The sequence below is a fragment of the Pelophylax lessonae genome, assembly GCF_965119305.1.
Source record: "Pelophylax lessonae genome assembly, chromosome: 12".
Lineage (NCBI taxonomy): Eukaryota > Metazoa > Chordata > Amphibia > Anura > Ranidae > Pelophylax > Pelophylax lessonae.
The window spans coordinates 181,496,447-181,560,976 of record NC_138779.1 but is presented as its reverse complement, the minus strand read 5'-3'; the positions used below and the strand labels follow the sequence as shown (position 1 = coordinate 181,560,976).

General features: G+C 45.6%; 1 protein-coding gene across 2 annotated transcripts; it reads right to left on the bottom strand.

Annotated features, from left to right (window-relative positions):
* Positions 1–3,907: 3,907 nt before the first annotated feature.
* Positions 3,908–35,653, bottom strand: EMC10 (ER membrane protein complex subunit 10). Of its 2 annotated transcripts, XM_082274474.1 has the most exons (8): positions 35,468–35,653; positions 33,425–33,491; positions 31,297–31,409; positions 30,091–30,189; positions 28,023–28,204; positions 27,832–27,925; positions 25,280–25,370; positions 3,933–4,148 (listed from the first exon to the last, which is right to left on the bottom strand). In XM_082274474.1, exons 1-7 carry the CDS (start codon positions 35,627–35,629, stop codon positions 25,281–25,283), a joined length of 807 nt encoding a protein of 268 aa, XP_082130600.1. In that variant the 5' UTR covers positions 35,630–35,653; the 3' UTR covers positions 3,933–4,148; position 25,280. The 2 variants fall into 2 exon arrangements, with proteins under 2 accessions (XP_082130599.1, XP_082130600.1); XM_082274473.1 differs by lacking the exon at positions 25,280–25,370 and having other exon boundaries at positions 3,908–4,148.
* Between the last annotated feature and the right edge of the window lie 28,877 nt (positions 35,654–64,530).

Here is a 64,530-nt window from a genome sequence, read left to right as displayed (position 1 = left end):
GCGGGGAGAAACCCCCCGCGACTCCCACCAAGTAATGTACACCTTCCAAACTCGACGATAAACCATTCTGGAAGCAGATTTCCTAGCTTTCAACAGCGTAGGAATCACTGACTGACAGCCCTCTGTCCTTCAACACCTGGCTTTCAATAGCCAGCCCGTTAAAGCCAGCGACCGTAAAGCAGGATGAAAGATTGGTCCCCGAGACAGAAGATCTTCCTTGAGAGGAAGTTTCCAAGGGACATCTGCTACCAGCCTTACCAGGCCTCCGTACCAAGACTGGCAAAGCCTGTCTGGCGCCACCAGAATGCCTGGAATTCCTTTCTACCTCGATTCTGTGTAGCAGTCTTAACAGAAGTTGTATTGGAGGAAAGGCATAAATCAGATGATACTGACCCCAAAGGGGCCACAAGAGTGTCTGCGGCGTCGGCCAGAGGATCCTGAGACCTTGACACAAACCCCTCTGTACCTTCCTGTTGAGATGGGAAGCCAGCAGGTCCACATCGGGGGTCGCCCACTGAAGACACAGTTGATGAAAAACCTCCAGGTAAAGAGACTATTCTCCCAGAGAGGGGGTTATGTGCTCCAGGGACTCCATGGGTTAACTTGAAACCGCCAGCAAAATGTGTAAAATTGCCATGAAAAATATACTGCTGCACCAGCGGAACAAGTCCCAATGCACCAAAATCGCTATAGCAGCAAGAAAGAGCTAAATAACTCCCCCGGGGGTTCACAACCCTTACACAGATGTGGATGCAGAGTGTCAGGCTGCACACTGTGCGGGGATAAGAGAGGAAGAGTAAGTTCATAAAACTGCCACTAGAGGCCCACTGCCGAATCACCCCCCCTCATAGACTCCAAAAAACATGGCCGCCGAATGATAGTAATGGGAAACTACAAGAAAATGCCTGCCGGACTACACAAACATGGCCACCGATAGCGACAGCAGCCATCCTCAAAATGGTGGCTGCATGCGGCGCCCACGTGACTCCTGGGACCCTCCAAGGTCCATCAGGTACAGTGGGACAGCAAGGGGGGCCCCCCCACAAGGGGCCCCCCAAAAAAAACATGTCTGCATAGGGACCCCTGAATTGAGGGGGGAGCGCAAAGTGGGAAGGAAGGGCACTCGGGGGTCTGACCAACCCAGGGAGGGGCCCATGTTCACCTCAAGGTGCCACCAGAGGGCCAGGGGAACACTACTTACCGCACCATGGGACCAGGCGGGCACCACTCCAGACAGACCACCCACCACCTTGGCATGGGGGTGTTGCGGGCCAGAGGTTAAGCTGTGACTCGGGTCATGACCAAGGCTATGTGCGAGGCGTTTAACTCGCCAGCCAGCCTCTGTCCAGTGGGGCTATGTCAACCCAGCGTGGAGCCAAGGTTGGGTCACACTCGCCGGCCAGACTGGGAAGACTAAGTATCTAGGATATCCAGTCCAATGCCCAGTCCGGCAGTTGATTGTAGTTCTCACAGGAACAGAAAATAAAAGAAAAAAAAGTTTGCCTAAAAAGGAAAAAATGCTAGGACAAGAGAGCCCAGCAAGGAACTAGGTTCTTACTCCTGACTAAGCAGAAAAAAAACTGAAGTCCTTTAGCAGGAAGTGGGAGTATACCCCCCGGGATGGCCCTATAGGCGTGGTCAAAATTTTTTCCACCTAGTGTCCAACTCCTATGGAGAGCAGCATAAATCCATCGGTCAAGAAGATATAAAGCTGTGTCTGTCAATGAATGAAAGAGAAAAGTAATTTTTCTCCTTCAGTGATGTGTGCTTATGAGGCAACACTGACAGGCAATGATAGATGGCAGTGATTGGCATAACTGATGTCTCTGATGGGCACTTTTGGGGCTGCAAAAAAGCCTAAGAGAACAAAACTTATGCAGTCATCACATCTAATGATTGATAAGCTGCAATAGAATACATTTTTGGTTTCAGGTTTAGGCTCCATTCACACTTGTGCATGACAAGTAGCACTCAGTGTTTTCCAATAAGTACTGTTTATATCTATGTGAAAAGTCCCAGTGACTTTATATTTGTTCATGCGCTAGAAACATCCACGAATCCGGAATATTGCTGCACTCCTTGGCATCTTTATTGAAGCATTAAGATGACATCACAGGTAGGACAGGGAACATAAAAAAGTGAAGCGTTTCGCCTTTTTTACCACTTCAATACAGGGAACGTTAACCCCCTTCCTGCCCAGGCCAATTTTCAGCTTTCAGCACTGTCCAACTTTGAATGACAATTGCGTAGCCATGCAACACTGTACCCAAACAAAATTGTTGCCAATTTTTTTTTTTTGAGACAGGTTTTCTTTTGGTGTTAATTTATCACCACTGGGGTTTATATTTTTCGGCAAAAAAGACTGAATTTTGAAAAAAAGCTTTTCTTTGTTTCGGTTATAACATTTTGTAAATGCTGTGCACGAATATGCAGCACTGATGGACGTTGACAGACAGCACTGATGGGTATTGCTGGGCATCACTGGTGGGGCTGCACTGATAAGCACTGCACTATCAGTGCGGATCCCCCATCAGGAAAGCCGCTTATCGGCTCTCCTCTACTCATGCTCTGCCAGTGTGAATAGAGGAATGCCAATAACCATCACTTCTTAGTTAGGCTGTGATCAGCTGCGATTGGACACAGCTGATCACATGACAAAGAGCCTACATCATAGGTCCTTGTCCTTTACCATGAGCGGAGATGCGGTGTGTTGGAGTGATACACCACACTACTGATCGCCACTCTGTGCGCCCCTGGGGTATACACAAGCGGCTTGTTCTGAAGGACGTCATGACCTCCAGTCAGAACCGGAGAGCCACTGCCCAGCAATGATTCTGCCATAGGCCAGGCACGAAGCTGTTAATGTCCCCGTCATTACCTGTGATGTAATTTTAATACTTTAAGATACCAACGAGTGCAGCAATATTCCGGATTTGTGCACGTTACTGAATCTCCCAGACGAGCTGTGCAGCACCCTGGGTTCCAGTTCACAACATGAGTCAGTCACTGACCTAGAGCGTCATTAATTTGGCTACAGTGATCCTTCGTTCATGCGCTACGTTGGTTAAACTTTCATGTAACTTGAGGACCATAGACTTCAATGTTAACCCTTAACCCTTAAAAGGTGCATGAACGTTGTACCGGAATGTTTTACATGGGACAGTTGTGCAAAATTTGTCCATTATCATTGGTCAAAACCAAAGTCGCACCCATCCAAAATTGTGTCCAAGTCGCTCGACTTTGGATTCATACAAGTGTGAATGGAGCTGCTTTAACTTAATTAATAACCAAAAAAAAAAAAAAAAAAAAGTTACATCATTGCTATACAAAGACCTACTCGTTAAAGGATTGTGTTTATACTTCTCTTTCTTGCTGCTTGTAATACTGAACATTGCCCAGATCCTAAGAAACTGTTCCACAAAGTTTGCTGAGAAATCAACACTTCTGGGGAGGGCTGATGGTTCATGATTCCCTGCAGCTCTTTCTGGTTCCTCTGGCTCATCTCCATGTCAGTACAGGAGACAGTGCTGATGTGGAGGTCAGCAGAAGGAATCGGCTATAGCTGCACGGGACCAAAGAGATCAACACTGCTAAAATGTAAGTTGCCTAGTAGTCTTCCAGGGACAAGCTCTCATTATTCAGCAGTCAGGAGGAAAGAAAATGGGCACTGTTCTTTTACAGGTATGTCTACTTTTGAAAACTATATAATGACAGGGTTGCTTTAAATAAAATGGACACTTGTTTATCCAACAATCACAATCTTCATTTTTCAATGCTCTTACACCTTTACAAGATAATAAATTAAAATAAAATTGGTTCTATGGTACATTTGCATTTTGATCTAAGTTGTTCACAGGGGTGAAAAGAAAAAAAAAAAAAAAAAAGAAGAACCAAAATAGAAGGTTATCCTGAACTACAAGACAAGCATCATCATTCAGTCCACATGCATTTGCAGCATTGCAGGAAGTAACCAGTGCTGTGTGGCAGTTGTTATCGTCCTATGTTCAGTCTAAGAGGGAGGATTTGGATTCCGGTACAGCCAATCATCGTCCACCACCGTTGCCTCCTCCTCCGTTTCCTCCTTGGTTGCCAGCATCTGACGCTCCAGACATCATCAAAAATAGAACAACAGGGATTATGTACATCCACTGAAAATACAAAACCACAATAGGTTATTGCATACGACAGACTTCCAAAGGAAAAAGATACAGAGGTAATAAATTATTGTTAGGCAGAGGGCTACGTCTTTTAAAAGGTCTGTTCTTTGGAAGAGAACTGAACATGTTGCCTCTAGAAAAAAGGTCTCTTCCAGATGTCTGCAGGTTCTGGTTAAAACTGAAAGTAAGAATTTGATAGGTTGCTAGGGTGAACAAAGATTCATTGAATTAGGACATTTTTAAGCCAGGTCCTATATTTCAAGTAGGAAAAAAAAAAAAATTAAGCAGGAAGTAGATCAGTATTTCACCAGTTTTGAACTCAATGGGGAACATTTATGAAAACTTGTTATTTTTTTGTTTGTGGTTGTTAATTTGCAGCTTCTTTGAATTTAAAAACAAAGAAAAATGTAGGATAAAGGATTTATTTTAGGATAAAATAGACAGTCGTTATTTGGATGAAAAATCACGCAAAAACTACAACTGTCACTTTGGTCACAAAACAGAGGGAAAGATTAATTGCAACCAAATCTGCAGGCAAAATGCACACTGGAACTGCTGATTTGAGACACAATTTTATTAATAAATGTTCCCCAATGACGTGATTACCTTTTGCAATTTCAAAAGTCAAGGAAAATGCAGCATGCATCCTTCGTTCAATCTTTACTGGTATTATAAAAAAGAAAAAAACGCTCCAATAGGATTCACCTACCACCAGTGGCGTAGCGTGGGTTGTCAGCGCCCGGGGCAAGGTAAGTAATTTGCGCCCCCTACACAGACCTCTACACTGACACCTACACTGACCTCTACAGAGACCTACCTTATTCCTACACTGACACCTACCTGACCACTACAGAGACCTACCTTATTCCTGCACTAACCAACCTGATCACTACACTGACCTACCAAAATTCAATACTGACACCTACACTGACCTACCTGACCACTACACAGACCTACCTGACAATTACACTGACCACTACAGAGACCTACCTGATTCCTACACTAACCTACCTGATTACTATACTGACAATTACACAAAATGAAATGAATGGGCTGCCTACATGCAGCAGAACACAGGTAGCAATGTTATAAAGCTAGCCTCATATCCTTCACATCACAATCCTGTCATTACTTCAGTGTTCTCAGCCCCCTGCACATCACAACCCCCCCCTCACATCCTTGTCATCACCCCCCCACCTTTACATTCCTTTCCTTATGCTCCTTTATATCATGCCCTCCTCCTTCACATTTCTGTCCTCACCCCCCTCTGCATTCCCGTCCTTAGCCCCCTTTATATCACCTCCCTTCCGCCTTTACATTCCTGTCCTCACCTGCCCCACCCCACCCCTTTACATTCCTGTCCTCATCCCCAGTACCCCTTTACATTCCTGTCCCCCACTACGCCTTTACATTCCTGACCCCCCACTACCACTTTACATTCCTGTCCCCCACTACTCCTTTACATTCCTGTCCCTCACTACCCCTTTACATTCCTGTCCCCCACTACCTCTTTACATTCCTGACCCCCACTACCCCTTTACATTCCTGTTCCCCCACAACCCCTTTACATTCCTGACCCCCACTACCCCTTTACATTCCTGTTCCCCCACTACCCCTTTACATTCCTGTTCCCCCACAACCCCTTTACATTCCTGACCCCCACAACCCCTTTACATTCCTGACCCCCACAACCCCTTTACATTCCTGACCCCCACAACCCCTTTACATTCCTGACCCCCACAACCCCTCTACATTCCTGACCCCAACTACCCCTTTACATTCCTGACCCCCACAACCCCCTTACATTCCTGTCCTCAGCTTTACCTCATCTTCAGATTCCTGTCCTCAGGCCCCCCCATCCCCCATTTTCAGATTCCTGTCCTCAGGCCCCCCCCATCCCCCATTTTAAGATGCTTGTCCTCAGCCCTCCCCCCATCCCCATCTTAAGATTCCTGTCCTCAGTTCCACCTTCACAGCACCCGCAGCTTCCTCCACAATGCACATTACTCACAGAGGAGACAGCAGTGGAGTGGACAGCTCCGCATGGATGGCAGCAAGCATGAAGCTGACATCAGAAGCAGGACAGCTCTGGAAGGACGGGATCTGCAAAACTTTTCCAGGTAATCAGCTTGTGATTGGTTGCTAGCAACCAATCACCTGCGAGTTAACTTGAAGTCCCGCCCTCCATCCGGAGCTGTACTGGCTTCAATATCAGCCTCCTGCCTCCCGAGTCCTGCAGTCCATGCAGGGGCTTGTTCAGGATGGCTGAGCAGGCTCCTAAATGGTAGCATGACACTGCGCCCCCCCAGATTTTGCGCCCGGTGCGGTTGGCCCCCCCAGCACCCCCCACGCTACGCCACTGCCTACCACACTTTTCCATATCAAGGGACTAAAAAAAAAAAAAAAAAAAACCAAACAAAATCCCCTCCTATAATCCAAAATCAATCACTGCTGCATAGCAGGTGAGCCTGCCCTAAGCATTAGAGAAATGCTCTTTAAATTTTAAGCTTAAGTAAAAAACATAATTCAAAACTATATATTATATACACACACACACACACACACACATACACTAGATATATAAAGTCTACACACCCCTGAGGTGTTCTCACTTCTGTGGGATACTGTGCGTTTGTGTATGTCATTGCATACATGTGAGCTGGGACTAATACCAAGCACATTTGGAGTCACACATGTGAGGGGCATTGCTGTAAATTAGGGTACACTAGTGTTGCCCCCTAAAGAGAGAACCACGTTAGATCATTTTTCATAGGGTGTTTGCCAGATGGCAAGGAAGCATTATGATACCTCCTCACCTTCTAATTTAATCCTTTAAAAAACTGCACCACCTATAAAGGTTCCCCCTTATTTCAGGACCCCCCCCCCCTTCCTTAGTGCATTCATCTGCGGGAGGTGCTCTCTGATCACCAGAGTCCCCCCTACATCAGAGTTCCCAGCATTCCCCTTTACAACAGTCTGCAGGATTCCCCCCTTACAGTGCAAGGGGGAACTCCGCAGACCCTGAAGTGGGAACTCTGATACAAAAGTGAACGCAGTGGACTCTGATATAAGTCACCAGAACCCCCCCCCCCCCCATATCATTCCCCTTTAGAGCATTATCTGCAGAATTGCCCTTTAGGTTAGAGTTCCCTTGCACTGTAAGGGGGAATCCTGCAGACTTTGATGTAAGGAGGAACTCTTTGCTGGCTGGGTTATATTAACCTGACCTTTGTGTAAATGGAGAAAACGGAATTTTTGTAAAATCTTACCTGTAAAATTCCTTTCTCTGAGTCCTCCGACAGTCGCCGCCATCTTCATATTCGTCACAATGGGGTATTAGACTTTGCTCCGTAGGAGTAGCTAGCAAAGTCTAATACCCCATTGTGACGAATATGAAGATGGCGGCGACTGTCGGAGGACGTAAGAGAAATATGGCTTTTGCATTTTGTTTCAATTAAACACATTGCTAATAGCACTATCTACATGTTTATTGATATTGATTTTTGCACTGTATAGCACAGAATACAGGCATTTTAGGTACTTTTTTTGCCAGGGGGGGGATCTTTGGTGAGTTCCCACACTTTTTCCCAGGACTGGACCCCTGCAGTACCAGCATGACCAGCATTACCCGCCAGCATTACTAGCCAGCAGTAACCGCCATCAGTCTGCAAAATAAGTAGAAAAGGCATGTGCATTAGCGTGTGTAAATTGTTGCAATATGTTTTTTAATAACTAGTTGTGTTTTGTCATAATATGTCATGGCCTTATTCATACATGTATAAATAAGGACATTACATTTTCTGGCTGCCCAAGTCATATGTGCTAGGGGTGCAACTAGCCCCCAGCACATAACTGTAAATATCCCAGCACGTGCAGTGTTTCTGACTCCTACCACCATGACCACTTCAAATAAGATCGCATGGCGGTTCACACTTACGCGATCCGATTCATGTCCGAATGTCAGTTAGCACTGCAATATGTGAACTGATCTGGGGGTGTCGTTAACTTTGAATTGACACCCCCAGTGATTCGCATATGGCAATGTGAACTGCCTGCGCTGGGAATGCAATGCGGGAACCCGAAGTAGATTCGCAAGGTTCCCGCATCGCATAAGTGTGAACCGGGACTCAGAAGTAAACCTCTGTATACTGATTCCATTTCATCTGAAAATCCTCTAGTACTGTTAAATTAAAAAGATATATTTTATTATATCTTTTCATGGGACAACACTGAAGAAATGGCACTTTGGTAAAGTAGTGAGTGTACAGCTTGGATAAAAGTGTAAATTTGCTGTCCCCTCAAAATAATTCAACACACAGCCATTAATGTCTAAACCGCTGGCAACAAACGTGTGTACACCCCTAAGTGAAAATGTCCATATTGGGCCCAGTTAGCCATTTTTCCTCCCTGGTGTCATGTGACTCGTTAGTGTTCCAAGGTCTCCGGTGTGAATAGGAAGCAGGTGTGTTAAATTTGGTGTTATTGCTCTCACTCTTTCATACTGGTCACTGAAAGTTCAACATAACACCTCATGGCAAAGAACAGGCCTCACCATGGTCGACCAAGAAAGTGGAGTGCACATGCTCTGTGTTATATCCAGAGGTTGTCTTTGGGATATGGATGTATGAGTGCTGCCAGCATTGCTACAGAGGTTGAAAGGGTTGGGGGGGTCAGCCGCACACTGCATCAAATTGGTCTGCATAGCTGTCGTCCCAGAAGGAAACCTCTTCTAAAGATGATGCAGAAGAAAGCCTGCAAACAGTTTGCTGAAGACAAGCTGACTAAGGACATGGCTTACTGGAACCATGTCCTGTGGTCTGATGAGACCAAGATAAAATTATTTGGTTCAGACGGTGTCAAGCTTGTGTGGTGGCAAACAGGTGAGGAGTACAAAGACAAGTGTGTCTTGCCTACATTCATGCATGGTGGTGGGTGTGCCATGGTCTGGGGCTGCAAAAGTGCTGCCAGCACTGGGGAGCTACAGTTCATTGAGGGAACCATGAATGCCAACATGTACTGTGATATACTGAAGCAGAGCATGATCCCCTCCCTTTGGAGACTGGTCCACAGCATGATAACAACCCCAAACACACCTCCAATATGACCACTGCCTTCCTAAAGAAGCTGAGGGTAAAGGTGATGGACTGGCCAAGCATGTCTATAGACCCAAACCCTATGGAGCATCAGTGGGGCATCCTCAAACCGAAGGTGAACAGTAGCCAACCAGGCAACAAGTAGCTCAACCAAAACAACTGGAGGCCACCTGAAAAAAACAAACACACCCTCCAAAAGGATCAAGTCCTCTAAACAGCAGTCTGCACAACCTTACGTCCAAAAAAGGAAGCATCCGCAGAGGCCAACACATTCACTTTATAAAACTTTCTAAAAGTGCACCGACGACCGGCCGCTTTGCAAACCTGGGTCACTGATGGCTGATGACAGAAAGCCCAGGAGGCACCAAGCTCCCTAGCAGAGTGCGCCTTGACAGGGTAAAAGGAGGAGCCTGATCCCTGATGGAATAGGCCTGAACCACCGTCTGTCTGATCCATTTTGAAATGATTGCAGAGGAAGCGGACAACCCTTTGCGAGGTCCATCCGTAAGCACAAATAAAGAGTGACTTCCTGAAAGACTTAGTAGCTTGCCAGGTACACCCTAACAGCCCACACAACATCCAAGGCTTGCAAGGTAATTTCCTTTGGATGTTTAGGCTTGGAACACAGGGAAGGCAACACAAATGTCTTCTTTCAAATGAAAGTCAGAGACCACCTTAGGAAGGAATGACGGACAGGGGCGAAGCACCACCTTATCCTTGTGAATAACGAGATATGGTGGATGATAGAATAACACTGCTAGTTCCGACACCTGGCACGCAGAGGTGATGGCCATCAAAACGGCCACCTTCTGGGACAGCGTAAGCAGGTGAATCTCCCAAATATTTTCAAAGGAAGGCTTCTGTAGAGCTAAAAGCACCAAATTAAGATCCCAAGGCGGCAACTGAGCCCGCACTGGAAGAAGCAAAATGTCGGACACCCTGAAGAAAAGTAGGCACCAGGGAGTGTGTAGCCAAAGGTTGTTGGAAAAAGACCGCCAAGGTTGATACCACCGAGAAAGAGCAAGGATGAACCCCAAGAGACTCACACCACGCAATGTACGATGGTAGATCTTTCTAGAAGTAGATTTCTTAGCTTTTAACAATGTAGGAATCACCAACTCAAACAAACCTCTATCCTTTAACACCTGGTGTTCAACAGCCAAGTCGTCAAAGCCAGCAACTGTAAAGTAGGATGGAAGATCGGTCCTTGGGACAGCAGATCCTGAGAGGAAGCTTCCAAGTAACGTCACCGACCAGCTGCACTAGATCTGCATACCAAGCTTGGCGAGGCCAGTCTGGAGCCACTAAGATGACCGCTATCCCTTCTGTCTCGATCCTGCGTAGGAGTCTGGGTAGAAGCTTGCGAGGAGGGAAATCTTAGATCAGACGATACTTACCCCACAGGGCCACCAACGCGCCGGTGGCATTCGCCAATGGATCCCTTGACCGAGCCAAAAACCTTTGCAACTGTTGAGCCGAGATGCCAACAGATCCACCTCAGGGGTGCCCCACTGGAGACAACTGCTGAATAACCTCAGGGTGAAGGAACCAATCCCCTTGGTCCAAAACCTATCGACTGCGGTAATCCACCTGCCATTTCTCCACCCCGGGAATGTGTACGGCAGAGAGGGGTTCTACCCTCCATAGAATGCCGGCTACCTCCAGAGCAGCTAGGGCACTTCTTGTGCCCCCTTGGTGATTGCCATGGCATTGTCCGATTGAATGCGCACTGGGCATCCCTGAAGACAATACATAGAATGATCCAGACACAGTCGGATCACTCAGAGTTCCAAGACACTTATCAGTAGTCTGGACTCTTCCAGAGTCCAGTGCCCCTGTGCAGAATGCTTGCCAAGGACGCCTCCCCCGCCAGACAGGCTGGCATCTGTGGTGATCACTGTCCATTACAAGGGTAGGAAGGATTTTCCCAGCCGAAGCACCGGAGAGCGAAGCCACCATATCAGGGACTCCTTCGTTCCCCAACTCAGCCGGATCTGATTGTCCAGAGACTGCGGAGTCTTGTCCTGCTTGGTCAGGATCTCCCTTTGCAGGGACCTCATATGCAACTGTGCAAATGGAACCGCGAAGGTAGATATCATTGGGTCCAGCACCTGCATGCAAGTCCTGAGGGATGACTATTTGTTGGACAGCAGGAGGCGAATTGCAGTCTGCAATTTCTGGAGTTTGTCCAGAGGAAGGAGCACTCTGGCTACAGCTGAGTCTACAGTCAGGCCCAAATAGTCGACCTTTGTGGATGGAATCAGGGCAGACTTCTAAAAATTCAGAATACAGCCAAACTCTCACAGAGTTCGTATTGAGATCTCCAGGTTCTCCACCAGAGCAGGAGATTCCGCTCGCAGAAGATCGTCCAAGTAACCCAGTACCGCGATCCCCTGTTGGCTTAGCCAGGCTAGCACCGGAGCCAACATTTTTGTAAAGACCTGAGGAGCGAAGGAGAGACCAAAGGGTAACACCACAAGCTGATAATGCTCCTCTCCCACAGCAAAGTGAAGAAAAGGCTGGTGACTGGCACATATTGGAATGTGAAGATAGGCATCCTTGATATCTATAGTGGCAAGGAAATCCCCCTGATGCAGGGATGCCACCACCATTTGAATGGACTCCATTCTGAACTTCTGTAGCCGCAAAAAGCAGTTTAGCGCCTTGAGGTCCAGGATTGGATGTGCTTTGCCTTCCTTCCTGGGGACTGAACAGTTTTAAGTAAAAACCCTACAAACGTTCCGAAATCGGAACTGGGACAATCACCCCTTGAAGAAACAGATCTTGTACTGCCCCAAACAGACCCTGTAACCGGTCTGGGGACAGGCACAGGTTGGAAAAAAAAAAAAACCTTGCCGGGGGGGGGGGGGGGGGGAAAGAGCGAAACTCGATCTTGTAGCCGAACCAAATGACTTTGTGGACCCACTTATCTTATACCAGGGAAGTCCATGGGTCCGGAAACCAGTGTGGAGGGCGCACCTTCATGCAGAAGGAGCCTTGTCCCTGGGTTTGGAGAAGCCCGCTCTCAACTTGACAGACCAGGTTCGTTTCGATCTGCCAGAGGAAGCCCTGAAAGGCTTTGAGCCCTTGTCAGACGAAAAAAAAAAAAAAAAAAAACTTCTTATGAGCCAACAAGGAAGGTCCACGTCTACTACAAGGTTCCTTGCTTAGTAGCCTGCAGAAGTACTCTTCCCCCCCTGTGAGACTTTTAATGATGTCATTCAGGGAAGCTCCAAACAGGCGATCTCCTTCAAAAAGGAAAGATCAGTCAAGGCCTTTTTAGAAATCTGGTCCGTAGACCAGCATTTGAGCCAAAAGAAACCCTGAAGAACCACCGCCATAACAGAGAGGCGAGCAATCAGAGGAGCCGCATCCCAAAGAGGCATCAAAGAAACTGCAGCCCCTGGACTAGCTGATCCGCCAGCTCAGCAAAGGCAGGGGGGAGCGGTTCTGCCTCCAGGTCACAGTGGAAGAGCTTAGCCCACTCGTTTAGAGTTTGCAACACCAGGGTAATGGTAAATACCAGCCTTACTGCCGAACTAGCTAAGGTGTACATAGTGTGGGCCACAGCCTCCGCCTTCTGGTCAGCTGGGTCCTTAAAGGCCGGGGACTGTTCAACCAGAATTATGGTTGCCTTGTTTAACCTGGAAACAGGAGAGTCCACCATCAGTGGCACAGTCCACTTCTTAATAAAAAAGGACTTCTCATAGGGGTAATGCCTAGTAAAGCACTTCTGAACGCCATGGGGACGCTTTGGTCGTCCCTACTCTTCAGGATCAATTCAGTCAAACTAGGCAGGGAAAGGAAACACTTGGAGAATCTGCACTACACGTGCGGCGATCAGGAAGTTAAATGATCCAGGAGTCAGCATCAGGGGATAAGGAGGGGCTCCCACTGCCGAAATCATGGCCCTGCTATATGCAATGGCAAACCACAAGAAAATGGCCGCCAGACTACACAAAAATGGCCGCAGTGTACAGGAATACATAGGCTACAACAACATGGCGGCACTACGAGGCATACAGGGACCAGGCCTCAGGACAGATCCAGGCAGGGCAGGGGGGGCCCTGGTCGGAGCCCCCACCAGGTACACCCCCCCCGCACAATCAATCGTCCGGACGCCAGCGGCACACATAGCCAGCTAGCGTCCTGCCACCGCCCCAGGAAAGTGGCCAGACCACCCCAAAAAAATACATCTCCAGCGTATGTGGAGAGGGGGGGTGGTGGTACCATGCCCACCTGGTTTTGGGTACCGCTCCAGACAGATCCTCCTCTCCATCAAAATGGGGGGGGGGGGCTGTCGGCCAGGAGGGCCGCTGCAACTCAGGCCAAGGCCAGGTCGTATGCGACCTCGCGAGACGTTTAACTCACAGGGCCAGCCCCCGTCCAGTGCGGCTATATCACTGCCGACCTAGCGCAGAGCTGAGGCCTGCGCACGCTCGCTGGCCAGACTGGGGTGACCACTGGATCTAGATTATCCTGTGTCGCCCAGTCTGCCATTTTCTATCTAAAAAATTTTGCCAGGATCCAACATCACAGCAAAAAACTAGGCCCTACTCCTGATTAGGCAGAGAAAAAAAAAATTGAGTGACTATAGCAGGAAGAGGAAGTATACCCCCTGGGACTGCCCATGGGTGTAGCACGAAGTTTTTTCTGCCTAGTGTTCTACTCCTGTGGGGAGGGGGGCAGAATAACCGAATGGTCAAGAATGACAGGAGCCGTGTCCGTCAATGAACGAAAGAGAAACATTTTTAGTTTTAGATAATTTAAGGAAGGGTCAGATCCTTTGTCAAAGTTGTAAATGTGGCAAATGAAAGTCTCCTCAATGAATAAAAAGATTAATGAAACACACAAAAATAAAAAAAATTGTTAGGACATGGATTTTAAACTTTTGAACACTTAATGGTTTCCGCTTTAGCAATTTGTCCTACCATGTAACCTCTATTCTCAAAGCCTTCTTACTGGACTAAAACCGAGCTTCACCAGTAAGCCAAGAGCTGATGCAGAGAAGGAATGTATCCTAAGAATGGCTGCACAGACTTACAAATCTCTTTTCGGAGGAGAAACAATGAATATAGGTTTTTCACAATGTACTTAGCTACTTGCCTGAAATTCCACTTTTAAGTGGAAGAAAAGCGGACCATTTTTTTTTTTTTTTTTTTTATCTATTATTATTATTATTATTATTATTATTATTATTATTATTATTATTAATAATAATAATAATAATAATAATAATAATAATAATAATAATAAATATATTCCTATCATTATTAACCCCCCCCTTTTCTACCTATCCTGTATAAAAAGAAGATCTATATACTTAAATATTTTTTAAATTTACTCTGGTCTAGTCATGTGATCCTACAGCTCTCTGTAAGGGGGCATCCAAAGGCCCCCATAGCCCAGCTGTTGGCACTCCCTCCTCTCCCATGCAGCAGCCATTCGCTGACACAGCAGAGCTGAAGCTACAGGATCACGTGACCAAACTGAAGCAGATTAAAAATAGGTAGGTATGAAGACTTTATTTTTATACAGGATAGGTAGGAGGAAGGAGGAAGGGAGGGGAAGGGAACAATTTTATGAATAGCGTGGCTAAGTGGTTTGCACTTCTTCCTTGCAGCACTAGGACTGTTGGTTCGAATCCCAACCACAGCACTACCTGCTTGGATTATGCATGTTCTCCCTGTGCTTGCATGGTACTCTGGTTCCCTCCCACACTGCAAAGACACTCTGGTAGGTTAACTGGTTCCTCTCTAACATGGCCCTAGCATGCATGAATGCGAGTTCGGAATTTTAGATTGTAAGCTCCTTGAGGGCAGGGACTGATGTGAATGTACAATATAAATGTAAAGCACTGCATAAATTGTCAGCGTTATACAAGAACCTGTATTAAATAAATAAAAAAAAAAGGGGGAAGAGATAGTTAGGCTTTTCTTCCACGTTATGGTATGGCAGGCATGCTCAAAAAATATTTCTGGGTATTGGGTTGAAGAGATTAGCTCATATACAACCCTTCCAGCTTACATTTTAAGAATTGAACAGTTTTTCAGCTACAATTTTTTCTGATTTGTCTGAAGCCTGTTTTATTATTGCAGTTTAGTCATACAGAGACAGCTTACCACCAAAGAAGAAACAGAATACACCATGGATATGGCTTTCAAAAGTGAAACTTGCAATGTTTTCAAGAAGCAAAAAAAAGAAAAACCCCAAACAGAATTTGACAGGTTTACATGAAACATCCATAAACACAGAAAATGACACTATCAACATTGTTTTTCCACTTGGGTATAATTTCAGATACTCTTAGGGCCAAATCTCTGCCCCCTCTTAATGTGAATCAACAAGACCATCACTGGTTATTTTCTATTCAACTACCACAGTGCAAAGAGAAGATGAAAAAGTGGAAAGAGCCCATCACCAAAATGTGAAAGAAGCAAGAAACAGAGAAAACTAGACATATCATGGTCAGCAGCCAAGTACATGCCCACGCCTATGCAGACTAAACTTTGAGCTAAAGAAACAAGCATGTTGAAGCATTGAGAATTGGTCTGTCCCTTTGGTCTTATAAGGCAAGAAACCAGATCATTTAACTGTAGAAAAGGCAGAAACCTCTGAGATCTGAGATACTACTAATGACTTTGTAGCTGGTAACCCAAAACTCTTTCAAAACAAGCTGGAAACCGTTCACATTTTTTTTGGATTTGGCTGGATCCTAAAGTGTTTTTAAAAAATAAAATTTATCAAATAAAAAAGGGAGGTCGCCAATCCTGATCTATCCTAAGAACTGCAGTTGCCTGGTTGAGATGCTTGACCCCCCCCCCCCACCTTCACCCTTCTGGGACACGTCATAGCTCCCAGAAGGCTGCAGGACCATTCACAAAGTGAAGCACGGTTTGCGCATGCGCAGTGGGAAGCCACAAAGCTTGTGATCGGCATGTGATCGGCACAGGGCCAATCAGCACTGTCAGACAGAGGATCAGGGGTCCTGCATCCTCAAAAAGGACAATCCGAGAATGAAAACTCCTCCTACAAGCTTTTTCTAGTGCTCGGCTAGAAACTACAAGACTGCTATATACTGCTGATGAGAAAAGGTATTGACAGTTTATATTTACTAAAATAATTGCATTTCCATGTTCTGTGTAATGTGGAGATCAGATATAGTGAATGCAGCAGAGTTCCACCCTAATTTTAAACTTTCCATCACACATAACCTTATCACATGCTAAAAACGAATTGGATAGAGATATACAATATATATATATATATATATATATATATATATATATATATATATATATATATATATATATATATATATATTTATTTTTTTTTCGGTTAGTTTACCTTATTTTTAGTGATAAATAACTGCACCACTCCTTATGCGGCCGCGGCCACCGATGCAATTTCCTGCTTTGCATTGACTCCTGGGAGATGAGTCATAAATCCAAGGAGTCAATTCGCCTGCACCGGTGTCACTTGTCACTTCCGGTGCAGGCGCGTCATTCTCTGCCGATGGATGGAGAACAGCTACCGGGCACGTGCAATGACGCGGAACCAGCTGTGGGATGACGCGCCTGCCCCGGAAGTGACAAGGGTATAGCATTCTGGGACTGGCTTAAACCGCAAAATCCAGGAAGAGGGACATTGCGGCTTCAGATGCCCACACTCAGATGGCCGCGCTGTCAGGGCCGCTGTTAGAAATCATGGGGCCCCCTACAGCCTACATGATGGGGCCCCCTTTGATCCCACCCTTGGCCCTGCCCTCTGCCCCACCCCTGGCCCCGCCCTCTGCCCCACCCCTGGCCCCTCCCTTGACTCCGCCTGTTCAGTTTGTGTTTGCATGCACCATGCAATGGACAAGGGTGGAATTGTGATGGCTCTATGGGTGACCATTTGTAAATCTGCTCTGGAAAAAAAAGAAAAAGATGCAGTCCTTTTCCATAGTTTTTTCTATCCTGAACGGACATAGAGCTAGGTGTAGACCTAAAGAGTGCTTTCAATTAAGTCCACATGAAAAACTGACAGGCGGCCCTAACTGGAAAGCTTGGAACGTTCTTAACCTCTTCACGCCGGACGCACACATCAATACAGCCTCTTGGCGGGTGGACCAGAATGTACACATTGCTGTGCGGAAAGCTTGCGCCCTGTGCGCTCCCTGGACAGTTATTGGCGATTAATGGAAAGCTCCTAATCTCTACTTACAATTGGGAGCTTTCCGATCATGTGTCTGCCAATCATGGTCAGGAACACTGCCCCACCTCCAAGCATCAGAAACCTCTTAAAAAGCATGGAGGCACTGACATTAAGGGGTTAAAGAGGAGTGGTTGGGGCAGTAAAAATACACAGCTCCTCCCCCCAAAACACAAATGTACAGTATACTCTTACTGTGTCTTCTGAACATCAGCATTAGTATATACACACAGTACAGCAGGCTCACAGCACATCACATGGCAGTTCATTGCTGAATTTATCATAGCTGTACTGGGCTGCAGTCTGTAACACTCAGTACAGCCATAATTGAGCAAAGCCAGCAATGAACTGCCATGTGATGCACTGTGAGCCTGCTGTACTGTGTGTATATACTAATGCTAATGTTCAGAAGACACAGTGAGGATTCTGGGGACTGTATCCGAATACTAGTGTCACTCACTGTGTGATGCTGCCTCCGCAGCTGGAATTAGTGCTGCCGCTTCTCCCTGTCAGTGTCAGCAGCCTCCACTCGGTCTCTGCATCTGTCCTGATAGAGCGGGACATGTACATAAAATCACTCCGCCAGAGCAGGCAGCTGACTGACCGGAACTATAACTTAGCAGAGCAGGTTGCAGCATAGGGCTTGTTCTTACGCCCCGAAAAAGATTAAAAAGTCCCTGCAATGCTACGACCTCCTGGACCCCACAGCTGATCTGATGGGCCCCAGAAAAATGTGTTTATACACCCCCAAAGCATGTAAGAGTGAGGAGGGTGTATTTTAGTAAGCCCTATTTCTTTATTTGGCAGACACTGACTACAAAGCTTTTGGGGCCCCTGATGGGGCCGGGCCCAGGACAACAGGGCCGGTTGTACTGCCCTATCAGCGGCCCTGCGCGCTGTACAAGAATTTCACAAGGTAAGTAATTCATGCTGCATTTACACTAAACAGGGGACAGTTTACACGATATCGTTATTTAAATGCACTAGCCCTGACTATTCTAGGGGTATTTTTTGCTAAAAAAAAAAAATAAATAATTTGGCCGGAACTCCGCTTTGATCATAAAAAGAAAAAACATGGTATAGGTATTAGGTAGGAACAGAAACAGAGAGGGGAAGTGGGGTAAAGTTAAGTCAGGTCATGAGGAAAAAAAAATGATAAATGCACTATGTTTTATGGAGCACTTATCCTTCACCATTTACAATCAATGTGTCATATCTGATCTCTTTATGTGTAGATTCTCAGTCCCTCTGTCTACTGGCACATAAAATACTTTTAGAAATGTTTATCTGCAGCAGCTACAAGCAGAAAGGATTGTTTCCCGTGGAGTAAAATACACAAGGTTTCTGGAATACTTCCAAAAGAAATACTGACAGCTCCTGTATTTGTCATCTGAAAAGGTGCAGTTTAATGATAAACTTAAAGAGGTTTTGTAAAACAAGGCAATGTCTTTGTCCAAGACACATCTGACTTCAGCAGAATTGGGGGTAGATCAGACATCAATCGGTTACCATCATACACACAGGGACCTTTAAAAGATCTTTGTTAAGAGATAAAGCTATGGGCTGGGCCGGTTATTGGTTAAATGAAAATCGGCTGTAAAATAAATATTTATACAGATGCCAGAACCTCCTCCCATTATAAAAGTGATCAAGAGATCTACTTTCACCTAATGGTGATGTTTCCCTTAGTGGACCTTCAAGTCACCATTCATTTCTAGCCTGGGTTCACACTGCTGCGGTGCGAGACACCGCATGCAATTCACACAGGAATCGCAGCATGTTGCTGGGCGATTGACATGCCGAGTCTCTGGTGTGCCATTTGAGCCATGGATTTGTATGGCTCATATCGCTCCAAACTAGTGCAGGACCCTTTTTTGCCTGCAACAGAATCGGATCGCCTGAGTGTGAACACCGATGCGATTCTACAAATCGCACTGTGTTTTTCAAAGCAACTGCAGGGCGTCGTTAAACTTAAAGCGGAGTTCCAGCCTTTTCTGTGTTTATTAAAAAGTCAGCAGCTACAAAAAAGTGTAGTTGGTGACTTTTAATAAACACACACACTCACCTGTCCCACGGTCCAGTGATGCGGCTGCCCGAAGCCTCGATCCTCTCCCTCTTGTCCCGGCGGCGCCGGCATCACTGGTGTGGACACCCGGCTGTGACAGCTTGCGGCTTCACAGCCGGGTACGAGTTGCGCTGCGCATCTTGATTGGCCAGCAATCTTCTGGGACCTCTGACATGTCCCAAAAGATTGCAGGGAGGGGGGAGAGGAGAACTTCCTCTCAGGACGCCGCGGCGCTCCGAGTGGGAGCGGGTACCTATCTAAACTAGTTACCCGCCCCCCCCCCCCCCCCAAAAAAAAACGACAGGCTAAATGTGGCATGTCAGGGGGTTAGGACTACCTAAAGCAGAAATTCCACTTTTGAGTGTAACTCGGCTTTAACATACACTCCGCAATCGGTTTTCATGGACAGGTTGCTGAATTCGCACTGCATCTAGTGTGAACCCAGGCTGAAGCATAATGTCGGTAGGCGATCGAGTTTTTTTTTTATTTTTAGGTTTTCAAGCATGAAATGCTGTATAGGAGCTACTTTGGGACAGGATTACGCACTTTGATCCACAGATTAAACTATGGAAGCACCTGAAAAATAGGAGGAGTTTTTGCTCATTTTTTGCACACCAACATTGAAGTTATAGGGTGGAGATTTACTAAAACTAGAGCACTCCGAATCTGGTGAAGCTTTGCATAGTAACCAATCAGCTTCAAACTTCAGCTTGTTCAATTAAGCTTTGACAATAAGACCCCGTTCAAATCGGGCAGATTTGACATGTTGAATTGAATGCCGAATCGGAGCCTATTCCTGATGTCTTGTCAGAATACTACTACTACTACCCATCTAAAAATGTATGGAAGTGACGTTCTGAGTAAAAAAATTCTTAATGTGCACACGCCCTGCGTTCCAACATGGCCGCTATGCATTCCAATAGGGTTTCCTAATCTTACAGAACATGAAGACGGCAGCGGGCATCTTCTTTCACCCAGGGAAGTCTTCAATTTCACACTTATTTTAGCAGTAAACTCACCTTATAAAACTGAAATACAGTAGAACATTTTTAATAATAATTATTAGTATTATAATAAATACCGCGCCAAACCTGCAGGCAGAAGGTGGCGACGGCCATCTTGGTACACCCTGCACTGCTCAGCGCCAAACTGATTATATAGTGAAATAGTCTATTTCACTCAGTCAAGGTGAAATAGTCTATATTAGTATGTAAGGTGAGTTAAGTGATAAAATAAGTGTGCAATTGAAGAGTTGCTTGGCTGTAAGAACATGCCCACTGTCGCCCTTCGTGTTCTGTCAGATTAGGAAACCTATTGAAACGCATAGCAGCAATATTGGAACCCTTAGTGCATGCACAATAAGCAATTTTGTTCGTAACGTCACTTCCGTTGCATTTTCTGATGGGTAGCAATATTCTGATTTGGGTAGTTGGGTGTGTGAGTTTCAAGCTAGAAAAAGTTAGAGTATAGTAAAAAAAAAAAAAAGTGTAGGCATAATAAAAAATGACAAGTATGATGCTGTCTCTCACTAGCATTAACAGCAGTCTTTTTGTTGTGGAGTCTCCTGTCAAATAATTTTATTATCTATTGACCTGACTAGTAGATGCATTATTTTTCTACTTATTTAAACAGGGTGACAATGCTGGCGCCACTGCTGACCTCATCTTTTTTTCTTCCTTTTTTTTTTAGATCTACCAGTCAGATCAAAAGATAATAAAACTATTTGACAGGAGACTCAACAAAAAGACTGCTGTGTTACTGCTAGTGAGAGACAGCATCATACTTGTCATTTTTTATTATGCCTGCACTTTTTTTTTTTTACTATACTCTAACTTTTTCTAGCTTGAAACTCAAACCCCCAACAAGCCAAATCCCATACTTATAACTGTCACTTTTTACATTTGAGCGTGAAAAAAAAAAAAAAAAAAAAAATCTATCCTACCCCGTGGACTGGATAGTCTTAGCTGAACATGTCGTTTTATATGAGTATAGCGCTTTAATGTACATGTTATTCCCAAACTATATATGCCCTATATGAGTGTATTCATATTGTGTGTAAATCTAGCCTGAATCATTTTTAATTTTAATTTTATTTTTTTACTGTAAAACACCTAATGATCCTACTAGTTACACCTGGTTCCCGTTTCAATCTGTTACTAAAGAAACTGAAGTTGGATTTTCCCACAGTGCTACAATAACTGGAATTTCTGATAATATTAAATCACAAAAGATCTACGCGACAGGCTCTGCTGCTTGTGTACCATTGACTAGCAGCTTTACATCGCCATCTAATGGCAAGATATATTTACAGCACACACCTGAAACTAAGTACAGTAAAACCGTGGTTTGAGAGTAACTTGGTTTGAGAGCGCTTTGCAAGACAAGCACATTTTTTAAATAAATTTTGACTTGATATACAAGCGATGTCTTGATATACAAGTAGCATCATGTATAAAAAAGGAGAGGCGCCTCTAAAGTGTAGCAATATGGTTACATTTAATGAAGGTTCAATATTTAGCAACTCACATGGTTGATGATTAAAATAGGCACATCTAAGTATGCAGGCATCCAGGGTAAAGCTGTCCACATAGACCATCTTCTGCACTGCCATCTTCATCATCCCTTCCCTGCTGCACTCCACGAGTGATTCAAAGCCTCACTTTCAGATCACTCTACTGCAGGCTATTCTTCCCGGTCACGATTGCAGACTGACAGTGGTGAGTGTCGGTGGTTCAGAAGATGGTCTATGTGGACAGCTTTACCCCGGATGCCTGCATACTTAGATGTGCCTGTTTTAATCATCAACCATGTGAGTTGCTAAATGTTGAACCTTCATTAAATGTAATCATATTGCTACACTTAGAGGCTCCTCTCATCTCTCTTATATTCTGTAGCTGTGCTAGATTTTGCTTCTAATCCCCTTGGGAAGGCTGCATATTATGGATGGACATTTTATGGTTACACAACCTATCACATTGCTATAATCTTTGTATATAGACTATAAACCGAAGGACTTGTGGAACGAATCCTCTGAGTTTCCATTATTTCTTATGGGGAAATTTGCTTTGATATAAGAGTGCTTTGGATTACAAGCATGTTTCCAGAACGAATTATGCTCGCAATCCAAGGTTTTACTGTACTAGACAGGCCCTAAAACTGCGTACCACCATTACAATGTTTGCTGTGCTCAACAACTGCTACAACCCGAACAGCTTGAACTGCAAAGTCATAAACATGGTTCTTGGAAAACCATGTTCTTGAAAAATGGCAACCTAACATGTGCCTGTATGAAGTACACTGTTCTCTTGCTTCCTTTGCGCTAATTTCATGGTGTTCCTGCCAGTCCCTCCGCTTCCCTATTAAAAGCTGACCGCACTGGGCATGAAAAGCACAGCATGGTCAATTTTCTAGCTGTGTTGCAAACTCAGCCTGTTCTCCTACAATGATTAGAAAACACACACGCATTCATTGAGAAGACCAGTGAGCTGCTGCTTCTCCTACCCCAGCTCTCTGAGCTCCTTAAGCAGCTGACAACTGAGATTGTGAAGTTATTTATAATGTTTTTTATATGTAAACAAATCATTTTTGTCCTTCATTTCTACTTTAAGCTGAACGGGTTGTTTAACAAGGTGAGGATTCACATATACTTTAAATCATACTACTTCGGTACATACTTTAGCTGCATCCTCTTTACTGTCATCTCAACACATTCCCAATATCCCAACTGTTCTCTGCGACACTCAGTGTAAAACAGTACTGGCCTTTCCAAAGTGCTAATTTAATTGATACTTAAAGCGGTGTTCCAGCCTCCCCCTCCAACAATTAAAAGTCAGCAGCTACACATACTGTAGCTGCTGACTTTTAATATTCGGACACTTACCTGTCCTGGAGTCCAGCGATGTCGGCACCGCAGCCAATGTTTCCATTGGGTGCTGCTGCCGCCGCCATTGCCAGTGAGGAAGCCCGGCAGTGAAGCCTTACGACTTCACGGGCGGGTCCCTAATGCGCGAAGCACACTGCACATTTGGAATGGCTCGGCGGTGGGGGAAGGAGGAGGGGGCCAAACTTCAGAGGGACCATGTAGCGGTGCCGTCTCCCGAAGTGGGGAAGGGTACCTGTCAAAAAACAGGTACCCGTTCCCCCCTCCCCCTTGAGAGGTGCACCGGAGGGGGGAGAAAGCAAATAAGCGGAAGTTCCACTTTTGGGTGTTACTCCGTTTTAAAGTATAACGAAGGGAAAACTGTTTTTTTTTTTTTTTTTAGTTGTTTATAGAGTGGAGAGGGATTAGAACAAGTAATAAAAGGGTAAATCTTCAGATGAGGACACCATGTCTGGTGACCTGGGGGTCCCCAAAAAATTCCCTTAACTTGTAGGGATTTCCTCTCGTTTCTTATTTGGTATGAGGATAGGAAGGGAAATCTCCGCAATGGGACAAATCTGACAGGGGTATTACCCTCCCTTGCTCTATCCAAAATGAAAAAAAAAGTTTTGCCTATAGTTCTACTTTAACTCTAAAATACACCTTACCATCAAAAGCACAACTTCATCCATCTACTTATGGGTTTAGCTTTTTGTTTACTTGGTAGTACATCAAGTGAAATATGTAGCTGGTGCTGCACAGCTAGCGCTCCTTATGTACTGTTCATGCACCCTGCAGCTCCCATAATCGAAGCAAGATGCTTCTATATGAAGTTCACAATGCTAATCAAGTCTTCACTTTCATTAATAAACAGTTCCATAAGCACTCCTAAACTCTCTGAGATTGGAGGCAATAAAAGCTGGGAACATTTCCGGAATCCAATTATGCATGGGCAGGAAATCCGTGATAGATTTCAGCAGAAGGGTTGCACCCTACAACCAGCATGACACCAGTGTCTGAAAAGTGAGAACTATGCAGGGTTATGGGAATACAGAAGTGTGTGAAGAGGCAAAACTATAAAAGATAGTGTGCTTATAGTAAGAGCCTCTACCTCCAATTATTTTTTTCTGTCAAGAGTGTTGGAGTACAGCTAAAGGCAGCAGCCTGCAGCAATCAGTGATAGGCTGACAGATGCCACGGCTGTACTTCGGTACCTGCACATACAAGCAGTTAGCGACAGACAAGCTGCCCTGGACGCAAACAGTCTGCCTTCAGGACCAATAATCCATCGCTGTTTGAGTGTAACCACTCCGATGTAAAGTTACAGAAGTACAGCTGTGGCATCTGTCAGCCTGTCCCTGATTTGTAGAGGCTGCATTCAAACACGGTGACTCTTGGGTGCAGAAATACGCTCCTTCTTGACGATGTATGGCCCATAAACCCTAACAAGGCAGCAACCATATTTCACCTTAAATATTAAATTTTGCCTTTTGCTGAAGGACCCATGGCTAATTTCTTTGTTTAGGGTTCTCTGCCTTATCAATCATAGGCCAAAGCCTGGGAAGAAATCAGACCTGGGTTGCTATAGTGCAGCCAAACTAAGAACACCTAAAAAGGTCAGTGGTTTCAAAAAGTGCTGAACTTATGATGCTACCAAACCCCTACAATTTCCCAGTGATGATGCAGCAAGTGCAAAAAAAAGCTCCCTGCTATGACATCATACATCTGAGGAAAAGCACATTTACTGTCCTGCCGACAGAAGCCGGAGACATACTCAATTATTTAATGTTGGCCCTTGTTAATCTGTTTAGTTGTCATTTGTATTTGTTTCGTCTCAGAGCTCAGAGAAAATAAAGTGCAAGTAGAGAGAGTAGCGTTAGAGAAGAAGTAGAGTTTAGGTCAAGTAAATTACTTCAATTCCTCAGGCCTGTTGTGCCGGCTCCCGGAGGTTTCGCTGAATTGGTTAACATTAGCAACATTGCCCCTCCTAGAATTATATGCCACTGTGAGGATGGAGAGATAAAACAGACATCACTAATAACCCTAGACACATGACATGTGAAGGAGGCTAAAGCACAGATCTTGTACACTAAAGCGCCTAAAGAGAGCATTTGGCAGGCACAAGGATATAAACTTTGTATTGCATCAAAGGCTCAATACAAGACAGTTGGCTCAGGAAATACTTAGCTTTGTGCTGACACTGTGGAACTCAATTGCTTCTTATTACACAAGAACTGTGTGCCAGTAAAAGACTGCCAACCATACGTGCTTAACCACTGGAAATGATGTATAAAAACTGGGGAAGAGGAGTGTCCAATTTATCCTTAGTTGCCAAAAGATTCGAAGGGCTTGTTTACACTATATGCAGTCAAACAGGTTTTTAAAACACATTTGCAGTGCTTCATGTGCGTTTAAAGCATGGTCAATTTTTTGCACTGGAGCGCATATAAATGCACTGCAAATGCATGCAATTTGGAAAAAGAAAACAAAATAAATAAAAAAAAAAAAACATTACAAAAACGCATGTAAATGCTTATGCAGGACTGCAAACTGAATGCAAGGATTGTGGCGTAAACAAGCACCAACTGCTATTTTTCTCATGTAGGTTGGAAAACTATTTTAGAGCAAAACTTAACTGTAAAATACAAAAATTGCATGCAAGCAGGCTTTTTATTACAGAAAAGGAATGTATACTGAGCTGTGCATGCATGGGTAGCTCAGTGTTTATTCTAAACATGCCTTGGTGCAAGAACAAACTTGTTGCGCCAGTCCCTGCCAGCCAGCCAGCCAATCAGGATGGATAAAGACAAAGCCCCGGGAAAAATTCAAGGAGCCAAATAAAATTATGTCAGATACTGAAGGGCGCAGGGGACAAATACAGGCGGTCCCCGGGTTACAAACAAGATAGGGACTGTAGGTTTGTTCTTAAGTTGAATTTGTTTGCAAGTCGGAACATATACATATTTTAAGGGTAACTCCAGCCAAAAAAATAATTTTAAAAGTTTTTTGGGTAGCATAGAGAAGGGTTAACACCCCTGTAACATTTGTTTTGCTGTCTGTACCCCTGTTCAGAAGATTTCACCTCATTTTCTGTCCCCATGACAACTGGATTTTGAAAATTTGGGGGTTGTTGTGGAAATAAGGATTGGTGATGAAGCTTCAGTGGAGACACCTTTTTCCCCATGAGAACTCTTACAGGGTGAATTTCCCTTCCTAGGGGGAGATTTCCTCTCACTTCCTGTTGTCTCCCTCCGTTTGTAAGTAGGAGTCGTTTGTAAGTCGGATGTTTGTAACCCGGGGACCGCCTGTATTTGCAGACTTTTGTTCTGCATTAAACGTAAAACTTCAGGAAAAACTGAAAAGTAATGAAAATCTGTTGAGAGGGCATGTAGGCAGCCTGCTGATCTCCACAAACCTGGAACAAGTATGTATCAGAAATCCTGACCTCATGTAATCTTCATGCATGTTCCAGGTCAGCGAATCAAAGGGATGTTAAAAGAAAAGTCAGGCAACTAGAACTCTTTTTTTTTTTTTTTTTTTTTTATTTGAAGAGTCCAGCAATTGTACAACCTACACGCTCGGTACTTCAGATTTACATTGCAGTAGTGCTCCACGCTACCGTTTGTCAGTAACCTGCTGATCTGGGAATGCCTTTTGTTATAATGAAAGATAGGTATTCCTAAACGCACCCACCCACTATAGGCCTCTTATCTCTCATAGGCCGAAATCCTGATGTATCAATGAGTCAGAACAAAGCTCAAAGGGGGTATATCACCAAAAGGGAAGTTACAGACATCAGAAAGCAGATCTACCAATTTCAATTGTCAGGAGCTCTCTAAAATCTCACAGCAGTTGTTTACAAAGGACTCACATGCAGATAGTTGAGTGAAATTTCAGTTTTTAATACAACTGCAATGTTAGCTGAAAAAATGACCAGCCCAGTGATAAGTTTTACTTGTCACCTGAAAACATTCTTTCAAATGGCAGCCAAGGACAACACCTCCACTTTTCATTCCCTGCAGTCTTTATACATTTTTTTTTTCCCCTGATAAAATTATTTTAACTCATTTCTGATATAATCATCTGAAACCACTGAATAACAGATTTTTTTTCAACTCACACACTGGGGAATTACCAGCTCAAATTTGTTACCATATACAAAATGGGCAAAACACTCATTTTCCCCAGATCATAGTTTTGTGAGCCCTAAAGTGCTTATCCCATGAAATCAAATGCAGACCAATCAATCAAACAAGCTTATTTTAGTTCGTATAAAGGGCAATGTGCAAATTTTCCAAATCAGCCAATTAGATTTTGGTTTGCTATAGCCAAAAGAGTAACAGATGAATTGTAATTGGTTGCTATGGATCTCAGGGCATCATACCTGTCCTTTTCGCTGCCTTTTTTCAGGCATTGAGGTCTAGTACTGAATATCATGTATATTTATGAAGGACAAAAACTTACGTATTTAGCAAAAAAAGATTTCTGTTCTTGTGGATTTTTTGCTTTCTGGGCTTGTTCCATCTCCAGGCGCTCTATGAAAGCTGCAGTTTCAGGTCTGGGAGAAAAAAAAAAAAAAAAAAAAAATGTGATATACAAGAGAAAAAAAAAGTTACAAAAAAACAAAAACAGACCAATCTGAGATGGGAACTCACACTGCTGCTGGAACAGGTTGCTGGATATAGACAGTGGTATTAAATTGCTCCAGATCCACATCCTCCACTTCTGCACCATTGCAGGACCCTGGTAAGTTGACTATGGAAATGCCTACAATATTCCCAGTAATATCCGTGTGAACAGTGATTTGATCTGAGAGATGAGATTCAACCATGGAGCACTGCAATGAAATTAAAATATCACCATTACAAAGGCTGAAAAGTTTCTACAGCAGCGTATACTTTTCTTCCCTTCTTCTCTCACCACTCTACAGAATACAAGGGTATCGAGCCCTGTGTAAACTACAAGACGGATATGCTCTTTGGCGCATGCATGCTTTTACAGGGGATGGCTAAAACACAGGATCACTTCACAGGGTATTCAAGTTAACAGAAAAAAAAAAAAAAAAATGCAAAAGAACACATTGACATTGTACATTCTTACTTTCTGTAGATCTTTTATCTGAATTTCAAAAAGGAACCAATTTGAAAATAAAGTGCTTGTCGTGGCTCAGTGGAAGTGAGACTTTAGAATTACCACTGAGCCGGCAGGCAGGAGCATGGCCTATTCTTTTTTTTTTTCAATACCGCTACTCTTAAAGCTGCTTATAAAGTTCTCCTGCAGAGGTACTGGGTCCCTGCCTGGATCGCCCATGCCAACATTAGTCAGTGACCAATGTTTTAGGAGCTGTGGCTATCGCAGAGATAACCTACATGTCTGGAGGACACGTTCACAACTGATAGGCTTTTGGTCCCATGTCTTTGGCCTGCTGTGCACTTTGTTCTATTTGACAATCCGTAAAAATGCTAAATTAGCCATATTACACCCTCCCATTGTGGATCTATACACCCACCAACAGAAATTGGCATCATACCTATTTCTGTTGGTGAAAATAACCATTGCCCAGGCCTGGGAAAAAACCTACGGTCTAGATCCAGGGAGATAAAGACCCTATGATAGCCCTTATTATTAACAGATGTCTAGCATTTTGAAGGACAACCATTCCAATTTTGTCAAAATCTGGGAACCTTGGATTGAGTACCCTTTTCTAACATAACATTCGGCTAGCTAGGTTGCTATGGCTGAAGTCTGAGGCTGCCCGAGTTTGATTTGGGTTGCACGACGAACATGAAGCCTACTCTCTGGCATCCATAGATCTACATTATGGAGTATCCTACTTGGTGTTTCCATTCATTAGTTTGTACTTTAAAATTGGTAAGGCTTTATTTGGTACCTTACTATGTTTTGCACTATGGGATGTCTCTTTTCTTAGCCCCTGCTTGGAAGAAATTGTTGCTCATTTCGTTATGTTTTGAAAACCCCCCAAAAATTATTGAATCAATAAAACATTTACATGATGGCTCCTCTTTAATGGCCAATAGTCCTTTAACTAATTCTCCCCATGTCCCTGAGTGCAAGCCACTTGGTCGATAACATTTTTTTTTCTTTCCCATTCCACGGATATTTGCTGTACTTCCCCGCACGGCACAGCCTTTTCAGCTAAAATGCCCATACGCACAAAGAAGAGAACCCAACATGTGCATCACAGCCCTATTCATTACTATGAGTAAGTCCTGCTTATGGCAGCCTCCAGTAGTCCAGTAAAGTATGGCTCTCATAAGAATGAATGGATCTGTGTCACTTATGTGCACCAAGTAGAAAACCTGGAGCTGATATTTTTTGCTAAAAAGGCTGTGCTGTGCACAACCGCAGAGTGAAAAATCACTGGATTGGAGAAGTTAAGCGTTAGAACAGGTAGTTTACACTCAGAGAGGATAGCAGATTAAAGAATGACTGTTCCAAAAGCTGTTCAAGCCTACTGAAAGAAAACCTATAATTAAAACAAATACAGCGGCTTTAGTTTACTTGCATTTGAGAATAAAATCTGCTTAACTGCCTCTGGCTTCATGTCACTAAAGTGGAACAAGCCTGGAAATGAGAAAGTCAAAACCCCTAAACTGCATACTTGTTTCACATTCTTGCCTCAAACCTTGCCTTACATAGTGAATCTAATCCTTGTATACAGATTTCTTTGAAATTCTACATAGAACAAAAACAAGAACTTACTGCTCGGACAAATGATGTAACATATTCAGAGGATTCTTCAGAAAGTCCCAGCTTATATGGGATCCGTATCCTATAGAGTCCATTGAGGTTTGCAATATCCTAGGAATATAGGTATACATTAAGTTATAAACATTTACATACATGTATGTGATCCAAAAAAAACTGTCGTTAAATTCTGATAAACCATCCTATTCTGAGGTGTGCTAAAGGTAAATAGCAGCATGCATCCTAAAATATGACTGTGCATTCACTTCTGTTCTGTAGTCTTACAGCTGTTCATCTGCAGTGTGAGATCTACTGCAAGTACCGGCTCGGCTCTACTTGGCCCGGTTTGCTTTTCCACTGCTGGTACCGCATGGTACGGTGTTGGAACGGTTCGGTTTGGTATGGTTTGCTTTTCCACTAAAGTAGTACTAAAGTTAAGTGGGTGGGATAACAACAGGGTGGGTGGGATTCTCTGACCAATCAGTGGCTAGTAGTGACTGCATGCAAAGGATTGTGGGATATGGTACCGGTATGGTACCTCTTGGAGCCACAATCGAGGTGGTACTGTTTTTGAGAGCCGTACCGTTAGGTTCCATGCAGTGGAAAAGCGCCGCTGTACCGTACCGTTCCTACACCATACCATGCGGTACCATGCAGTGGAAAAGCACAAAAGCGAGCCGAACCGTTCAGTTCCGTGCAGTGGAAAAGCGCCATAAGGTACTGCTGCCTCTGGCTGCTAGTCTCAGATTTGGAGTGATATTTCATGAGGTACCTACTGTGCTGCTCATTGTTTTTTTTTTTCCCTATAGAGGAGGCTGTACCCAAGGCCCTACAATACCAGTATTTCCCTGTTCTGTTTTATTCTGGTCATCTGATTTTCACATCCCTCCTGCCACTTCTTGATCATGTTCTTTATACGTCATCAGGGAGCAACATTGATATGAAGAAGCAAAGCCCTGCTCCTCTACCCAGGTGTCCAGTTCAGCAGAGTCCAGAACAAAGTATGGTAAGTCAGTAAAGGGGAAAAGATAAGCAGCAGGAAGCCTATTGGCAATACTGGGGACTAGTTCTTGCCCTCTGCTTGTCCTTTTTGGGTGCAGCTTGCACAGTACAAGTCTTCTTAAGTTTTTGCAGTGCATGTAAATTAAACAGGTTGCTGTTGGCAACAATTTTTTAAAAATAACTTTGAAACATAAATCCCAATGCATCGTAAACACCTACCCTTAATCTGTTCCTCTCATCCTCAGTCAGCTGCTTCTGTAAAATAGAAACACTCTGGTCTGGGGAAGGGCTCAGGATCAGAGACCCTCTCTTCTTATAGTGGATACTGTCATCTATGTCAAAACAAAGACCCTGGTTATACATTTTATTCTTCAGACCTCTCACATAGAAGAGTCATCAAAACACAAAAAGACAATATGTTAATTTTAAAGCTGAATATGCTTAAAAACGATTCCGCCTCTGTTAAAGTGGAACTCCACTCTTTCAATCAACATTGACTATTTTTAATTCTTATGCTGCTATCATTAGTAAATAAATAGGAAAGTATATTAGATTTGCTTATTTAACATTTTTTCCCCTACATTTATTTTTTTTTTTAGTTACTTCCTGCATTCCATGCCCTGGCAAATGATGTCCTACATCCTAGGAGTCTCCAGGAGGGGAGGATGGGTTTTCTCAGCTAAGCACACCTTCCTGCCTGCATGCATGACCTAAAGGCAGATTCCAGGTAGTAAATGCGTGATAAACCATTTGCCCTTACTCAAGAAGGCCACAGCCAGAAATGCTAGGGAGTGTTTTTCAAAGTGATTTCTCAGCAAAATAAAGCATGGAGACATGGAAGGATGGGTGAGGCTGCTTTAAATATTAAAAATTATTTAGATAGCCTTTTTGGTTTGTGGTGCTCAGATGCTGTGTAGCTCCGCTTTACTTTGTTTTCTTGAAGTGACAAAATGGGAGCACCCAATTGTACATGTACATACCTGTAGGAGGTTTTAGTAACCTCTGCTTTGCCCAAATGGCAGGCTGTTTTAATTAGGCAAACTGCTGCCTTTTCTGAGTCAGAACTTACCACTGACCCAGCATTTTCAGCCTGCACACAGGCTCAATATACATAAAAACCAATAAAAATATATATTGCATGCTTTGGGCTTCTTTTACACTTGTGCGACTTGGGACTGCAAAGTTGCATGACAATTCGTACTAGAGATCAACCGATTTTCGGCAACACCGATATATCGGGGGCCGATACACACTTTCCCCAATATAATTGGCCCCTGGAGGTTACCGATATTGCGGGAAAGTGCTTGTACCGCAGTGATGCCTGCAGCTAGAGGCATCACCCCGATACCGGTGTCTATAGCCGACGGTCGGCTGACTTGTAATGACAACTGATGCGGCTGAGAAGCCTCTCGGCTGTCATTACAAGGAGCGGGAGGGGACATCCCCCTGCCACGGCTCACCTGGGTCTTCCGTCCCACCGGGAGACCCGGGCATCCTACCTCCACCGCCGCCGAAGAGAAGACCGGGGTCTCCATGTAAAAAAACCCGGACATCATGACATCACTTCGGGGTACTCGGCGCCGAATTAAAAAAAAACTGACAGCATTCAAAACAGCCAAACTTGGCGTTTTGAATGCTTTTCAGTGCCGAGGAGACCCCCAAACCCCTCCGCAAGGAGTACCTAAAAAAAAAAAAATCTTAATGTACAAAAATATCGTCCGATACCGATATCCGATGACCAAAATATCGGTATCTGTCGATCACTAATTCGTACTCCATGATTTCCAATGGGTACCGTTCATATCGGTGAAACTTCAAGTCGCAAAGACTTCAAAATAGTCCCTGCACTAATTTGGTCCGACTTTGATGCATTTTGAGGCCCATAGATTACGCAGGCATTGCTTCAAGTCCAGTCAAAATCGTGCGACTTTTAGGTTGCACAAGTGTGAAAGGGGCCTTACACAACCCCCCAGCGCATAACCGTGTAAAGCAGAATCTTCTGATTTCTGTCTATAGGTGGCTTTACATGGCAGCTGCGGGTCGGGGAAAGTTTTTACAAAAGCACTGGATGCTGTACAGACCTCTAGTAGCCACGTGCATGAGCCCTAATCTGGGCCAACAAACTGCGCCCCTAAAATGTTCTGTCGTTGAAAAGTTACTATTTTTTGAAAATCACATAGCAGTGATGTTTTGCATGCCAAGGCTTAATAGAGTTCTTCTATGAGGAACATGTTATCCATCAACAACCACACAGCCCTGGCAAGTTGGCTCCAGCAGTATGTCTAGCCCCAACCTGGAGATATCAGTACTGAGAGGGTATTTCGGACAATCGTGTTCACCAGCTTACCAAGTTCAAATGAATGTTCCAATTCGATGTTTGTTCCACAATTTTCAGATTCTCTTCCTTCTCCTACCTGGAAAAGATGAAACTGGATATCAGGGCCAACAAAAACAATTACTGTACTGACACTCCCGGATTTAAGGAGAATTCAGGGTTTTTTAAATCTGGCCTTTGGGCTTCAATAATAGTCAACGTCATAATAACCTTTTAAAGTGGGAATAAACTCCCATGGACGATTTTTACCTATAGGTACAGTAAATATCTCCTAAATGGGCACTGTTTAGGAGATATTTACTTGTGAAGCCTTCGGTGATGTTACTGACATGTGCTCTGAAGGTAACTCCTAGGTCCAGTATAGGGACAGGAGCCTGCTATGTACCTCCCAGGTCCAGTATAGAGCCCAGAGCCTGATATATACCTCCCAAGTCCAGAATAAGGCCCAGAGCCTGCTATATACCTCCCAGTTTAGGGCCCAGAGCCTGCTATATACCTCCCGGGTCAAGAGCCCGCTATGTACCTCTTAGGTTCAGTATAGGGCCCAGAGCCTGCTATGTACCTCCCAGGTCCAGTATAGAGCCCAGAGCCTGCTATATACCTTCTGGGTCCAATATAGAGCCCATGGCCTGCTATATACCTCACGGGTCCAGTATAGGGCCTGCTATATACCTCCCAGGTCCAGTATAGAGCCCAGAGCCTGCTATATACCTTCTGAGTCCAATATAGAGGCCATGGCCTGCTATATACCTCCCGGGTCCAGTATAGAGCCCAGAACCTCCTATATACTTCCTGGGTCCAGTATGGAGCCCAGAGCCTCCTATATACTTCCCGGGTCCAGTATAGAGCCCAGAGCCTCCTATATACTTCCCGGGTCCAGTATAGAGCCCAGAGCCTCCTATATACTTCCCGGGTCCAGTATAGGGCCCAGAGCCTGCTATATACCTCCCAGGTCCAGTATAGGGCCCAGAGCCTGCTATATACCTCCCGGGTCCAGTATAGGGCCCAGAGCCTGCTATATACCTCCCGGGTCCAGTATAGGGCCCAGAGCCTGCTATATACCTCCCGGGTCCAGTATAGGGCCCAGAGCCTGCTATATACCTCCCGGGTCCAGTATAGGGCCCAGAGCCTGATATATACCTCCTGGGTCCAGTTATAGAGCCCAGAGCCTGCTATGTACCTCCTAGGTTCAGTATAGGGCCCATGGCCTGCTATATACCTCCCAGGTCCAGTATAGAGCCCAGAGCCTGCTATATACCTCCTAGGTCCAGTATAGGGCCCAGAGCCTGCTATATACCTCCTGGGTCCAGTATACAGCCCAGAGCCTGCTATATACCTCCCAGATCTAGTATAGAGCCCAGAGCCTGCTATATACCTCCCAGGTCCAGTTATATACTTCCCAGGTCCAGTATAGGGCCCAGAGCCTGCTATATGCCTCCCAGGTCCAGTTATATACTTCCCAGGTCCAGTATAGAGCCCAGAGCCTGCTATATACCTCCTAGGTCCAGTATAGGGCCCAGAGCCTGCTATGTACCTCCTAGGTCCAGTATAGGGCCCAGAGCCTGCTATATGCCTCCCAGGTCCAGTATAGGGCCCAGAGCCTGCTATATACCTCCCAGATCTAGTATAGAGCCCAGAGCCTGCTATATACCTCCCAGGTCCAGTTATATACTTCCCAGGTCCAGTATAGGGCCCAGAGCCTGCTATATACCTCCTGGGTCCAGTATACAGCCCAGAGCCTGCTATATACCTCCCAGATCTAGTATAGAGCCCAGAGCCTGCTATATACCTCCCAGGTCCAGTTATATACTTCCCAGGTCCAGTATAGAGCCCAGAGCCTGCTATATACCTCCCAGGTCCAGTTATATACTTCCCAGGTCCAGTATAGTGCCCAGAGCCTGCTATATACCTCCCAGGTCCAGTTATATACTTCCCAGGTCCAGTATAGGGCCCAGAGCCTGCTATATACTTCCTAGGTCCAGCATGAAGCCCAGAGCCTTCAAATATACCTTCCGGGTACTGTATACGGCTGGCCAGTCATTGTCAGCCCCTTACCTTTACTCTACACACATTAGCCCGAGTCCCAGCTGGGAGTAATAAGGAGACAATGAGAGACACAAGAACACCGTGTCCCAACAACCGGGCCATCGCCCTCCCAGATAAAGACCATGTATTCAGGTCACAATGTCCCCTCCGTCCCACCGTACAGGCCGCCATAACAGTCCAAGACGGAAATCACACAGCGCATGCGCATCAGTCGCCAGGTGGACTGTACCAAAACATCAGTGGGGGTTCGAGATTTTCATTTTTTTTCCTCGCTAGTATTCCTGTGTCGAAATCTTTCATCAACTTAATTAGCACCTCTGTAAACTGACAATTCGTGTTCATTGCTGGTGCAGGTTAGGAATTCAAGGAGCAAAGTACAGAATGGAATATACCATGTGAATGGAGAACCTTGCGGGTCAAGCCTCGGTGCGACTGACCAATCAGAATGATAAATAGCTGGGATGGTTGACGCTGCTGCATCTAGTCTACCCTCATCTAGTCCTGTTTGGAACTGGTTTTAATAATATTATTAAAAGGCAAGAAAACAAAACAAAACAGAAATAACAAGGAAGTGGAACATGAGATTCCATATCTGCTATTGTCATTTGGTATTCCTGAAGTGATAAATACAGGCAGATTTTTAAAATGAAATACGGGAACATATGTTTTTTTTTACTAGTAATGGCAGCAATCAGCGACATATAGTGGGACTGCAATATTGCGGCAGACCAATCGGACACTAAGTGATACTTTTGACACTTTGTGGGAACTAGTGACACTAATACAATGATCAGTGCTAAAAATATGCACTGTCACTGTACTAATGACACTGGAAGGGAAGAGATTAACATCAGGGGCCGTCAAAGATGAGCGCCTAACAAGTGTTTTCTCACTGTGGGGGAGGTGCTTTTTCTAAGGGAATGCATAGATCCTTGTCTCTGCTTTGCAGGAACACAGGATCAATATCTTCCATACTGACAGAACATTGATCTGCCGTGTTTCCATAGTCGGACTGCCATTCTGCCTGTGTACAGAATGATTGGCAGGATACCCAGAAATACAGTATCACATATATATATATATATACACATGATCCTGTGTAGCGCAACCGCCCTGTAGCATAGGGTGACCAGACTTCCCCGCTTTCCGGTTTGAGGACACTGTCCCCAGAGCCAGTCTGTACCCGGAATGCTGGGGCGGTGCTAGGTGCAGGGCTGATCCAGGGCGGGTACTGAGGTAGAGGGGGGGGGAGGCGGTGTGCCCCAGGTGGCACACACTGACTGGGGGGTGTCAAGCCAGCATCGCCCGCTGTGTCAGCTTTATTTTGAATCATCGGTGCCCACTGTCACACAAACTCCCACCTCTTGGTTTGGCTCCTTTGCTAGACAACACAATTGTCCAGTGCCAGGACATGTGCTGTCTATCATAGGAAGGAGCCAATCCAGGAGGTGGGACCTGCGTGACGACGGGCGCCCAGCGATTCAAATTAAAGCTGACACAGCGGGCGACGACAGCCTGTGATGATCCGGCTGACTCTCTTCTCTCTGATCCCCTGCACTAGTAAGGCTGCATTGCTGGGCAGTGGGCACAGCTAAGCCTTGTATCTTTATGTAGCGCGCACTCCTGAGCCCCGCATTCTTTATGTAGTGCACTCCTGAGCCCTGCATTCTTTATGTAGTGCACTCCTCAGCCCTGCATTCTTTATGTAGCCCACTCCTGAGCCCTGTATTCTTTATGTAGTGCACTCCTGAGCCCTGCATTCTTTATGTAGCCCACTCCTGAGCCCTGTATTCTTTATGTAGCCCACTCCTGAGCCCTGTATTCTTTATGTAGCCCACTCCTGAGCCCTGTATTCTTTATGTAGCCCACTCCTGAGCCCTGTATTCTTTATGTAGCCCACTCCTGAGCCCTGTATTCTTTATGTAGCCCACTCCTGAGCCCTGTATTCTTTATGTAGTGCACTCCTGAGCCCTGTATTCTTTATGTAGTGCACTCCTGAGCCCTGTATTCTTTATGTAGTGCACTCCTGAGCCCTGCATTCTTTATGTAGCCCACTCCTGAGCCCTGCATTCTTTATGTAGTGCACTCCTGAGCCCTGTATTCTTTATGTAGCCCACTCCTGAGCCCTGTATTCTTTATGTAGTACACTCCTGAGCTCTGTATTCTTTATGTAGTGCACTCCTGAGCCCTGTATTCTTTATGTAGCCCACTCCTGAGCCCTGTATTCTTTATGTAGTACACTCCTGAGCTCTGTATTCTTTATGTAGTACACTCCTGAGCCCTGTATTCTTTATGTAGCCCACTCCTGAGCCCTGCATTCTTTATGTAGTGCACTCCTGAGCCCTGTATTCTTTATGTAGTGCACTCCTGAGCCCTGTATTCTTTATGTAGTGCACTCCTGAGCCCTGTATTCTTTATGTAGTGCACTCCTGAGCCCTGCATTCTTTATGTAGCCCACTCCTGAGCCCTGCATTCTTTATGTAGTGCACTCCTGAGCCCTGTATTCTTTATGTAGCCCACTCCTGAGCCCTGTATTCTTTATGTAGTACACTCCTGAGCTCTGTATTCTTTATGTAGTGCACTCCTGAGCCCTGTATTCTTTATGTAGCCCACTCCTGAGCCCTGTATTCTTTATGTAGTACACTCCTGAGCTCTGTATTCTTTATGTAGTACACTCCTGAGCCCTGTATTCTTTATGTAGCCCACTCCTGAGCCCTGCATTCTTTATGTATAAATTTATAAAAAATTCTCATGGACGAAATGTGAGAAATAATGTATATCATACAACCTTACCATAAACACATACACACGCTGTCGTGTGAGGAGAGGAATGCCGATAACCAGCATTTCCTAATTTACATTTGATCAGCTGTTATTGCACACAGCTGATCACATGGGTAAAGAGCCTTGTTATCGGCTCTTTACTGAGATCATTGATGCGCCCTGTTCCAGGGACAGAGCGCACCCCCGATCACTATGCTGCGTTCCCCTGCAGATGCACAAGCGAGGCGAAAGTGCTACGATAGAGCCATCTTGTGCCCATCATAGTACAACAAGGGAGGCAGGAGGTGGTTAAAAATTGCAGGCAAGGGGGAGGTAATTTAGAAACAGCTTTGTTTGGCCCAAATGGCAGGCTGTTCTAATCGGGCAAAGCTCTGCCATGCTATGTTCTTCCACATTTTCTATTGACCCAGCACTATGATGGGCGTCAGTTTGCTGCATTCAGAGGTGGCTAAATGCTGTGTCTGGATGCAGCAGCACTCTGTGCTATGGACGTATACAAACTGGCTGATTAGCTGCAGCCAGTTTGTGTGTGGCTAGAAATGCCATCTCTACTGTACTGTACTGGGGTCAGTTAGAGGTTCTGTTTGCATGTAACCGCTCAGATGAGAACAGCAGCAGTGCCAGCGATTGATTTGTAGAGAGTACATTGCACATTCACTGCATGTGTGCAGCATTTAGTTCCACTGGCAAAAATCCATGAATTCTCGCCAGCTGCTGCTCCCAGGCACCCATTTAAATGTATTTTAAAAAAAGTGCTGAATTTTTGTCTGTTGAGAATGGCCCAGCATAAAGCAGAAGGCACTTCTTTGTGCCCGCACTTTATACCTGTCAGTGTACTGGTGGCAAGAGCACCCATCTCCTCAATGGAAAGACAAAGAAACAGACTATAAAGTATTTTCCCTCTATGACTGTTAAGCAACATCCTTTTGTTCACTCTCTTGATCTCCTTGTCTAGACCCCCCCAAGTTCATCTGCAAGGTCTGGCACTCAAAATTTACCAAATCCTCAGAAAAAGCCTTCCTCAGCATGAAGGTGCGTCCCAACTTGCCAGATTGAGGGGATGTATGTAAACCTTTGCAGACGCTTGAACAGCTTGCATCTCAGATGCTTATGTGAAGGAGCTGGTATCCCAGGGCTATAAAATGGAGTTTGGCTCCTAACCCCCTTTTTGGTTTCCACTAACTTTCTTGTGTTACTGTCCAGCTTAGCAGTTCTCCTTAGTTCGTGTAACAAAACAGTTCCCAGGGTTTTTCTCCAACTTGTCAATGTTCACAATGCCAATGAGGGCATCTACTCCATCTTGGAAGCTCTGAATGTCTTCATTTGGGTCCAGAAATTCTGAATTTACTGAATCCATCATCACAGCCCTTCACCAGGAGACTTTTTGGCTTCTGTGGACATCAACAATTCTTACCTTCATGTCCCTATTTTTCCAGCACATCAGCAATTACGACATTTTGCTATTGGGCCCTTGCACTATAAATTTGTGGGGCTGCCCTTTGTCCTCTCATCTGCACTTCCGGTATTCACCAAGGTGCAGGCTTCAGTATTAGCCTAGCTGCTCTCTTGTGGGATACCTAGACAATATCCTGTTGAGGGAACAGTTTGTGTGGCTCTGATGGACATGTCTAACTTTCCAGACATTACAACTGTTTGGATGGATCCAGGACCTTCAAAAATCATTGCTGGAAACTACACTATTTAGAGTATATGGGTCTAGCCCTGGACACAGTTCAGGCCAATGTGTTCCTTCCACAGGAGAAACTTCAGACACTCTGGTCTGAAATTTGATCTCTCCAGTGCAGAAGTTGTCCAACTCCCCTCTTTTGCAAGAGAGTTGGAAATCGTATGCACGGTCCTGCACGAAGACATGTGCCCCCTAACTCGTCGTGGGCATGCTCATAATAATTCTTGAGTGGCAACTAGACATGCCCTAACTCCTTAGAATACCTCCCAACCCTTCCAAGTTCATTGTAAATCCCGGAGTCCTGAGGGAATCAAGCCTGAGTCCCAGAGTAGCACTTGGCTCCAGGGACTTGCCCAGTGGGTCCGCACTAGCCCAGGCACCATTAGCAGCTGCCCTTGGCTTGTGCGGGGTGTCTAGGGTCCCACAAAACGTATTCATGGCTATATATGGCAACCGGCTGCCTTTCAAAGTGCAGAGCCAAGTGAACCTGCCTCCTCTACGGCTCTGATGTCTTCCTGTATACAGATAAGAGGAGGAGGGACATCACTCTGCATGTGCTGATCTGAGGTCTGTGAACATTAACATTAGTGTACACACAGGACACAGTAACTGGGAAGGGTGTTGTGGGGGCACGCAACAAAGAAGTATACTTGGAATGATTTAGGGGGCAATAAAGGAGGGTAACACTTGTTCAGAAGGAGGGTTGGATATAAAATCCATCCCCCCAGCACAAATCTCACTCCCAAATCATAGAGATGCTGGCAGAGGGGGCAACCGTGGCGTCTGGGACCCCAGGCACCCTGAAATTGCCCCAGATGCCCAAGCTAGTGCCCTTAGTACTGGGGGGCAGTGAGCATGCAAAGTCGTCTTGATTTCTTTTTTCTTTTGGAGGGAAGAGAGTGATTTTTTTTCTTGCTGAAAGGGTAATGTAAGGGTGAGTATTGCTTGCGGGGTGGGGGTATGGGGGGATTTTAACCTCTCCTTACCCCTATACTGTGAATTACACACCCCTGACTCATGCACTCTTTTTGTTTTGTACTCCTGACTCTTACTATGCATTACATACTCCTGATCCTATATTCTGTGCATTACACTCCTGTCCCCTGCATTCTGGGCATTACACTCCTGTCCCCTGCATTCTGTGCATTACACTTCTGACCCCTGATTTCTGTGCATTACATACTCCTGACCCCTGCATTCTGTGCATTACATACTCCTGACCCCTGCATTCTGTGCATTACATACTCCTGGCCCCTGTATCCTGTGCATTACACTCCTGACCCCTGCATTCTGTTTATTATGTACTCCTGGACCCTACTCTCTGTGTGTCATGTACTCTTAAACGCAGCACTGACTACAGCCCTCTGTGCATTACATACTCCTGATCCTTGAACACACCCTGGACCCCTGCAAACTGCGTTATGTGTCCTAAACCCGACACTGACTGCAGCACTCCCCAGCACTATATGCACAATACTGTACATTAAATACTTCTCACCAAAGTGTTCATTGTCTCAACAGTTGCTAGTTGCTAAGCAGTCCCTGACTACTTTAATTAAGTTCTTCTTTAGGGTAGGCTCAGAAAAAGCTATCAAAGCATATTTTATAAGTACAAGGAAGCCCGGGTTCCGTTTAATTATGCCCCTTAAGCCCCTCTCACTGTTAAGCGTTTGACCACACCCACATTTTGCCACTGCATACTGCGCAAGTCACTTCCTTCCTCAAGTGTCCCTCATTCTGAAGTTCAAAAGTTGGGAGGTATGCATTAGTTTAAACGTGCGTAAATACTTGGCGCTCACTTGCCTATTTATAGTGGCTCCAGAGACCAGAGGATTGCTGAGTGGTCGTCAGCTTCTACCGCCTCTGACCTGATCCTGTGTCTGTTCCTTTGTATACCCAGCCTGTTTGACTCTGCTCATTCCTTATACCTTGTTGTTGCTTACCCAGCTTGTGACCTGACTCTGCCTTTTGCCTACTGTTCCAGTGCCTTATCTGCTCTCCTGATACCGACCCTGGCCTGACCCTGACTCTGTTCTGGGTCCGATTCTGTACCTCTGCTGCTTAGCGACTACTAACTTCTGGCTGCCTGACCACCAGAGATCCTGCATCTGCCTGCTTGCAAGCTTGTTTGCTGCCTGCTGTCCTGTACCTGCTGTCATGCACCCACACCTGCCAGTCCACCAGTCTGTCTGCTGTCCTGCCCCTGCTGCTGTGTATTAGCATCTGCCAGTCCACCATTCTGCCTGCTGCTTGGCACCTGCTGCAAGTGTCTTCCATCCAAGATCTCCAACCAGGGACCCGTGACACTCTGTGCCCTGTTATATCTTGTCACCATCTTCAGAAAAACAGGACAGGAGGTTTAAGGGAAAACCCTCCCGTCAGCTTGGCCTTAACCAGGTTGGCTCCATCAAAACCGTTTTACTCCAGACTACTGCAACACAACATTCTGTTGCCGTAGGACAAGTTGGTCACATCTCTGGACAGACTGATTCATTTGTCACTGAGGACCAGGTTGTCTCTGACTTGCTGACTCCGGAATCTGGCTCGAGTCTTTTTGGAGGATCCTCACGATGGATGCCAGCCTGTCCAGTACAGGGAATTTGGTTGTTGTCAGAATCTCATCTTCTGATCAACATCCTGGAACCTCTGTCAATTTGGCTGTCTCTGCAGCATTTATACCATTCTATTTTAGGGTCACTCAATCCAAATTCAACTGAACAATGCTACAGCAATAGCATTTAGAATTCTTTATGGAGGAATCAGACGTTTCACTACTACAAATGAGGTAGATCTGTTCCTCTCCTGGCCAAAACTTCATATTTCAGCCTTGTGTACCATGTACATTAAAGGCATTGCCAACTGGCAGGCTGCAAAGCAGACCCTGGACCAGGGGGAGGGAACCTTACACCCAGAAGTAGTTCAGATGTTGAGACGGGGGACACCAGATGTTGACCTCCTGGCCTCCATGTTCAACAACAAACTGGACATGTATGTCTCCAGATATAGTTCAGCCTTTTTTAAACCAGGGGGCCTTCTGGGTTTTCAGGGGTGCCTTGGCAAAAAGCTTAGAAATTTACCCAAATTGCTCCAAAACTGTGTAAAAGCCAGCTGGAGGATCAAGCTTGCTTTTTTATTACACAAAGTCACAAGTTTTCAGTGTGCAGCATTACAACCTTTAGAACCATGCGGTCCACAGGTTGATAAGGAGGACATTAAGGACTGCAAAGCATGATTGTTTGCCCTTCCTCTGCCCCTCATCAGCACTGGAGTCACTTTATCTAAGTGAGGGAGAGAAACTGAGTGAGAAGAGAAATGCTGAAATTCTATTTATTACTAATTTGCAAATGTATACAGTAAAACCTTGGTTTGAGAGTAACTTGGTTTAAGAGCGCTTTGCAAGACAAGCAAAATTTTCAAATAAATTTTGACTTGATATACAAGCGATGTCTTGATATACAAGTAGCCTCAAGTCACAGCTAAGTATAAAAGAGAAGAGAGGCGCCTCTAAGTGTAGCAATATGGTTACATTTAATGAAGGTACAACTTTTAGCAATTCACATGGTTGATGATTGGAACAGGCACATCTAAGGATTCAGGCATCCGGGGTAAAGCTGTCCACATAGGACCATCCTCCGCACCGCCATCTACGTCATCCCTTCCATGCTGCCCCTTGCTTTTAGATCTCTTTACTGCAGGGTGGTCTTCCCGGTCAGGATTACAGACTGGCAGCTGGCGGTGCAGAAAATAGTCTATGTGGACAGCTTTACCCTGGATGCCTGCATACTTAGATGTGCCTGTTTTATTCATCAACCATGTGAGTTGCTACTTGTTGTACCTTCATTAAATGGAACCATATTGCTACACTTAAGCCCCGTACACACGTACCGATCGTCGTCATACAAACGTTCGTCTTTTCTCCCCGGGATGTCGATGTCTGTTGAAAAGTGCAAAGACAGCACAAGAATTTTGTCCGCCGACTTCAGCTGACTGCAGAAGTGATGTCATGTAATGGTTAACTTTCCCTGTGTTTTTTCTTTTCTGAGCATGCCCAGTCTTGCAAATCTGCGGTCTGTCGGCTGATTTCTGTACTGACTGGCGAACAATCGTCCGTTCTGGTGTCGGCATACAAAAATTTTTATGTTTGCAAGAAAGACTCTTGTCGGCAGAATGTGCGCAGACAGCTGTCGGAGGCACCATACTAACAAGCGTACAATCGGCAGATCTTTCGTCCGCCGACGTTTGTATGAGGACGATCGGTACGTGTGTACGGGCCTTTAGAGGCGCCTCTCTTCTCTTTGATACTCTATAGCTCCTGCTGGATTTTGCTTCTAATCCCCTTATGGAAGTGGCTATTTGTGGATGGACATTTTATGCAACCTATAGCAATGCTATAATCTTTTTATATGGACTATAAACTGAAGGACTTATGAATAAATGGTTGTGGAACGAATCATTTGAGTTTCCATTATTTCTTATGGGGAAATTCGCTTTGATATAAGAGTGCTTTGGATTACAAGCATGCTTCCGGAACGAATTATGCTCGCAATCCAAGGTTTTACTGTATTTGCTTTGTAAGAGTAAGAATGTTGGGTGTCCTTTGTGTTTAGAAACTGCTGCAATATGTAAAACTATTCATTTTTTACATTTTAGAAGGGGGTGCCTCGAGATTGTGCATAATTTTAAAGGGTGCTTTGACTGAAAGATATATGCTTTAAAATTGCGCACACTCGTGGAATGGTGACAAACTCCAGTATATAAAAATCTTCATAGGCAACGTTTTACATTTTTTTAACAGTTATATCTTTAGAGTTACAGAGGAGGTCTTGTGCTAAAATGATTGCTCTCGCTCTAATGATCGCGGCGATACCTCACATGTGTGGTTTGAACACTGTTTACATATGCGGGCTCGACTTACATATGCGTTCCCTTCTGTGTGCAAGTACGAAGGGATGGGGTGCTTTAAATTTTTCTTATTTATTTTAATTTTAGTTTTTTTTTTTTTACACTGTCCCTTTACATTTTTTATCACTTTTATTGCTGTCACAAGGAATGAAAACATCCCTTGTGACAGTAATAGGCAGTGACAGGTACTGCTAATGGAGGGATCTGGGGGTCTAAAAGACCTCAAATCCCTCCTTTGCACATTAAAGCATCCAAAACACCAAGTTTGGCTGTTTTGAATACTGTCATTTTTTTTTTTTTAATCTGGCGCCTTTAAGCTTTTAGTAACCGGAAGCGATGTCACAACATAAATATTCATCTGCTGATTTGCTTCATCCAGGACACAGGAGGGGGTGGGATTGGGGGAAGAGCAGGCAGATGCTGAAAATCCTCGGTGTAACATGTAACATGTTCAGTTGTGCCTTCTTTCCAAGGGTGCAGGACACGGGGAGGGGGGGGGGGGATTGAGGGAAGAGCAGGCAGGTGCTGAAAATCCTGGGTGTAACATGTAACATGTTCAGAGCGGTGAGCTTATCCTTTAACAATTGTTGAAATAAGATATCCACCATATAGGGAGTGCACCATATTCAAAAAGTTTTTTTTTAGTTTGGGATAAAGTAGAAAAGCCTTTATTGCTGACCATGCACTTCCTCCAGGACAGATCCACTCTCTATTCGTACTGGTGACCATTGTTTACTCACTTTCTGTTATGTCTCTCCAAAGGCAGCAAAAAACAATATCCTGACAGAGGTTCTTAGAATTCCATACGCTATACCAAACCCACAAAGATTTTTTTAGGTATACAGTATCTCATAAAATATTTTATTATTTCTTTTCATGTGTCAACACTGAAGAATTTACACTTTGCTACAATGTAAAATAGTGAGTGTACAGCTTGTATACCAGTGCAAATTTGCTGTCCCCTGAAACTAATTTAAAGCGGAGTTCCAGCCTAAACACACACTCACCTATCCAACGGTCCAGGGATGCGGCCGCCCAAAGCCTCGCTCTTCTCCCTCTCTGCTCTGCGGCGCCGGCATCACTGGTGTGGGCACCCGGCTGTGACAGTTTGCGGCTTCACAGCCGGGTACGCACTGCGCATGCGCGAGTATGCGTCGTGATTGGCCGGCAATCTTCTGGGACCTCTGACATGTCCCAGAAGATTGCAGGGAGGGAGGGGGGAGAGGCGCTTCGAGCGGAAGTGGGAGCGGGTACCTGTCAAAACTAGGTACCCGCTCCCCCCCAAAAAAATGACATGCCAAATGTGGCATGTCTGGGGGTTAGAACTACCTAAAACAGAAGTTCCACTTTTGGGTGGAACTCCGCTTTAACACACAGCCATAAATGTCTTAACCGCTGCCAACAAAAGTGAGTACAACCCTAAGTGAAAATGTCCAAATTGGGCCCAACTAGCCCTTTTCCCTCCCTGGTGTAATGTGACTCATTAGTGTTACAAGGTCTCAGGTGTGAATGGGGAGCAGGTGTGTTAAATTTGGTGTTATCACTCTCACTCTCTCATACTGGTCACTGGAAGTTCAACATGGCACCTCATGGCAAAGAACTCTCTGAGGATCTAAAAAAAAAGAATTGTTGCTCTACATAAAGATGGCCTAGGCTATAAGAAGATTGGCAAGACCCTGAAACTGAGCTGCAGCACAGTGGCCAAGACCATACAGCGGTTTAACAGGACAGGTTCCACTCAGAACAGGCCTCACCAAGGTTGATCAAAGAAGCTGAGGGCACGTGCTCAGCGTCATATCCAGAGGATGTCTTTGGGAAATAGATGTATGAGTGCTGCCAGCATTGCTGCAGAAGTTTAAGGGGTGGGGGGTCAGCCTGTCAGTGCTCAGACCATACGCCGCACACTGCATCAAATTTGGTATGCATGTCTTTCGTCCCAGAAGGCAGCCTCTTCTAAAGATGATACACAAGAAAGCCTGCAAACAGTTTGCTGAAGACAAGCAGACTAAGGACATGGATTACTGGAACCACGTCCTGCGGTCTGATGAGACAAAAATAAACTTATTTGGTTCAGATGGTGTCACGCGTGTGTGGCAGCAACCAGGTGAGCCATACAAAGGGCAGTATTCCAACATTACAGTATAACGATCCTAAACACACCTTCAAGAAGACCACTGCCTTGCTAAAAAAGCTGAGGGTAAAGGTGATGGACTGGCTAAGCATGTCTCCAGACCTAAACCCTATTGAGCATCTGTGGGGCATCCTCAAACTGAAGGTGGAGGACCACAAGGTCTCCAACATCCACCAGCTCTGTGATGTCGTCATGGAGGAGTGGAAGAGGACTCCAGTGGCAACCTGTGAGGCTCTGGTGAACTCCATGCCCACGAGGGTTAAGGCAGTGCTGGAAAATAATGGTGGCCACACAAAATCTTTACACTTTGGGCCCAATTTGGACATTTTAACTTGGGGGGTGTACTCACTTTTGTTGCCAGCGGTTTAGACATTAATGGCTGTGTGTTGAGTTATTTTGAGGGGACAGCAAATTTACACTGTTATACAAGCTGTACACTCACTACTTTACATTGTAGCAAAGTATCATTTCTTCAGTGTTGTCACATGAAAAGATAAAAGAAAATATTTACAAAAATGTGAGGGGTGTACTCACTTTTGTGGGATACTGTACATTGACATTAGTGGGTAAGAGCTTCGTCTAACTGTAGTCGTCACCTTCTCAGTCTGTTCTTCAGCACCTAGCTTGTAGTAAAGGCTGAGGAGGAGATGGCTTCAGCAGGAGAGAGACCCTAACACCCCACCAAAATCCCCCTCTCTTTGCCTGTCAGAAACTCCATCACTGCTCCGTAACATCCCCTTCCTCATAGCAAAGTTCATCACAGGAAGTAAGTAAATTATCATTGTCTTTATTTGATTTACTAGCCAAGTAGCTGACCACCAAAATAGGATGGGGGAGCTCCACTGATTAGCGACATCAGGGGTTGAAAGCATTACTGACCAGCAGTGTAAAGTGCGTGTTGGGGGGCTGCCTTAATAACCACAGATATAAGGGATATGGAATGCCTCTCTGACCACTGATATAAAGGGTGGGGTAACCACCAATGTTAGGGGTGGAGGGGCATCTTGCTGACCAGGGAGTTCAGGGCGGGGACCCCCAATATCTGGGTTAGAGGTACTTTGATTACATGCAATGTCAAGGACGGGCGCCTCCACTGACCGCCAAATTGTACTCAATGATGGAAAAGGTAAACTGGGACCAAACCCTGGGATCCCTGACCACAGAGGAAAAATGGGAATGCTTTAGGAACATATTAGGCAAAGGCATCTTGCAGTGCATTCCTATGGGAAATAAATTTAGAAGAGACAAAGCCAAACCTGGCTGGCTAAACTGTAGCGTCATAAAACTTATTAGGGGGAAAAAATTGGCCTTCAAGAAGTATAAATCAGAGGTCACAGTATCGGCTTTCGAGCAATACAAGGAGGCAAATAAGAAAAGTAAACAAGAAATCAAGATGGCTAAAATCAACTTTGAGAGACAAATAGCGGAGGATAGTAAAAAAAACCCAAAGAAATTCTTTAAATATATCAACAGCAAAAAAACTAAGGCAGAGCATATTGCACACATAATTAACAATGATGGGAGGATGGTTACAGAGGACACTGAAAAAGCAACCGTGCTAAATGCTTTTTTCTCGTCAGTCTTTACACAGGAAAAGGAGGGGTACACTGACCATGACTGTATGGTTAGTAGTAATAAACAGGACTTGCCACCATGGCTAACAGAGGGGGAAATCAGGGAAAGGCTGGATAAACTTAACACAAACAAATCACCAGGACCGGATGGCATACATCCGAGAGTACTCAAGGAACTCAGTAAAGTTATATCGAGACCACTGTTCCTGATCTTTGCTGACAGTATTAGGACAGGAGATGTACCAGGGGATTGGAAGAAAGCTAACGTGATTCCAATATTCAAAAAGGGCCAGAGGCATATCCCGGGAAATTATAGGCCTGTCAGTTTGACATCAGTAGTATGTAAACTTCTGGAGGGGATGATAAGGGACTATATTGTAGAGTTTGCTAAGGACAACAACATCATCAGCAGTAATCAGCACGGGTTTACAAATGGGCGTTCTTGTCAAACCAATCTCCTTACATTCTACGAGGAGGTGAGCTGTGAGCTAGATAGGGGGAGACCAGTGGATGTGGTGTACTTGGATTTCGCTAAGGCGTTTGATACAGTTCCCCACAAGCGCTTAATTTATAAAATAAGGTCTGCAGGTATCGATAGCAGGGTTTGCTCTTGGATACGGAACTGGCTAAAAAGGCGGGTCCAAAGGGTAGTAATAAACAGCGCATACTCAGACTGGTCTGAGGTGGTAAGCGGGGTCCCCCAAGGCTCAGTCCTGGGACCAACCTTGTTCAATTTATTCATAAACAACATTGAGGTCGGGATCAGTAGTTCGATATCAGTTTTTGCAGATGACACAAAATTGGGCAGGGCAATAACTTCACAACATGAAGCAGATATCCTGCAGAATGACCTGGACAAAATAACAGAGTGGGCAACGACATGGCAAATGAGGTTTAACGTGGAGAAGTGTAAGGTTTTGCACTTGGGGACTAAAAACATAAAATCACAATACACGTTAGGAGGGGAGCCCTTGGGGGAATCAAAAATGGAGAAGGATCTGGGAGTATTGGTTGATGATAGATTAGGAAACAGCATGCAATGTCAAGCGGCAGCTTCCAAAGCCAACAGAATATTAGCATGCATAAAGAAAGGGATGCATTCCAGAGATAAGACTATAATCCTTCCACTTTATAAAACTCTGGTCCGACCGCATCTGGAGTATTCCGTCCAGTTCTGGTCGCCAGTCCTCAGGAGGGATGTGTTGGAGCTGGAGAGAGTCCAGAGAAGGGCAACTAAACTAATTAGGGGATTGGAGGACCTTGACTATGAAGAGCGTCTACAATCGCTCGATTTATTCTCCCTGGAGAAGAGACGTCTGAGGGGGGACATGATAGCAATTTATAAATATCTTAATGGGGATCCCAGCTTAGAAAAAAAGCTGTTCATTCGAAGGGATTGCATGAGGACTCGAGGGCATACAATGCGATTAGAGGAGAAGCGTTTTAACCTCAGGCAACGCGGGGGGTTCTTTACTGTTAGGGCAACAAGATTGTGGAATTCTCTACCACAAGAGGTGGTTTCTGCGGGTAGTATGGTGGCTTTCAAAAGACTCTTAGACTTACATCTCAAGGATCAGAACATTCAGGGGTATGGGAGATGATTACAGCCACACATGCCTACACAGGTTGAACTGGATGGACTATTGTCTTTATTCAACCTCACCTACTATGTAACTATGTAACTATGTAATGTCAAAAGACTGTGTCTCTGACTGGCAATGTCTGTAGTATTTGTTTAGGTGGTAAGGGGACATGAAAGCCTCAGCTAACCATGAATGTAACGGATTTGGGCACCTATGTGAGGGACAGGGAGCATCTCATTGAGCATCAGTGTAAGAGGTGGGGAGGAATACCTAGCTGACCACTGATGAAGAAGTGCAAGAGCTTCACTGTCCAGTGATGTCCAGGACAAGGGCGCCTTCCTGACCAGAGGATGTGCCAGGAAGCGATACCTTACTGACCAGTGATATCAATGACCAGGGACCTCAGGAATCAGGTGCACCCTTCTGATCACCAATGTAAGTGTTCGGTGCTCCTTGCTGACCAATGATGTAGCATATTATTACCAAGAAAGAAAAATTTACTTTTAAGGCACCAAAACTACTATTAGCTTAAAATCAGATTTCTTTATTACAACCTATTTGGTATCAATGATGTAAGGTGTAGGGCAGTGCTGTCTTAAGATCATTATAGGCCCCTGGGCAATGCAATGCACTGGGGCCCTGCCTACACAATCACTCACGAGAATAAAAATGCAAATTATTGATAAGGCGATATTTATTGGTACAGCAGTGCCAGGCTAATGACAGCTTCCAAGTTCGGTGGCTGGGTCCGGTGAACACACACATGGATGGGAGTCAGATTCAACTGTCCTGTGTGTGCCTGTTCCTGTGGAGGCGGACAGGCATTCCTGCAGTAGTGGGCTCCCTCTCCATGGCCCATGTGGCCTGACAGTGGCCTGACAGCAGCGCAGGGCCGACAGACGCTTGCCACCTGCTAAGTTTGGCAGTGGGATGCACACGGGAATCAGGACCAATGCTTGGCTGGGGCTGTGTCGCTGGGCAGGTGGGGCCCCCCAGGCAAGTGGGGCCCCCGGGCAACTTGCGTGCCCATTCGGTAAGACAGCACTGGTGTAGGGGTAAGGTGTAGGGGTGCTTCTCAGACCAGCAATGTAGATGGTGAGGGTTGCCTTACTCACCACCAATGTCAGGGGTGGGAAACACCTCACTGACCACAAAGCTTTACTGACCACCAATGTAGGGGTGGGGGTGCTTTACTGACCACTGATACCTAGGAATGGAGAGCATCATCACCAGAAGATTTTTGGTGTAGGGGTGCCCTACTCTTCAGCAAGGACAAGAATAAAAGCAACTCACTGACCAGCAATGTCAGTGGTATGTGTGCCCTACTGACCAACAGTGACAAGGGCGGGGGCAACTCTCTGGTCAGCAGTATCAGGGGTGGTTCACTAAACATTGATGTATAAGAGTAGGGATGCTGTGCTGATGTACATCCACTGATGTAAGTGCTGGCCAGGGCCGGTCTGGGAATAAATGCCAGCCCTGAAAATAATTTCATACCAGCCCAATAGCATTATTATACCAGCCCAACAGCATAATGTCACAGAGGCTGTGGGGATATGGTATAGGAGATGTCAGAGGCTGTGCAGATATGGTACAGGAGGTGATCATAGACTGTACGTTCAATGGTACAGGATGTGGTCATAAGCTGTGCGGTCATGGTACAGGAGGTGGTCATAAGCTGTGCGGTCATGGTACAGGAGGTGGTCATAAGCTGTGCGGTCATGGTACAGGGGGCGGACATAGGCTGTGCAGACATGGTGCAGGAGATGGTCACAAGGCTGTGCGGACATGGTACAGAAGGTGGTCATAGGCTGTGCAGACATGGTACAGGAGATGTCATAGGCTGTGCAGACATGGTACAGGAGATGTCATAGGCTGTGCAGACATGGTACAGGAGGGGGTTATAGGCTGTGCGGACATGGTACAGGAGGTGGTCATAGGCTGTGTGGTCATGGTATAGGAGGTGGTCATAGGCTGTGTGGTCATGGTACAGGAGGAGGTCATAAGCTGTGCGGTCATGGTACAGGAGGTGGTAATAGGCTGTGCGGACATTGTACAGGAAGTGGTCATAGGCTGGGCAGACATGGTATAGAAGGTGGTCATAGGCTGTGTAGACATGGTATAGGAGGTGGTCATAGGCTGTGCAGACATGGTACAGGAGATGTCATAGGCTGTGCGAACATGGTACAGGAGGTGGTCATAGGCTGTGCAGGCATGGTACAGGAGATGTCATAGGCTGTGTGGACATGGTACCGGAGGTGGTCATAGGTTGTGCGGACATGGTACCGGAGGTGGTCATAGGTTGTGCGGACATGGTATAGGAGGTGGTCATAGGCTGTGCAGGCATGGTACAGGAGATGTCATAGGCTGTGTGGACATGGTACCGGAGGTGGTCATAGGTTGTGTGGACATGGTACCGGAGGTGGTCATAGGTTGTGCGGACATGGTATAGGAGGTGGTCATAGACTGTGCGGACATGGCACAGGAGATGTCAGAGGACATGGTACAGGAGGTGGTCGTAGGCTGTCTGGACATGGTACACGAGGTACAGAAGATGTCAGAGGCTGCGGACCTGGTACAGGAGGTGGTCATAGGCTGTGCGGACATGGTACAGGAGGTGGTCATAGGCTGTGGAGACATGGCATTAGAGGTGGTTATATGCTGTGCGGACATGGTAAAGGAAGTGGTCATAGGCTGTGCGGACATGGTATTGGAGGTGGTCATAGGCTGTGTGGACATGGTATTGGAGGTGGTCATAGGCTGTGTGGTCATGGTACAGGAGGTGTTAATTAGCTGTCCTGTCATGGTACAGGAGCTGGTCATAGGCCATGCAGACATGTAGAGGAGATAGTCATAGGCTGTGTGGATTTGGTACAGGAGGTGGTCATAGGCTTTGTGGACATGGTACAGGAGATGTCAGAGGCTGTGCGGACACAGTATAGAAGGTGATCATAGCCTGTGCAAACATGGTACTGGAGAGTAACAGTAGATGGTCATAGGCAGTGCAGATATGGTACAGGAGAATATCAGGAGGTGGTCAGAGGCTATGGAGGGGACCGGTGTTACCCGGCAGCAATGTGGACAGGCACGCGCCACTTCCAAGAGAAAGACGAGTTGCCTACATTTAAAAATGACACCGTTCAGCACTATTACGTCACTGCGCATGCGTCCGCCTGCCCGAAAATTGCCGAGAGTGTACAGGCTTTTCCCAGCCCAGCTAGCTTTGGAATATCACATGCACAATTGACATTTCGACCCATAGCCATATTTTTTATGGGCGCCGCTGCCCGTAACGGGCATTTACGGGCAGCTCTAAATAGGCTGAAATTTATAGGCTGCCCGAAAATTAGTGGGTGGTTGGCAACACTGGGCCGATGGCTGGGCATTCGCAGCTACAGCTCAAAGCAGCCCCAAGGCAGGCGGCCTACTGGAAAATTTCCCGCTATCCCAGTAAGCCAGTCCGGCCCTGGTGCTAGGAGGAGCCTTTCTGAACACAAATGTAACGGGTAGGAGATACCTTGCTAACTGGCAATGTCTGGGGTGGAGAAACCTTGCTGACCAGATGTGTCTAGGGTGGGAAGTGTTTGCTATTCAGTGGATGTCCAGCGTGGGGGTGTTTTGCTGAACAGCGATGACATAGGCACCTCTTTGGTAGACAAATTTTGTAGCGTATTCCTCGCTTTCTCTGCTTTGAAGAAATACTGTAACTGTTTGTTTCACTATGTCCTTGTTGTTGATTCAAGTGAATAAGGCTATTCTGTAACTAGGTTTGTGTTTGCTGTGCAGTGTTCCCAAAAAAAAAAAAAAAACAGCATTCAGGAGGTGGCAGTTGTCAGTTGCCCAACCCCCGCTCAGACAACACAAGTGTAAAAAAAACCTTTAAATTAAAACAAAAGTAAAACTTTCTTCCTCCCTTTTGGTTAGACCGTATTCACTCGTCATGCTACATGTATAAAGCAGCCCATTCATTTTAATGAGTTTCCCTATGTACAACAATTGCAACAAAGTAGCTCAGGCACCTTTTTTGAGCTTCAAGCTCCTTGCATTTTTAAGTGCATGTTTTGCTACATCTGTCCCGCTAAATGCCATAGTGTGAATATAGCCTTAGAGTGTGCAAGGGACACTTGCCAAGGGTTATAACCCATGTCAGGTTGGTTTTGCCATCTGTGTCCCACTGGGGAGACTTCCCTTCATCTCCTGTTCTTTAACCACAACAGTAAGGTCTATTTTACACTTGTGTGATTTCTCCTGCGACTTGAGACTGCAAAGTTGCATCCCATGATTTCCAATGAGTACTGTTGTGCGACTTCAAGGTAGTCCCTGCACTACTTTGATCTGACTTTGATGCCACTTGAGGTCCATAGACCTCAAGATTACACAGATATTGCTTCAAGTCGCGGCAAAGTCGCATCAAAGTTGCATGCCTTTCAGGTCGCACAAGTGTGAAAGGGACCAAAGTGAGAGGAGATTTCTCCAAAGTGAGGATATCTCCGGCAGTCACTATAACTAGTGTCCCCATCTCTGGCAGTCACTATAACTAGTGTCCCTATTAGAAAATTTTGCCTCTACCACTGTTCTAGTGTCAACTAGTGCTGTATTTTGGCCTAGGCCGACAAGGCCAAGGCCTAGAACGGCACTTTGCAGGGGGGCAGCAAAAAAGCCCCCCCCCCCCCACACCTGAGACTCTATTGACCACTGGTTGCTAGAGCCGTCTCTTTCACCCCCCCTCTCTCTCTCTCTCTCTCTCTCACTCTCTCTGTCTCTCTATCTACTGTATCTCTCACTCATCCCCCTCTCTCCCTCTCACTCTCAACCCCCTCCTCTCTCTCTCACTCACCCCCCTCTCTCTCATCTCCCTTTCTCTCTCACTCTCATCCCACCTCTCTCTCTCTCTCTCTCTCACCCCCCCTCTCTCTCCCTCACCCACCCCCCCTCTTTCACCCACCCCCCTCTCTCACCCCCCCCCTCTCGTGAGATCTCAGGGGTTCATGCTGGGACTTGTAGTCTCCCTTTCTCTCTCACTCTCATCCCACCTCTCTCTCTCTCTCTCTCTCACCCCCCCTCTCTCTCCCTCACCCACCCCCCCTCCCTCACCCACCCCCCCCCCTCTCTCACCCACCCCCCTCTCTCACCCCCCCCTCTCGTGAGATCTCAGGGGTTCATGCTGGGACTTGTAGTCCTTCAATTTTGGAGGGAGTCACATCCGTTAAAAAGGAAGGAGTGGGCAAATTTACTTTGGAAGGGGGGGCGCCCAATTTTAGTCTTGCCTAGGGCAGCACAAAACCAAAATACACTGGTGTCAACCCAAATTTGGGATTTTCTTTTACTTTCACCTTTGATGATATGGGTAAACAGGACATATAGAGAGGGTGAATCTCACTAACAGGGGCACATACAGATATAAATCCCAACAGGGGTTCTAATCCCGCTCCATTCTATTTGAAAAAATAAAAATAAATAAAGTTTCCCCTTAGATATATTTTAACATCATGCTTGGCAGGTATTCAAATCTCTTCTCCACTCCATCCAAAACTAAAAAAGAAAAATTGCTTTTAGTGCCGGTTCACATTTCTGCGATCACAGGGTGATCGCATGTAATTCGGAGTGCACTGCTCCTAAAATCACATGCGATGTCTGTGCGGTGCAAATTCAGCCATACAGTTTGTATGGATGAATTTGCACCGCAATCGCGCTGAACACGCACAGGACCCTTTTTTGGTCCGCAGCAGAATCAGATCGCATGGTGGTTCACACTAGTGCGATCCGATTCTGTGCGAACTCTCAGATCGCACTGCGATATGCGATCTGATCTGGGGGTGTGGTTAACTTTGAATTGACACCCCCAGCGTATTGCATATGGCGGTGTGAACTGCCTGTGCTGCGGATGCGATGCGGGAACACGCTGTATATTCGCAGTGTTCCCGCATCGCATAAATGTGAACCGGCACTTAGTTATACTTAAAGCGGAGTTCCAGCCATTTACTCACCTGTCCAACAGTCCAGCGATGCGGCCGCCGGAAGCCTCGATCCTCTCCCTCGGCGCCGGCATCACTGCTGTGGGCACCCGGCTGTTACAGTTTGCGGCTTCACAGCTGGGTACCCACTGCGCATGCGCGAGTCGCGCTGCGCGCCGTGATTGGCCGGCAATCTTCTGGGACCTCTGACGTGTCCCAGAAGATTGCAGGGAGGGAGGGGGAGAGGAGAACTTCCGCTCAGGGCGCCGCGGCGCTCCGAGCGGAAGTAGGAGCGGGTACCTGTCAAAACTAGGTACCCGCTCCCCACCCCAAAAAATGACATGCCAAATGTGGCATGTCGGGGGGTCAGGACTCCCTAAAGTGGAAGTTCCACTTTTGGGTGGAACTCCGCTTTAAATGTTGCTATTGTTATATTATAGCCGTTATTATAGTGTAATGTGAATATTGTTGTTAGAAAGTATTTTCCTTTCCGTGTTCTTTTCACATTTATCCTGCAGGTGGCGAGCTTGCTGCACTAAACTTTAATCCTTTTCTTAGATCACATTGAGATTAGCAATGTAATGTGGCAATTATATACTATATGTGTTCATGAAAGACAACATTTTACAAATTTTACACAGATACTTACTTGTAAAGTGTATACTTTGACAAGAGCTAAAAGTTACAACAGACTTTAAGCAAATGCAAATATGTGGTATACAGTGTTGGGGTAGTTACTCAAAAAATGTAAATAGTTACTAGTTACTTCTGTAAATTGTAATGAGATTACTTTACTAGTTACTGCATTTGAAAAGTAACTTCACTACTTATTACTTTACTTTGCTCTTTCTTAATTGACCGTATAGAAGAAGATACATGACACTCTTTCTGCATAGAGTTTATTGTATAAACACAGGCTTTGGGAAACATGAGAACAAAACCTGAAAAAAACTGAATAAAACATAAAGTGCAACAAAAAGTCATAAACTTCATCCCTCTCTATTCTTCGAAATAACGATTGTATCGCACGGCTTGGGTAACGCAGGAAAGCGCGTTCCTATAGCCTAGTAAAGTAGTGTAGTTACCAATATTAGTATTGTAATTAGTTACGTTACTTCGTTACCAAAAAAAGTAATGTAGTTACTGTAATCAGTTACTTTGTAACTCGTTACCCCCAACACTGGTGGTATATTCAACTGCTCAACTAGGAATTCTAAGCAGCTCAGTGCAGCCAGGTTTAACCACTTTACCACCGGAGGATTTTGCTGTCTTCCGTCCAGGCCACTTTTTGCGATTCGGCGCTGTGCGACTTCAACTGACAATTGCGCGGTCGTGCGACGCCGTACCCAAACTAAATTTACGTCCTTTTTTTCCCACAAACAGAGCTTTCTTTTGGTGGTATTTGATCACCTGTGCGATTTTTACTTTTTGCGCTATAAACAAAAAAAGAGCGTTTATTTTGAAAAAATAACAATATTTTTAACATTTTTTTATATAAGATTCCCCCCAAAAGAGATGTAAAAACCAATTTTTTTAAAAAATTTTGGCCAATTTGTTTTCTGCTACCTATGTTTGGTAAAAAAAAATCGCAATAAGCGTATTTTGATTGGTTTGCGCAAAAGTTATTGCGTTTACTAACAAAGGGAAAGATTTCTGTCATTTTTGGTGTTTTTTTTTTTAACGCGTAATGGCGGCGATCTGCGATTTTTTTTTGCGGGACTGCGACATTGCGGCGGACAGATCGGACCCTTGACTGACATTTTTGACACTTTTGGGGGTACCAGTGACATTACTGCAGTAATCAGTGCTATATATATGCACTGTTACTGTAAAAATGACACTGGCAGGGAAGGGGTTAATTTTATTGGAGAGGGAGGGGTTAATGTATGCCTGGTGCTTACTGACGTGTAGGGGGGGAGGTGACTGAGTGAGTCATGGACAGATCGGATGTCCAGCTATGCTGAACAGTCCGATCTGTCACTCCCTGTCACTATGGAGATCCGCCCGCTTGTGTTTACACAGGCGGGCGGATCTCCACACTAGATCCCCGGCGATCGGGGCAGAGCAGCGGCGATCGCCGCTGCTCCTCCCCTGGCCCGACTCCCGCTGTGAATGAAAACAGCGGGAGCGAGCCTCCGGCGGCGCGCAGGCGCCGCCCAGAAGGGGGAGTGTCTGACGACGTAGTACTACGTCGTCAGACGATAACGAGCCACTCTGCCGCAGTAATATTACTGTGGGCGGTGGTAAAGCGGTTAATCATCTATGAATGCATTGCTGTGCAGATCACGTGCGATGTCTGTGCGATGATAATTTTATCCATACAAAACTATATGGCTGAAATTGCATTCGCACCAAAATAGTGCAGGTTCTTTTTTTGGTCCGGACTGGAATCGGATCGCATGGGTGTTCAAACCTATGTGATCCGATTCCTGCACCATTTCACAGTTCGCACTGCGATCTGTGAATCAATCTGGGGGTGTCATTAACATTACATTGATAAAAAGAGAGATGAATCTATGCGCTACCACTAGAAAAAAGGCGGGGATGAGGAGGGGGCTGAAATGTAAAATGGAGCACCCGGACTCTGCAGCTACAGTAAACCCCCCTCCATTGCGGGGGTTACGTTCCGGACCCAGCCGCAAAAAGTGAAATTCCGCGAAATAGAAAAACCCTATTAAAATGCATTGTAGGCATGTTTATTTTACTGTCACTGTACGTGTAAAAGCATTTTAAGGTCTTTAAACACACTTTTAAAACAATAGAAACTCATTTAAACACATAAAAGATACTAAGAGACATAGCAAGAGCAATGGAAACACAAAAATATTTCATTTTTAATGATTTATATAGTAAAATAACATTACAAAAAAAACGCGAATTACCGGGACCGCAAAAACTGAACCGCGATGGAGCGGGGGATTACTGTAATTCCTTAGTGTCACCACAAACAAAGTAAGTTAAGAAGAAAAGGAAGAATCAGCGCAAGATGTCACTACTGGATGGACCACATATATAGGACTGAACCTAATAAGACAATAAATAATTCAAAAAAATTCCTAATTCAGGGAGAAGCCGTGGTTAACGTCACTTCCGGTCTACGGCCGAGACCGGAAGTAGAGGAACGGACCGCAACAGCGGGATCCCTCACAATATTCAATGCTGATATCTCTCTACCTAACTGTAAGTGCGATTTTATTTAACTCATTAAAGCTGTTCAAACTTACTACACTAATGGCGCTTTTCCACTGCATGGAACCGTACCGGTTCGGCACGCTTTTGTGCTTTTCCGCTGCGGTACCGCATGGTATAGGGTCGGAACGGTTCGGTACGGTACGGTATAGGTTTGCTTTTCCACTGCATGGAACCGAACGGTACGGTACGGTACGGCTCTGAAAAAACAGTACCTATTCGATTGTGGTTCCAACAGGTACCAAACTGGTACCATATCCCACAATCCTTTGCATGCAGTCACTACTAGCCACTGATTGGTCAGAGAATCCCACCCACCCCGTTGTTATTCCACCCACTTAACTTTAGTACTACTTTAGTGGAAAGGCAAACCTATACCGTACCGTACCGAACCGTTCCGACACTATACCATGCGGTACCGCAGTGGAAAAGCAAACCGGGCCAAGCAGGGCCGAGTAGAGCCGAGCCGGTACTAGCCGGTACTTGCAGTGGAAAAGTGCCATATGAGAGTCCCCTTTATCACTTTCTTCTGGTAAACGAGTATCCCAGGAAGCACACAGCCATCTCTATATACCGGAGGTTATTAGAGAAGTTACATCATTCCATCTACCCAGCATAACCAGTGTACTCTCATTGGAGGAGTGGGACCGATTGGAAACTTGATCTGGAGGGTCTGCAGGTTGACCATATATACCTGAAACGCTCGTTTTGAGTGTTAATGGAGGTGAGCGGCCATTTTACACTTATGTGGATTTCCTAGCTCAAGAAAATTTTTTGCACGGGGTTGTCACCGGAAGCATCTGTTTCACTGCACTCTTTCATGAACATTTATTTATATATATTTTTTCATCATCATCATCTCCCCTCCCCCCTTTTTTTGGGGGGTACAGATTTTGTGCACTGTTTTATTCTCTTAATTTGTGTTATTATTTACCCATATTTTTTTTGGACATTTGAAATCTCCAGATTATTATTTACGTGCTATTCACCTGCACATTCATTGTTGTTTATTCGTTATCTTCACGGGCACATCTTTCACTTTATTTTTTGCACCCGTTGTACAACCTTTTTTGGTTGTAGGGGTTCACTTTTCAGAGGGCACTTACCCTACCTTATTCACCATTTCATCGAGAAGTTCAACATATTATTTCACTTTATTATTTGCACACCCCTTGTGCAACCTGTGGTGCAGGGGCTCAATCTTCAGAGGGCACTTATTGGAGTTTCTTCACATCATGATGTTGAGCTCAAGTTTTTATCCCCCTTGTTTATCACGTTAGAATTTAGAGAGACAAAAATCTCTTACACACATTGGATTTTAATATATTTTTTTTATTATTTATATTTTATACAGTGGAAAAAATTCTGTGTACTTTACAGATTATGCAAAATAATTTCCATGAATCCCTGTCTTCCAACAGCCCGCTACAACATTGTATCTGGCCTGCAGCTAGGCGTATCCTCAGAGTGCACAGATTAAAGATTCAGATCACCCCCCCCCCCCCCCATAAAGTATAATTTTATATAAGGGAACCTGTTGTAAAGGGGAAACCAATGGGGACATCCAGTGGAGATCCTGATGTATGGAGGACTCTGGAGGAGACAGTAATGTAAGGGGGGATTTTGATGGGGACAGTGATGAAAGGGCGGATGCAGATGGGGACCCTGATGTAAAGGGGAAGGTGATGGAGACCCTGAAGTAACTCTGATGGGGACCCTGAGGGAAGGAGAGACTCTAATGTACGAGGGGACTTTAATGTAAGGGGGGTTTATAATGGGGAACCTGTTGTAAAAGAGGACTCTGATGCAAGGGGGGTTTGATGTGGACCCTAATGAAGGGGAGCTCCATTGGGGACCCTGATGTAAGAGAGGACTTTGATATAAAGGAGGATTATGATGAGGACCCTGATGTAAAGGGGAATGTGATGGAGACCCTGAAGTAACTCTGATGGGGACCCTGGTGAAAGGAGAGCCTCTGATGTGCGAGGGGACTTTGATTTAAGGGGGGTTATGATGGTGAGCCTGTTGTAAAAGAGGACTCTGATGCAAGGGGGGTTTGATATGGACCCTGATTAAGGGGGACTCCATTTGGGACCCTGATGTAAAAGGGGACTTTGATATAAGGGAGGAATATGATGGGGACCCTTATGTAATAGGGACTCTGATAAGGACTCAGATGGAAGAGAGACTCTGATGGGGACCTTGATGTAACAGGGACTCTGATAGGGATCCAGATGGAAGAGAGACTCTGATGGGGACCCTGATGTAAGGTGGACACTTATGTAAGGGTGGGACTCTGATGGAAAGGGGAATCCTGATGTAAGAGGGGACTATGATGGGGACTAAACCCCTGTTTTTAAAGCATTCTGTTAGACAGGATAATTTGGTTGGTTGTAGACTGGTCAGTAAGTTGAGCTGGAAATATATTTGGTTTTGTTTTGCATGCATTTCCCTTCCATGTGCTCCTTGCTGCAAAGGCAGTTATAGGTGGGGGAGGGGCCATTGGTTTGTACTGCTGAAATATTGGTGAGGTGACACACTAGACTCCTTTGCTGTGTCCAGTGCGCCGCTGTGCCTTTAGGAGGGGTGGGCTCCCTCCAGGCTCACCTGTCCTCTTCCTTTCCATTATGTTGCATGTGCTTCTACTATGGAGACTCTCAAAATTTAGAGTGAGGCTGGGTTCACATATATTCGAATTGGATGTGTTTTTAACCGCATCCAATTCGCATAACACGTGAACGTGAACGGCTTTCAATGCAGCTGGTTCACACATGTGCAGGGTGGTCGCAAAAAGGTCCTGTGCGTTTTTGGGTCCAGTTCAGGTGCGATTTCAGATGAAAATTGTGAACTGAAATGCACCGGACTGCTGCACTGAAACCGCAGCTGCATATGTGTGAACCCAGCCCTTAGGTCTACAGAAAATACCTATATATATATATATATATATATATATATATATACACAGGGCTTTTTTCTCAAAGAATAGATGCAGGAACTCTCCCTTTCTGAGTCACCCCTTTTCTCTGTCCCCTACCCACCTCCGAGGAATGTTCCATGGTTCCACCCCTTTTCCATCTCCCAGTACTGCCCTTTTTGGAGAATACAGAACCAAGTATAACTTTTTTTGTGGCAAGTAATTTGTATGTAATTTGTTAGCGAGAACAAGAAAAGCAGTAAAATAGATTCCCTGCAGCCAGCAACAATAATAGACCCTACATCAACAATAGAACCCCCCCCCCCAAAAAAAATGGACCACCCACAACAGAAAATCCCCCAGAACAACAATAGACCCCCAGCAACAATAGACCCCCCAGTAACTATAGACCCCTGGCAGCAACAACAAATCTCCCCTTAGTCAGCATCAACAGACCCCTCCCTCAACAGTAGATCTCTCTTAGCAACATAAGATCCACTCCACCAACAATAGATCCTCCATCAATAACAATAGACTTCCAGAGCAACAATAGACCCCCCTCAACCCGTGCAAAAATGGATCCCCTACAGCTACAATAGACCTCCCCCCCCAGCAGCCAGCATCAGTAGACCCTTCAGCACACCCCAGCACCCCTTGCATATATTTAGTACTGAAGGTGCCGGAACTGCGTTCCCCTGCGCAGTGGCGTAGCGTGGGTTGTCAGCACCCGGGGCAAGGCAAGTAATTTGCGCCCCCTAACCCGCGGGATTTTAGCACTCGAGTCTCTTCCACTAGGTCAGTTAAATAAACCCTTACCCCCTAAGCACATGTATTGTGTGTCATGAAAATACTGATGTAATTAAAGTAAAATGGATCTAAATACAAGTTTGAATGACCAGCGTGCCCCCTTTCAATGAAGAATGACCAGCGTGCCCCCTTTCAATGCAGAATGACCAGAGTGCCCCCTTTCAATGCAGAATGACCAGCGTGCCCCCTTTCAATGCAGAATGACCAGCGTGCCCCCTTTCAATGCAGAATGACCAGCGTGCCCCTTTTCAATGCAGAGAGACCAGCGTGCCCCCATTCAATGCATAGAGACCAGCGTGCCCCCATTCAATGCATAGAGACCAGCGTGCCCCCATTCAATGCAGAGTGACCAGCGTGCCCCCTTTCAATGCAGAGTGACCAGCGTGCCCCCTTTCAATGAAGAATGACCAGCGTGCCCCCTTTCAATGAAGAATGACCAGCGTGCCCCCTTTCAATGTAGAATGACCAGCGTGCCTCCTTTCAATGCAGAATGACCAGTGTGCCCCCTTTCAATGCAGAGTGACCAGTGTGCCCCCTTTCAATGCAGAATGACTAGCGTGCCCCCTTTCAATGCATAATGACCAGAGTGCCCCCTTTCAATGCAGAGTGACCAGCGTGCCCTCTTTCAATGCAGAGTGACCAGCGTGCCTCCTTTCAATGCAGAGAGACCAGTGTGCCCCCTTTCAATGCAGAATTACCAGCGTGCCCCCTTTCAATGCAGAATGACCAGCGTGCCCCCTTTCAATGCAGAGTGACCAGCATGCCCCCTTTGAATGCAGAATGACCAGTGTGCCCCCTCTCAATGCAGAAAGACCAGCGTGCCCCCTTTCAATGCAGAGAGACCAGCGTGCCCCCTTTCAATGCAGAGAGACCAGCGTGCCCCCTTTCAATGCAGAGAGACCAGCGTGCCCCCTTTCAATGCAGAGAGACCAGCGTGCCCCCTTCAATTCAGAGAGACTTACCTGCAGCGGCCGCTTCTCCTCAGTTCCCCGTGTCTCCTCGAGTCCTCCCGCCTCCTCCTCGGCTAATAGCATGCGTTCGCCTTTCGGCCAATCAGGAAGCGGGTCTCGGACCCACTTCCTGATTGGCCAGGAGGAGGATCCGTGTGACAATAGCGAATTTTCATTTGCTTCATTTTTTCATGGTGGGCTCAGGGCGAACTGCTCTGCACCCCGGGTACACCCTTTTTGAAGCCTATTAGAGCCTCTGGCTCTAATCGGGTAATTAAAAAAAAAAAAAAAAAACACTCTGTGACAGCGCCAGGCTGCTGACTCACTCGCTGCTAAACTGACTGAGCAGTGAGGAGAGGCAGCATAGGCGGGACTTGGCTTGCAATGCCACCCCACCCTAGACCAATGGACAGGTGAGGCACAGTCCAGCCCCGCCCCACCAATTTCAGCCATAGTGCGGCCGCGCTGGACATCTCCCAGCCTAAAGATGGAGGCAGCCGCAGACAGTGTGTGAACTGTGTATGTCAGAGACAGACAGAGTGACACTGCGGATGCGCCCCCCCAGATGTTGCACCCGGTGCGGCTGGCCCCCCCTGC

Bases quoted from the DNA above. Each gene is read 5' to 3' on its own strand.
- EMC10 (XM_082274473.1), bottom strand. From the start codon at position 35,629: ATGGCGGCCTGTACGGTGGGACGGAGGGGACATTGTGACCTGAATACA. The intron at 33,492-35,467 runs GTAAGGGGCTGA...CATCTTTTCCAG, and splicing joins CTAATGTGTGTAGAGTAAAG to GTAGGAGAAGGAAGAGAATC. The intron at 30,190-31,296 runs GTAGGTGTTTAC...CTATATTCCTAG, and splicing joins ATGAGAGGAACAGATTAAGG to GATATTGCAAACCTCAATGG.